Source organism: Sprattus sprattus (assembly GCF_963457725.1).
Source record: "Sprattus sprattus genome assembly, chromosome: 17".
Classification (NCBI taxonomy): domain Eukaryota; kingdom Metazoa; phylum Chordata; class Actinopteri; order Clupeiformes; family Clupeidae; genus Sprattus; species Sprattus sprattus.
Genome location: NC_137915.1, coordinates 30,635,219 through 30,707,307, shown reverse-complemented (window position 1 = coordinate 30,707,307; position 72,089 = coordinate 30,635,219). Strand labels below are relative to the sequence as shown.

The 72,089-nt window shown below is 42.0% G+C and overlaps 1 protein-coding gene across 1 annotated transcript; it reads left to right on the top strand.

The window, feature by feature from the left end:
- Nucleotides 1-17,489: 17,489 nt before the first annotated feature.
- dselb (dermatan sulfate epimerase like b) lies at nucleotides 17,490-21,119 on the top strand (the record flags this gene model as incomplete). Its single annotated transcript, XM_080855701.1, has 1 exon — nucleotides 17,490-21,119. The coding sequence occupies one exon, from the start codon at nucleotides 17,490-17,492 to the stop codon at nucleotides 21,117-21,119; it is 3,630 nt and encodes a 1,209-aa protein (XP_080711827.1).
- Nucleotides 21,120-72,089: the final 50,970 nt, after the last annotated feature.

Below are 72,089 nucleotides of genomic sequence, written 5' to 3'. Positions count from 1 at the left end.
ACACAATTCTTTGACAATACAACACAAAATTATTGGAACAAAGCAGTTTATAATTTGTTACACCAGTGAAGCAGTCTGGTGGGGAAGATTGCCCTGCCAAATTAGTTTTGTGTAAACAGCTTAAAAACCTACACTAGCCAAAAACCACTATTGGTGGATCTGACACACATCAATAAGTCATGGTGGAACTTGATGTAGGTCTGGTAGTGGCTGGGAAGCCTCAATTTGAAGAAACAGGTGTGTGCTACCGGGTAGGTAGAGGTCACAACCTCAACGATGAGGTTGGTAGTCAGCTGCTCCCACCCAACCTAGAACTTCAGGAGTTCACGTAACATCTCTGGTGATGCTATGAAGAACAATATGCAAAAATTGGTTAATGGCATTCTAAAACAACGTTAAATTCATACAGTGCTGGTTACTATGGTCTGCATTCAGATGTCTGCTATACTTTACATTGGGCATTAAATGACCAATTTCAAGCTACAAATGCTTAACTACCAAGCTACTGCCACACAATTTTATTATTTTGTCATGCCACAAAAATCGTTTCAATGATTTGTTCACTAAAGTCCCATGTAAGACGTTACCTGGCTAGAGAGAAAACGAATGCGTTAAGCAAGCGTAGCTTTATCCATGTTAGCAAGGACACGGTTATGTTAGACATTGACTAGCTAGCTCTTTTTTAACGTTAGCCTATGAAACACTTAGAATTACTAAACATGGATCCTGCCATTCTCAATATTCAACCACGTATGATAATCGGTTTAATAAAATGAACAAGCTATATTTCACTTACATTTGGTGGGCAGGTATCAGATTCCATTGCTTAAGATCTCAAGACAGATGTCCGTTCCTATGGCGGGTGGTTGTAGTCCATAACGTGATTGGCTAAAATTGGAAGAGCTCTGATAGGCTGCAGAGAATATCTTTTAGAAAAAATACATTTGTGAAACTGTGTGCGTTAGGAAAGTGTCAAAAATCCAAACGAACGAATGCAGGGATTTGTAACTCGTGTTCGTCAGGTTTCAAACCAATGTCATGGGGTCATATATTTGTGAATCACGAAATACATTTGTGAAACATGAAATACATTTGTGAAACATGAAATACATTTGTGAATTGCGTTTCGTTTGTTTGAATCGCGTTTTGTTTGTTTGTGACTCGCGTTTCGTTCGTTTGAAACACGTTTCGTTGGTTTGTGACTCGCGTTTCATTGGTTTGAAACGCGTTTCGCTGGTTTGTGAATTATGAAACTAATCTAACTCCATATCCACCCGGCGATAACATTCCATTCCATCAGTTGTTATAACTAATTTGCAAATATTGGCCTCCGGATAATTTCAACCAGTTATAGCATCTGCAGTTGGTATATCTCAGCCTTCACTCAGCCAAATATTCACCCAGGTGCTCGACGCATTGCTACGGCGCACTGGTCAATACATTTCCCCACTGCCATAGCTGAAATTAGAGACATCAAACAGGACTTTTTTTTAAATCGTAAACTTTCCGAACGTAATCGGAACCATTGATTGCACCCACGTCCATATATATTGCAGTGAACCCATGCTGTAGGTGATGGCGGGCAGAACAACAATATAGCAGCGCACACATTGAATTAGGTTCAGTGATTGAGCGAACGTGAACCAATATACAGCCGCGGAAAAAATTAAGAGACCACTTCAAAATTATCAGTTTCTCTGGTTTTACTATTTATTGGTATGTGTTAAAGTAAAATGCACATTTTTGTTTTATTCTATAACCTACTGGCAACATTCCTACCAAATTTCAAATAAAAATATTGTCATTTAGATCATTTATTTGCAGAAAAATGACAATTGGTCAAAATAGCAAAAAAGATGCAGTGTCTTCAGATCTCGAATAATGCCAAGAAAACAACTTCATATTCATTTTTAAACTACACAATACTAATGCTTACACTTAGGAAGAGTTCAGAAATCAATATTTGGTGGAATAACCTTGATTTAAAATCACAACTTTCATGTGTCTTGGCATGCTCTCCACCAGTCTTTCACATTGCCGTTGGGTGACTTTATGCTACTCCTGGCGCAAGAATTCAAGCAGCTCGGCTTCTTTTCATGGCTTGTGACCATCCATCTTCCTCTTGATCACATTTCAGAGGTTTTTTATGGGATTCAGGTCTCGAAATTGGGCTGGCCATGACAGGGTCCTGATCTGGTGGTACTCCATCCACACCTTTACTGGCCTGGCTGTGTGGCATGGAGCATTGCCCTGCTGGAAAAAACATTTCTCAGAGTTGGGGAACATTGTCAGAGCTAAAGGAAGCAAGTTTTTCTTCCGGGACAACGTTGTACTTTGCCTGGCTGAGGTTTGTAAAAGACCATAAGGATTGAAAAAAGCGGACTGGAGGGTCTTCTAGTTCGTCCTCTCTGATGAGTCCAATTTTCAGCTTTGCCCAACACATGGTCGTCTGATGGTTAGACGGAGACCTGGAGAGGCCTACAAGCCAGAGAGTCTTGCACCTACTGTGAAATCGGACTCATCAGAGAAGACGAACTTAGAAGAACCTCCAGTCCGCTTTTTCAATCCTTATGGTCTTTTACAAACCTCAGCCAGGCAAAGTACAACGTTGTCCCGGAAGAAAAACTTGCTTCCTTTTGCTCTGACAATGTTCCCCAACTCTGAGAAGTGTTTTTTCCAGCAGGGCAATGCTCCATGCCACACAGCCAGGCCAGTAAAGGTGTGGATGGAGTACCACCAGATCAGGACCCTGTCATGGCCAGCCCAATTTCGAGACCTGAATCCCATAAAAAACCTCTGAAATGTGATCAAGAGGAAGATGGATGGTCACAAGCCATGAAAAGAAGCCGAGCTGCTTGAATTCTTGCGCCAGGAGTAGCATAAAGTCACCCAACGGCAATGTGAAAGACTGGTGGAGAGCATGCCAAGACACATGAAAGTTGTGATTTTAAATCAAGGTTATTCCACCAAATATTGATTTCTGAACTCTTCCTAAGTGTAAGCATTAGTATTGTGTAGTTTAAAAATGAATATGAGCTTGTTTTCTTTGCATTAATTGAGATCTGAAGACACTGCATCATTTTTGCTATTTTGACCAATTGTCATTTTTCTGCAAATAAATGATCTAAATGACAATATTTTTATTTGAAATTTGGTAGGAATGTTGCCAGTAGGTTATAGAATAAAACTAAAATGTACATTTTACTTTAACACATACCAATAAATAGTAAAACCAGAGAAACTGATAATTTTGAAGTGGTCTCTTAATTTTTTCCGCGGCTGTATATATCTCCACTTCGCTGAACCTTCATTTTCTCTTCCTAAATAAATACCACGGAAAATGCGCAAAAACACTGTGCGTTAATGTGCGACAGCAGTTTAACCAGCGGTCGCAGTGTTAGTAAATCAGGCCGTATATAGGGCGGAGTTAACACAGATTGCCCAGCGCGACCTGGTTTGATAAATACCACGGAAAATGCGCAAAAACACTGTGCGTTAATGTGCGAGCGCAGATTAAGCAGCGTTCGCATGTTAGTAAATCAGGCCCTGAGAGCTTGGCAAGGTGAGATGATATTTCAACTGTAAATTGACTGAATGATAAGACTTAATGACATAACATCTAGGAAGATTACAAAAATCAGATGATAAAGAATTCGAGTGAATGAATGAATGTGGTTTTTTTAGTTTTTGTGACTGAAATATGATTAAAGTAGCAAGATCACTAAAACATTTGAAGCCATGCTAAGGGTAGACTTCTAGTGAGAAGTAACGCTCCATCCTCTCTTTTTGGCTTGATCTAATGATATGGCTTCATGATATGATTGTGATATTGCTTCTCTTTGTGTCATGATGTTATGATATGGCTTCAATGATTTGATGATGATATTGCTTCTCTTTTTTTTCTAAATGTTTGTGTGCATTTTTACAGTGTTTCAATGAAACTTGTATCAGTTGACATTATTGAGTACAAGCCAAAACCTTAGAAATAGTATATGAAACGCAAACATGATTAGACAATAGACAACTACACTATTCCAAAAAGCATCCTAACTTCAAAAGTTCATCTCAATGCAAGTGTTTCTATGCCTATGTCTATGTTATTAGTTTATTATTATTTTTTTTTTATCAATACCGATTTCTTATTTTATTTTGCCAAACTAAAAGTCTCTGTTTTAGCTCAAACCAAGCCAACTGACTCTAAGTGATTTATAAATGAAGATGTGGATGTTTCAAAGTGAAGCGGAGGATAAATTGTCTTTGTGGTTGAGGTCCTCTTGCTGTCCAAATCCTAATTAATCTGATTAATGATCAACATTTTGATTGAGTTGGAACTGCGAAAGACACAGAAACTGATGTTGTCCATCTGTTTTCGTGAGAGGTTTTACATATTTGCACTTAAACTATTTTGTTATATTGATTTTATGAAGCATCTGGACTGAACAAGATCTTAGTAGCTGAAAATAAGCATACATTTTGAAATCAATGCCTGACTTAAATTATTTGAATACAACTAAATGCAAAACCATTTAGTGATGCAAATCATCATCTGATAATCCTAGCCAGTTTGGAGTGATGGTATGAGATCTGAGGCAGGCAGTGGCTAAGACTCATTGGGCCATTTTGTTCTGTTGCACACAGGTAAAGAATACATTATTCTGAATTCTGGAAGGACCCATCTGTTCTTCAATAAAAATGAGAGGAGGGAATATGGAACCAGGTCCTTCAGGGGTCACACATGACTCATGGTTAGAGATGATGGGTGTGGGGGTGAACACCTGATTCCTCGGACACAACAAGATGGAGCTGTCCAATAACAGATGCTGTGGAAGGGGACATCCTTAAATGCAATCCTGATCCTTCCCTGACTTCAGCTTAATTTTTGAACAACCCAGAGGGCTGGGCCATATGTGCTTGTCTCACTTTCACACTCACATGTCCTCCATTGGCCATAACTTACTGAACGAGTTGGTCAAACTGAGAATGCCTATTACTTCTGAAAACTAGAATGGCCCTGAGTGGAGCGCATCCCTCCGCAGAAGCCCATCAGTCCCCTTTACTGTAATGCTGTATCTTGCAACCGTAGCAAAATCAAAACTGATGGCGTATCTCGCAACGTTGGCAAAAGTGATACTAAATATGCCAGATGCCTGTTAGTCGGATCCACTTCAAAATGTTACGGCTTCTTCCTTGGCCCATGCGATACATTTCTACCAAGTTTTGTGAAAATCAGGCCAGCCAGATTTTGCGTAATCCTGCTAACAAACAAACAAACCAACCAACTAGCAAACAAACAAACAGACTGGTGTGAAAACATAGCAACAATGAAACCACACATGAAAATGATTCTTCAAAAATAGCTTTGTTTATGTATGGATGTGCTTATGGTCACTATAAATACTTATTTTCCAAAGAAGGACAAACTAAATTGGATAGGGCTGAGCTGAATGAAACCAGAGCGTCTTCCGTACACCAAATTGTCATTTGCATGGAGGTCATTATTTATCTCATGTCCCATGTAGGTATTGAATGTTAAGTCACACAAAGCAGAAGGATATTGAAGGGCTTTCATAAACCGCAGAAAGAAAGCTTATTTTGCACAGGACAAACTAGGCAATGCCTTAAAGCCCCCATCATGTCTCCCTCAGTGTATTTGAGCAGAGATTGCACTTCATTGTGCAGAGGTGTCTCCCTTGGCTCATTGCGATGGCAGTGTCATCACGATCATTATCAATCCTGTCTCTCCTAACCCTTTCCTCCATTCTGAAGACATTTTGTCCTGCTCTGCTGTGTTGGATTCCCAGGATGCATGGACCTCTGGACCCATTGAGCCTCCCCTGCGTAGTGCATATCCACTAAGCTTGTGGAAAATTACAAACACACACAAGGTCACAGTGGAGCCTAGCCAGACTCCCGCAGAGAGCATCTGATCCTTTCTCAATCGCTGCAATTACCACCCTGGGTGTGCTGCCTGTGTGCTACCTATGTGTGTGTGTGTGTGTGTGTGTGTTTGTGTGTTTGTGTGTGTGTGTGTGTGTGTGTGTGTGTGCGTGCGTGCGTGCGTGCGTGCGTGCGTGCGTGCGTGTGTGTGTTTGGCCATCATGCCATAGTCTTTTATTATTTATTTGAACAAATAGGATTACTTTTTGTGCTGAACTTGTCGTGATTAGAAGAGGTATAGTGAGAGAGAAAACTGAAAAGGGAAAGAAATGCCTGCTGGACGTCTGTAGGGGTTGAGCCATCCTGTTTAGTCAGCTGCACTGTTTATCCTGTCCTTCTGGCATTAGCTATTCTGCCTTCCGCCCACCTACCTGTCCATTCGCAGGTTGAGAGGTGCTGGTCTTGACATGTGCTGTTTGTTCAGGAGCTGCATTCCCCACACATAATATAAACTAATGTGTGGCCTGAAAATACTGTGTTGGAAAGGAGAGATAGACAATTTGAGAAATAGGGATTGTTGGCATTTTAACACAGCTATTCATTTCTATATGCAAATACCAAATAAATAAAATTAAACATTTAAGCTTACTTAACAAATAACAAATAAATAAAATTAAACATTTAAGCTTACTTAATCATCCTGTGTACTGCTTTTCAAACCTAGAGCCAGTGTTGGGAAAGTTCACTTTGTACATGAACTAGTTCAGTTCATAGTTCATAATTCAAAATTTTGAACTAAGTTCACAGCTCCAAAAAATGAACTAGTTCAGTTATTTTTTCCAATATGTTGCGAGCTATAATTTTTGAAATCTTATATGTCTGCAATACCGCTCTCGGCCTCTACGCAACTTCGCCGCTCTCACACTTGCCAGGCATAGACATTAGAATAAAGCACACACAACGATTGGATACAGGACTGTTAACGGTGTTCATCTATTTACAAAACCAGCTCAAGTCAGACCCATGACCTACAACCAGCAGGGAGTTCATGAATCTACTAACAGGGTTAAATCAGTGGTCATGGTATCACACTGTATCATAAGTACAGGGTTCAATCAGTGGTCATGGTTACACACTCTATCATAACTGAACAATGTTTAATCAGTGGTCATGGTATCAAGTAAAGGGTTAAATCAGTGGTCATGGTATCACACTGTGTCATAAGTAAAGGGTTAAATCAATGGAAACATGGTATCACACTGTGTCATAAGTAAAGGGTTAAATCAGTGGTCATGGTATCACACTGTGTCATAAGTAAACGGTTTAATCAGTGGAAACATGGTATCACACTGTGTCATAGGTAAAGGGTTTAATCAGTGGAAACATGGTATCACACTGTGTCATAAGTAAACAGTTAAATCAGTGGAAACATGGTATCACACTATGTCATAAGTAAAGGGTTAAACCAGTGGAAACATGGTATCAAACTGTGCCTTAAGTAAAGGGTTAAATCAGTGGAAACATGGTATCACACTGTGCCATGCGTAAAGTGTTGAATAAATGGAAACATTGTATCACACTTTGTCATCAGTAAAGGGTTAAATCAGTGGTCATGGTACCACACTGTGTCATACGTAAAGGGTAAAATCGGTGGTCATGGTATCACACTGTGTCATGAGTGAACAGGGTTAATCAGTGGAAACATGGTATCACACTGTGTCATAAGTAAACGGTTAAATCAGTGGAAACATGGTATCACACTGTGTCATAAGTAAAGGGTTAAATCAGTGGAAACATGGTATCACAGTGTATCATAAGTGAATAGGGTTAAATCAGTGTATCATAAGTGAACAGGGTTTTTTCAGTGTATCATAAGTGAACAGGGTTAAATCATTAGTGTTTGTATGGCAGTGCCTTTAACATAGTAGCTTATTAACTAACCTAGTAGGGTTTGTATGGCAGTGCACTTATAGAATAGTAGCTTAATAACGTACTTATTTGGTGATGAGTTTATAGCCTACTTTCTACTTATATAATAAGATCAGGCCTTCCGTTTGGCCGCTATGTTAGAAGGGATAGCTTGCTTAATTATTGATAAAATGGACGTGTGCCAACGTTAACATTGTATGGATCGATCACCCAGGGAGAAGTTTAAAATTAGTGAATTTTTAGAGAGAGCTCTGATCAAATGAAATAAAATATGTTGAACTCATAAAATATTTAAGTCCAACTGAAAAAAATGAAATTGGACATTTTTAACTGTTCAAATGTATAAACAATGTTTTTTTAAGAAGCTATGCAGCAGCTGATGGACATCGTTTTTTATTAAAAGTGAATGCAGGTAATATGTGAATGTCTCAATCTGTGCAACGTGGTAGTGGGGGGAGGGGTGCAATCCTCTTTTCATTCTCAAGGGGGGGGGGGGGGGGGGCTCATGTCCAAGGTTTGGATACAATGCTATACAATTCAGCTCAGTGACACATTCTTATTTTGTTTTCTGATGTAGAAAACACCAAGTGAAGTGTTTATCCATAGACCCCATCAAGGCCAATCTGTATCTATAATGGTAATTATAAGAGACAACATCATTTCACACCAGCCTCTAAACCTGTTTCATTAAATGTGCCTGAACCTGGTGCTTGATATGCTCGTCTTCTGAATGATGACAAATTTCAGAAATTCAATCAAAAATCGTACACCCCCTGTGGAGGAACATTGGCTGTAAAGCCTTGGCAAGCTATTGAGTTTAATTGTGTTGAGTGACACAGCCTTGTGGGTTTTGAAACATGTTGTCAGAGATCTGGTATATCAGAAAATTCTCTTGTCGGTATCTGAACTACACGTCTGTTAGTCTGCAGCTTAACCATCATAATTACTGGGTGAGAGTTTGAGCTGAGGGCTGAGAATCATTGATGTGCTGCTGCAAAATAGACAGAATATGCTTCAGCACTTTCTCAAATGACATACAGAAGGACAGCTTTAAAACAAGTTAAAAAATATGATGAAATTGTTGAGTAGTTATGAGAATAGAGCGTACAAAGGTCCTTATCTCTTAATCTCTTATCCACACTATAATTAAGCTGGGTAAACACCTCATACCATAGTGATCATTTGCTGGTGGAAAGGGAGTTAATGAATGGGGTAAATGATGCAGCAAGAGAGCACTAGAGGAACGCACTCCCTCCTGGGTGTAACCAAATGGAATGATTAGCTGTTGATTCAGGAAGGTGTGTACGTGTGTGTGTGTGTGTGTGTGTGTACGTGTGTGTGTGTGTGTGTGTGTGTGTGTGTGTGTGTGTGTGTGTGTGTGTGTGTGTGTGTGTGTGTGTGTGTGTGTGTGTGTGTGTGTGTGTGAGGGGGGGGGGGGGGGTTGGGGGTATGGGAGAGATGTATGTGGTATCAGGCAAAACCTGTAGTTCTCTGATCGCTTGAAACAAACTGTGGGTGTGCATCCCAAACTCTCAGGCCTTTGATCCAAACACTCCATCATTTACTGACAAACCTGAGCCTCCACATTAATCCTGATTAGCAAGTGGTTATTTTCTCATCTTTCCATTCTGGACACAGCCGTTCCCATTGTCTTTGCTAGTTAAATACTAAAGCCTGATATGTTACACATCTCACAGTTAATATGTTATCTAATTTGGCTGATTGATCTTTGGGTAATTATAGTTCCATTCCTGGATGTATTTTGAATTGGCCAACCTTTTATGTTATTTACTAAAAGTGAGAGATAGAGAAGTAAAAGCCAGTCTGAAAATAAGGAAACCGTAAGCGCTTTTCCTGCTTTCCCCATTAGCAGTCAGTTTGTCTGCAGTGTGTATTACTGGTTTTGATTTTTGCTCCTGTCGATCGGAGAAAAGGGAAGATTTACTTTGTTTGTGGGTTAAGAACACCCTTGTATTCAGAGACACCAGAGATTTTGTCTTCACCAGAACTCCAGAAAAATGTGGCAAGCCGGCATAGTTATTGCTGAGGTAACACAATTGCAGATCAGAGACTGAATGGCCATCTGGTTTTTTTTTTAACTGTGAACCTGTAGCAGACTAAAAGAAATGACTTGTAATATTGTCTGTGGTCTGTAAAAACTCTTGTACTAACCAGACATTCTTTGGTATTCTGACTAACCCTGGATAAAATGCCAATCAGCTGCTGTTAGATTATATCCAATCATTCTCAGTATGCCGGCCAAACCATAAATCTCACACAAAATCACTGGAGCTCATGCTTCTCTCTCCATAAAAAAAGTCTGTCCCTATATAAGGCATACATGTTAGATAGGCTTTTCTGTAAATGACACAACATGAAGTTAAGGGAGTCCAAAGACAGGATATAACAGTGTCCAAAAATAAGCAATAGTGTCTTGTGCCCTCACATACCGGCACCACCCTGGAAGTGCTCCGAATCACATACTGCACTGAACTAGCCACATTTGCAAAATAAAGAGTTCTATTCTCAGCACAGCCATGTCTTTGAGAATGTACAACATGAGATTAGAGAGAGAAACATTGTATTTTCAAATATGACACAAGCCAGAGAACTGAAACATTACAATCTGTTCTTGCTTTCCCTCCACCCTCCTCCCTCCCCACCCCACTGTACATGACCATGTATTTATTTTTATGCCTTTGTTTACATGATTCCCAGACAAGGTGACTGTCCCTGCCTGTCTCCCAGCTCACTGTAAAATCACAGGCCTTGGTAAAGCAGGGAGGGAACATGCAATTCATCTGAGCTTTTCATGCTTTGATATTTTCAGTGTTGTCCTCTGTAGATTTAGAAATGTCAGAGTATAGATACTTTTTTTTTTTTGTATTTGCCATGCTTGTTTAAAACTGTGTATGTCTTTCAGGTATTACTTTTTCTATGATAATAGGACATTTGACTTCATGGATGTATGACAACAGCAGATCTAACTTCATGGATATGTGATGTTAGCAGATCTAACTTCATGGATGTATGACAACAGCAGATCTTCGAGATGCCATTTGATTTAGCAACACTTGGGATTCCTATAGATGCCCTGCATAGTCATGCCAGACCAAGGATCAAAAGGATGCTACATCACACGAAAAGTTTCTCCTTTTTATGCCAGAAACTTCAGAAATTAATTAAAAATCAGGAAATGTCAAGGGATTTACTTCAAGGAGGCTCAGGATGACAGTTCCCCTTTTTTAGTGAGGCTATGTTCATAATTCCATTTTTCATCAAAGAGGGTTTTAATCTCAGGGCTCTCAGTAGGCTGTGTTCACATCTTTACAGGGAATTCACATTCCTTATCTCTGCTCCATGACTCTACATGTCCCCATTGGTCGAGCAGAAGTAATTCCATCTGTACTCAAAATTAGAAACCATTTTTCTCTCTAAAATGCAACATGAGCATTTTAATGGTTAGCAACAAGACACTGTTGTGTGGTGAAACGGCTTAGGTGATGGGATGACTAACAGGCAGTGTTATTGTCTTTCTTTGGTAATGGCAGTAATTGGGCGGCTTGGGCAGCTGTCAAAGATGATCACTTTGGCTCTCAACAAAGCCTTAGCTATGGCTGATTTTGGAGGGTTGGTTCTGCATGACAGAATCAATCTGCGGATGACACACACGCTGCATATATAACCATGGTCATTTCTTCTGCCTTTATGAAAACGCTGACTATGACTATGACTAAAAAAAAATCTTTTCTGTCATGACACAGCTTTACCAGAGAACTGTTTTCATTATTTATGGACCAGTAAAGATGAATTATGATTTATACCCCAGGGCCACTAAAATTATTTATGCTTAAGAACACTTTCCTTGGAAACATAAATATTCATGGAAGGGCGTTTATAGGCCATTATCGGGCTAATATTGTGTTCTCTCATGACACCCTCATTTGAAATTCTGTTTAATTTTGGCTTGTAAACATACAATCAAGTACTTCATGTGGGCTGCCTTCAAGAGTGTCAATCTCAAATTAAAATGCATCACAATACAGAGGCTTGCACAGTTGTCTTCCTGTTGGTACCCAATCAAAGGTTTAATAGCTATGTGACAGCTTAATTGGATGCTTATCAGTTGCTCTCAGGATTTGGTTGTGTACTTTTGTGAGATGGAATAGTTGAACAGCAAATTCTCAAATAACTGCTGCCAGTTGTCCATGAGATCACGATGAATGAAAACCAAATACCTTGGTTCTCATATTATTTAGCTTAGAGGACTTTCCTTTTCTATTCTCTAATGACATGGTAAGCCACACGTGCCTTCATTGCATTGTTTAGGAACAATTATACTGCTACAAATGGTTTCTAAGGCTTAAGATAATGAACAACAATGGTTTGGGGATGTGCTATTATTGCTATTATAGTGCTATTATAGTGACAGTTTACACATTTGATATGGTCATCCAGACAGGTAAGAAGATACTTTCAGATTTCTCATCTTGAGCAACAGCCAGAAAACAGGAATTATTTTCAAATTATTATTGAATGAAATAACAGTCCTCCCTTATGCCTAGGATTCATAACAAAGGCACAATTCCTATATATGGTAGACAAATGGAACAAAGGCAATGGAACAAAGTATTTTAAATGTTATGGTACACATTGTGTGTTTAATGTGTTGCCAGTGATATGGTTTATGCAGCAATAATGCTTGTCATTTATTACTACATTGGCAGGCAGGCATGCAGTTTGGTAATAAATCCCAATCCTTTGTTGAAATATGGTACTGTGTGGCCCTGGCATTCAAAAAACTTCATATGACCATAGTAAACACTTAGTAGCACAGCGTAGATGATGTGTAATTGTAATGCGCAATATTTTTGTCACACAAGGAGAAAGTAAAAAGCCTCCTGAGATTCCCTATTCAGCAGTTTGTGACCTATGTATGAACTTTGGTATTGCGTTTATACAGCTGATTTTTAATTAAATTACTTACTGAGGAATTTCCTCAATGCGACTTTTCCATAGGGGCCCCCTGATATGCTATGTCCTTCCCTGCCTTAACAGTTAATTCACCCTCTTCTTCCCCATTCCCTTTAAGGGAGGTCAACATGTCATCTGGATCTAAACATTCTATCAACACCTGGATCCCAAACATTCTTTTAAGAACCCCAGCTCATGACTCTTTAGCACATTCTTTAAAGAACCCCAGCTCATGTCTCTTTAGCACCCTAAGGGGATGCCACACATTCCTCACATCACCACATCAAGTGGTCCTTGGTGGCAGCCACATCAACCACACTGGGAGAGGCTGGAGGCAATATATCAGAATAGCAGGATGGTAGAGTGCCAGGAGAGGAGACAGAGAGAGAAGCAGAGGCTGAGGTAATCAACAGCTTCAGAGCTTACTTGGCTTGTAACAGTGTTGGAATCAACAGCTCCAGAGCTTACTTGGGTGGAAACAGTGTTGGAATCTTTGCTCTCCTTCTGTCTTTCACTCGTTCAAGGGAATGAGAATGGAGAATGAAGAAGAAGGACGTGTGCAGGAGTTTGCTCTCCCACTGAAGGAACATTTTCCTACCTATTTGTGAAATTCAGTATTCAAATATGTTTAATCTGGAACGCAGAGAAATGACGATGTCTAGATGTTGTTCAAATGTAATTGGATTGTACTTTTGCACTTCAATAGAAGCAAGAAATAAAGTACCATTTTTTTAAACGTAATGTTTCTTCTTTTATATAAATGGCCTTCAAGGAGTCTGAAATTAGCATCCTGAAATATTCATAGAAGGTTTAAGAGCTTTGTTGTGCCACGCTCCTTCATAGAGAATAGCAGCTATTGACACACTGTGTAGCAATAAATGTTTTATGATCTCATTCATGTGTTATGCCTCTTTGGACATTTTCTTCACAAAAAGGACCGTGAAATGCACGTTTCTTTGAGTTTGGTCTTAGCTCTTTCCTGTTATTACAGTATTCACCATCCAACATTTATGGTGTGCTTGAGGGTGAAACCAGACCCAATACCCATTTTACTTGTCAAGGATTTCTTTACTTGTCAAGGATTGTCAAGAAAATCTTAGTTTTTAGATTATATATTAGATAAAATGACATTGCCACAATGTGACCTCTTCTTTTTTTATTTTATACCTTGGAACAATTAATTAGCATTAAAAGCCTGGAAAATATTAAGAGACATTTTCTTCACCTGAGAGTGTTTTTTGGGAAGGAGCAGTTATATTCATACAGGACTTACTGATGTACTCAGCCAAGATGAACAGTCAGAAAGAGTGACCTCACTTCACAAACAGTACATGTGGAAACCTTCCATCAGATGTCAAATGGACATATCATCAATACCATTGTGACCTGTGGGGTAGTTTGAATGTTGGATCGTAAGGATGTCAAAGAAGAATAGTTTCAATGGCGCCTTCTTTTTCTGCTCTTCTTTCAGGCATAATGTTTCATGCGAATGACAGGAAGTCATTATAATATAATGATTTAAAACTGTTTTATCCAGGATTCAATCTAGCTATGGTCTGACTGTACCTATGCTCTGCCATACTAATAATGTTCGATGTGAGAATTCTCTTTGGTCAAGATAAAAAGAGAGAGGAAGAGAAGGAGAAGATTTTAGTGCTCGATTCTTACATCTTCCTTGTCAGCATGGCACCTTCTTAATAAAGGCAGCTTCTGACTTTACCAACCTAGCTGTGCAATATTTATAGCTCCATATCCCAATGTTTCCAAACCCCTGTCCCTCACACACACCCCTTCCCCCTCACACCAGTGTTCCCCACATCGACTCCAACAGGTGCACCTGTCAACATACCTTGTCTGAGGTTGAATTTCACCAAATACTTTTTATCCATTAACTTGTTGACGGTACCAGGCAAAACAAGTCTCAACCATCCACAGGTTTGAGAGCAGCTGTGATTGGAATTGATTTTAAAATGTATAATATGAGGCAATGAAACGCAACTGTATCTTTGAAATTTAGATAGTTTTGTGAAATACATTTAAAAAGAAGAAACGCTATTTAAATGTTTTCATGTAATTTAATAAAGAAATATATCAACTACCATGGGAATTCCTTTTTACTTCACTGTTTTCTCTCTCATGTGGTTTGCCTCTAGAGATGTGTGTAGAAAGAAGGCGCATACATCTCTATTGAACTGAACAAAGCCAAGCATTTTCACTCTAATTTTGTCATCTTACTCTTAGCGATGAGCAATTTTCTAAGAATTGAGAGAATATAAAGACGCTCAAAAAGCAGAAAGGTTCCATGGTTAGATTCATCAGCAAACTCTTCATCCCTCCAACTGGGACAGATGGACAATTAACAGAAATGAACAGGATACCTGGTTGTTGCTTGTGTCTCTAAAAGGGATTTAATGAAAATAACATCACACAGACACACAGTATTTTCACGGTCATTTCATGAAAATATTCTCGTAATCACAAAAAGATAAATAAGAATTATGAATTTGAGAGACCTCTTTATATACGAACAAGTTGAGAGCTTACAACAAAGAAAGCTTACACACAATCCTATGGGAGCATCCAAATGCCACTGTGACCATAGACCATGACCTGGCTTTATGGTCCAGCCTCTCCGCTTTAGTTCATGCCTTGTGGCACTGGATTTTTGTAGCCTTGTAAGCTCCCAGTTCTAGGCATTTTGTGGGTGACCTCCATTCCTTCTCCCCTGTGAATCTAAGGATAGAGCTGCCCTGCTGAAGTTGGAGAGAGATTACCCAAGAGTGAGGTCTATCCATTCTCATTTTATCCTCTGCATCTATCCTTCCTTTGGGACCAAGCCAGTGAATTCCCTCAAGCCCTGAACAGTGCTGACTTTGGCCATAAGTCTAATTCTCTGAACCTAATTTTAAAATGTAAAGATGTCTTCAGAATGTAGGCCTACTCTATGTTGATGAATGCCATTAAAATAAATGAGGACTGGTAATTGTACACCTAAGACAAATTAAACTTGTAGGCTCTGAAATGTTTAAGATGTTTTCATCCTGTAATTCTACAGCTTTTAGTTTAAATAGCAAAATTGTCACACTGCATGTGCACTATATTCTTTGAAGCACATACTTGCAAAATAAGGTAATAAACTCTGTGTACAAGATCACTGACAATCTGCTACTGATCAGAATATCTGTTAGTTAACTTTTAAGATCCATCTTTCAGTGTGTTTCATAAGCAAGACATACAAATGACTCATCTCCTATATCTTAAAAACATGTTATTTTCCCCAAGGATTGACGATAACAATAGAGATGTTTTAAATAGAGATCAACACTTTTTATTAGTCCAACCTCATCAACAACTTGTTTTTCTGTACCTCATAATCATGATTTTTAATTCACCTGAGGATGGCAGAGCTAGGAGAGGAAGAGAGAGAGAGAGAGAGAGAGACAGAGAGAGAGAGAGAGAGAGAGAGAGAGAGCCCTCTGTAGGCTATGTGTTGTACTCTTCCAACAAATTACAGAAAACAACCACACCATACTAGACCGTAGCCTATGGAATACAAGGTAGGCACAACCACAAGTTCCGTGTTCCACAGCTCGCTCTGCTAAATTCTGCAGCAAATATGAAGAGGAAAATGCGTGCTTAGAACGCGGACTGTTTATGAACATCGGATGTTATACTTGAGATACGGCGTGTGCTTTTGCATTTTAATTCAACAGTTTTACTGTTTAAGTACCTGGTTTATCGAAGTTCCCCTGAACTTGCTCAATACGGGAGTATTTCTGAGATGGCTTCTGGATGGATTGGTACCTGGAACTGGGAAAATGAACATTTACTCCACTAAAACGAACGAAACCTTGTTCAGCGTAGAAAACAGGACTGGCTGCAGTGTCAGGTGCGGAAATGCTCCAGTTAGTTTCGCGTGTGCATTTTGCTGTCAGGGCGAGGAGAATAAAAACCCTTTGGGTGGCTGCCATTGGACCGGACACTGACTGGGGCTGACTGATGTTTGTCCACTGGAATATGTTTTGGCGACGGAAGATCAATATTACTTTGACGCTGGTCACAAGAGAAGGTGCCAGCCTCCATATTCTCTCTCATACCGTCAAAGAGGACCTGCCTGCCGAATCTAATGGATATACTAACATCTGATCGCGTTCCATGTTAAATGTCATCTCCTGTTGGTATTATTATTACCGGTCGATCCGACCCCTTTCGTATTATTTGAGCTGGACTTTTAATCCTTTTTTACAATAAGATTGAGACATAACCCCATTGTGTCTCATTTTTTATATTAGATCCGAGGTGAACCCTACAGGATCCTGTTTCCAGATGTAAGTTCGCCACAATGCGATTGATGTTGCTTAGGTGTATGCTCCTTCGTAAATTACTTCACTCTATTCTGTTTGCGGTCAGTTCCTCATATTTATGACTGATAACAACAGACTTGTGCTGCATCTCCCACTTCTGTGAATGCTATCGGCGCACCAGAGGAGACTGATGTCCCCTAAAATAAACTTGTATAATATTCTTCAGTCGGAAAGGTTAAAGCTACACAGTGGATCAACTGACATTTCATATATTCCATCCGTATGACCAATGTATGTCTTTGTAACTGTTTTTAAAACTGGAGAAAATACTTGAACTTGATGTAATCATGCAAACATTTAAAGTCATGCCACTGTAACCGTGTTAAAAGACAGAACTTTGACATCATGGCTGAAAAGTGCATTCAACACTTCATATTTTTGGTTTACTTATTTGCTTCCGGGGATGCTTTTTCTGGTATCTTCAATGCATCGGACAAAGATTTTTTTAGTGACTATGGGCAGCTAAAACGTACACAGGATAGAGTGCCAGAACTCCGTAAACTTCAAGCCACTAATCCTCATCCCAACCTCTATTTTAACCAAGCGGCTATACAAGTCATGAGGCAAAGGTCCACTACTACACACAGCCACATCTTCAAAGTCATCAGGGCAGCGGTGTTAACCATGCTCTCCAGTCCTCCGCTCTACATGCCCCCAGCAAAGCATGAGGAGTTCTCCAGTAAGTGGAATGAGATTTATGGGAACAATTTAGCACCTCTGGCACTGTATTGTTTACTGACTCCGGAGGACTCCGCTGCCCTTCAGTTTCTGCTCAAGTTTATGGACCGCATGGCGGAGTATCCAGACTGGAAAGTCACAAGTGCACCAAATGACGAGGTTCCTATGGCTCACTCACTCACTGGATTTGCAACCGCCTTTGACTTTATTTCTTCTAATCTGGACCAACAGAGACGGGATCTTTATCTGAGGAGGATACGCACAGAGACAGAGGAGTTGTATGAAACATCCAAATACAGAGGCTGGGGAAAGCAGTTTCTACAAAATCACCAGACCACAAATATCCTTGCCATTCTGACTGGTGCTATTGTGGTGGGCACGCACGATGACCCAGAGAGTATGGTTTGGAAGCAGGTTTCGGTTAACTATATGGAAAAGACCATGTTCTTACTGAACCATGTTGTAGATGGCTCTTTAGATGAAGGGGTGGCATATGGAAGTTACACAGCTAAGTCAATCACTCAATATGTGTTTCTTGCACAGCGCCACTTTAATATAGATAACACACAAAACAACTGGCTGCGCAATCACTTCTGGTTTTATTATGCTACCTTGCTACCAGGCTTCCAGAGGACAGTGGGAATAGCTGACTCCAATTACAACTGGTTCTATGGACCTGAGAGTCAGCTAGTTTTCTTGGACACCTTTGTAATGAAAAATGGCACAGGCAATTGGCTCGCACAACAAATAAGGAAGCACAGACCTAAAGATGGTCCAATGGGCCAGTCCTCAGCTCAGCGCTGGACTACGCTCCATACTGAGTTCATTTGGCACAATGCTCATCTGACACCCCAGCCCCCTCACGGCTATGGCACACCCAGGATGCATATCTTCTCAAACTGGGGGGTTGTAACATATGGAGCAGGTTTACCCAACAACCAGGGCAACACTTTTGTCTCTTTTAAATCTGGCAAGCTAGGCGGCAGGGCTGTCTATGACATCGTCCATGCCAAGCCCTATACGTGGGTGGATGGTTGGAACAGTTTCAACCCTGGACATGAACACCCAGACCAAAACTCATTTACTTTTGCCCCCAATGGACAGGTGTTTGTCTCTGAGGCTCTGTACGGGCCCAAATACAGCTACTTGAACAATGTGCTGGTGTTTAGTCCTTCACCCAGCAGCCAGTGCAATGCCCCCTGGGAAGGCCAGCTCGGTGAGTGTGGCAAGTGGTTGAGGTGGACAGATGAGGGAGTTGGGGAAAGTGCTGGAGAAGTGGTGGCAGCATCGTCTCACCAAGACCTCATGTTTGTAAGCGGTGAGTCTGCCCCAGCGTATTCATCCGCCATGAGACTGAAGAGTGTTTACAGGGCCCTTGTGCTGCTCAACTCCCAGACTCTCTTAGTGATTGACCATGTGGAAAAATGGGAAGACTCACCAGTGAACACGCTTAGTGCATTCTTTCACAACCTTGACATTGACTTTAAATATGTCCCCTATAGGTTCATGGACAGGTACAGTGGAGCACTGATGGATGTGTGGGATGCCCATTATAAAATGTTCTGGTTTGATAGTCAGGGTTTTAGTCCAGACACTAGAATCCAGGAGGCAGAGCAGGCTGCCGAGTTTAAAAAAAGATGGACGCAGTTCATCAATGTCACCTTTCCCATGCAGAGTACTAGAAGCAGAGTAGCCTATGTGATGCATGGGCCCTATGTCAAGGTATCCAGCTGTAGATTTATAGATGACAGCAAAAATGGTGTGAGGCTCTCAGTCATCATTAACAACACTGAGAAAATAATTTCCATAGCAACTAACCACAGAGACATAGGGGCACGTTCCAGCTACCTTGGTTTTGGCGGTTTTGCCAAAATTGAAGACAGACATCAAATAGTCCGTTTTGGCCTGGGTGCGCAACTCATCCCAAAGCAAACTACAGTTGACAGTCAGCTATTTGACTTTGGATTCACAGTAAATGTGATAGCTGGGGTAATACTTTGTGTTGCCATTGGGTTTCTGACACTCAAGAGAAAGTTCTACGTGAGCTTTAGCAAACTGATGCGCTATGCTCTGCTCTCTGTTCTCCTCCTCTGGATCTTTGAGCTGTTGTTTGTCTCAAACAGCTGTGACCAGCTACTCTGTGGGGTGAAGTGGAAAGGTGTCGCCACCAACCCTGAGGTCAGCAAACAGATGAGGCTTTATGAACAGCACCAATTTCCCTTGCCTACTATCGTCATAACAACCCTGCCTGGCTCAGGGTCAGACATTCTTAAGCACCTTTTCTATAACAACACAGATTTTGTCTACCTGCGAGTTCCTACAGAGCACCTAGATATTCCAGAGACTGAGTTTGAGTTTGACTCCTTGGTGGATGCTTGTGAGTGGTCCAAAGCTGATGCCCAGCTGGGAAAGTACAAAATCATCCAGGGCTGGCTGCACTCGCTGGTCCATGACACCCATCTGCACCTGCAGAATATTCCACTCCACGAGGCAGTCCGAGTGAAGCTATCCTCCAGGTCGAGCTCCTCAAGGGATCGGAGGAAGAGGCCCAGAAGGAGGGAGCTGGTAGCTGATGGGAGGGGGAAGGTGCGGGGAAGCATTGAACGGGATGTTGAGTATGTGCGTGAGCTACGCAGGCACATTGGGGAGTATCCTAATTCACGGGTGGTGCTAAACCTCAGAAGTGGCAGTTGGACATTAAAACTACCCTTCATTCAGGAAGTGGTGGGGCCATCTCTGAGGGCTATTTATGTGGTCAGGGACCCCCGGGCCTGGATCTACCTAATGCTCTATAACAGTAAGCCAAGCCTGTATGCCCTTAAAAACATTCCACAGCACTTGGCCCTGATGTTCAAAGAGAACATCAACAGGGACAGATGCCCAGCGTTTGCCCCGGAGTATCGGCCTCTCTGGAGGCTCCTTTCACGCTCAGAGACAAACCCTGTCCTGCTGCTTGCCCACCTGTGGCTGGCACACACCTCTGCTGTCCTCCGCATCAGCGCCACGCTGCCAGAGGCGGCATACCTGCGGGTGAGGTTCGAGGATGTGGTGAACTCTCCACACGAGGCGGCTGAGAGGATTCACTCGTTCCTCGGTGTCCCAGTAACACCCTCAGCACTAAACCAACTGATGTTCACCACTTCTACAAATCTGTACAATTTAATGTATGAAGGGGACATATCACCAGCCAACATCAATACATGGAGGCAGAGTTTGCCTCGGAAGGAAATCAGACTCATAGAAGACACATGTGGCTCTTTGATGAAGAGACTTGGATATTCCAGGTATAACAGTTAAATGCTGCAGGTCAGCTGTTATAATGTATATTTATTTAGGCATTTTATTTTGTTGTATTTTTACACTAGTGGGAAGCATGAGTCAGTTTACATAAAGCAGAGGAATAAAAGGGAATTCTGAAAAAGTACAGGTGATGCTAATATTTTTCTTTGTAATGTCAGAGTAATCATGATCATTTTTGGTATCATTTGTTGGTAAATAAGTGAAATTTTATATTAAAATGAGATTAAGGGAAATATTTTTCCCCTTCCTGTTTTTCAGTACAAAGAATATTGTCAAAATGCTTTAGTGTTTCTTTTGGTGTGAAATTATGAATTTAGTTGCCTCTGAGAATATCTACGCATTATATTATTTTTGTAGTTAACATACCTGAATCTGTTATGAACATTTTTGTTTTCCAAAACATGAATATAATATGCCAGATGTCACATAACAATGTGTTTAAACTTGGTGAGGAAATGCTCATGGTGAAACGGTTGGCGTGGGGCTTTCACTCCTGATTGTGATGACTGTGTGTCAGTCATTTTGCACTCTGCTGTAGAGATTGCTGCGCTTCTGCTGCAGATACTGTGTGTAGTGTTTTAAGCCAGAGAAGAGGTGCTGGAACTGTAATTGACTTGAAAGCTTAAGCTTAGTCTGTATTGTGTAAAATGGAGGGTGTTAGCTGTAATCTCTTGAGAGAAACATATTAAGCCTAAAGCTTTGTATTACAATACACATGGAAGCCCAAAGGTTCAGTTACTTAAATATCTTCTAATTTTTTTGTGTGTCTGTGAATATATTCCAGTTCCCACTCCACACCCACTCTCTTTTCTCCTCAAAGGGCTGCAGAGTGCAGCTGATAGTGATAGACATCTCCAAAACCAGCCACCGCATATCTCGACAGGCATCAGGGGGAGATCAAACTAAAGTTTGTCTCCCAGGATTTAGATCTGTTCTCAGTCTGTCCGCCTCTCTGAAGCGTCATATATGCTATGATTTGCTACAATATGCCGTTACCAAACTCATCTCACTACTGCAGCGATACCCATAGAAAAGCCCAAAACAAATGCACATTATTCTAAGCTTTCATTTCCTGTAGCATTCAGTCACATGTGTCTCGCCGTCGTCCTAAAGCAGTACAGGACAGTTATATTAGATGTGGACATTGAAAAGAGCGACGCTGTGAGAGCTCTGGGTCATACAATCAGATGACAATGTGTCCCTCAGAAATGTCTTTCACTCCTAGGTGCTATGGTTTCTCTCCGAAAGATTTTTTGGAACCCTCAAATATATAATGTGAGCCTTGAAATATATAATGCCAGTACTTTTAGCATAATGATCAGTTGATGTGTATTTTCATATCATGTGTAACTGCACAGGGGGGAGGGAGGCAGATGAGCTTGGTCTTGCACTGTATCTATCCAAAACATAACTGTTGCTTATTAAGAGTCCTTGATGTTGTGGACATTGATGTGTGTTGACAACAATATTCTCTCTGTTTCTGTCTCTCTCTCTCTCTCTCTCTCTCGCTCTCTCTCTCTTTCTCTCTCTCTCTTTTTCCTCTCATAACATACCCTTATATTCTGTATATCAGTTCATCTGTTTTGCAGGGTTGTTTTTTGAAGCTTTTGTGGCCTTCGAGTTTTAAAGAGCATTCTATGAATTGTTCTCACAGTGTTTATTTGACTCATAAACATAATGTTAATTAAAAGAAGTTTCCAGCACAAGTCATCGTTTTTCACTCATATTTAAAACATCTCTGGTGCTTGTTGATTTTCACACTCATCTCCAGCTCTTCCCGTTCTCTGCACAATTCCGTTCTCCCCAGACACTAATGAAGAGCAGTTGTCATATGTGACTACAGTGAGTTCCCTGTCCATGCCGTTCGAGGCGGATGACAGACGCCTAACGGCTGCATGTTAGATACAGCTGAAACAGCCCAGCCATTTATGTAGTGTGAAAAATGCATGCTAGCCTCCGCCTTAATGAGCACAAAGACTCATAAAACATGTCCAGATGTGAGCGCTGCTACTGAGAGCTCGTCTCTCGCCTCTCTGTTGGGCATCCATCCTCACTGATGTGCACATGGAATATTACTCCAAATCACTGCAACACCACTGCAGGACATACTTAAAGCACCACTCACACAGAAAGGCTGATATGGTGGATCATTCTGAATGATGAATAGATTGCAGGCTCAGATCAGTAAAAAGAATAATTGCTACTGCACAAATTCTGATACTTGTTTAGCGATAAAACAGAGGGTATTTTAAGGACAAAATAAGTACAATTTTGTCCTTAAAATGTTAAACAGATGTAAAACAATGTTAAACAGATCTACTTTTTTAGCAAGTCATAGATTTATTGTACCACATATAGGCAGCATATGGAGCAGAACAAGATTTGCTTCTTTACCCAGCCATATTCAATACCTTAAATGAATAAACTAGTCCCTTTGCTTCTTTTACCAGCAATATTCAATACCTCAAATGAATAAACTACTCAGTTTGCTTCTTTACCCAGCCATATCCAATACCTATAATTAAATCTAGTCCCTTTACTTCTTTTACCAGCCCTATTCAATACCTCAAATGAATATCTAGTCCTTTTTCTTCTTTTACCAGCCATATTCAATACCTCAAATGAAAACTAGTCCCCTTGCTGTCTACACCAGCTCAATTTGCTCTCATCATTAATTAGCCTTTCCAGCGCACATGCATAATCATTCATGCAGGGTGTGAGGGTATGAGCGCTGTAGTGGGAAGGTCACTGCTCTCTGACTGTCACAGCTGCATGGTAAGATGCAGCTAGAGCACACTGCTGTATGACACACATGGCAGACATGTTGGCTCAGCACATATTGTGAGGAAGGAGGGCTAATATGGATTACTAATAGGAGCTGTTGTGTATTCTTATGTATCCTATACAGATGGCATCCTTATTCTTTATGAAAGCCTCATTTCTCAAATGAGCCCAAATGTACATTTTCTTAGGGCTTGAAATTCCAAATGTTAGAGAGGTGCCTGAGAAAGAGGCTGTTTGCCAATGGTTGACGTGTGGATCAGTCTGATGGGATTAATTTGACATGACTGCAGAAGATGTATGGGACATTATTAATTTGCACCTGAAAATGAGTCACCTCTACTGTGAAAATGGAACCTTTTGTGCCAATAGAATGGGGTGAGTGATTGAATAAATTAGCCAAACGCACACTGAGAGAGCACGTGGGAGGAGCACACTTTTTATAGGAATCATATTAGCTTTTCAAGACTGACAAAAGGTATTACTGGTTGTCATGAGGGACAGCAGGTTGCAAATAAGATTTTCTGAATACTCATTTTGTTAATAATGTTTGTTTTGTTCATTTGAATTGTGCAAAGCAGGAAAAATGCATTGACGTAGGTCTGACGTAGGTCTCCCTGAGACAAAATAACAACTTAGAGGGTTCACTTCTATTGTTTCTGGCACCTAAAAGCATGGACCTTTTGTCTGTAAAGGGCTAATGGACGAGGTCACTGTGTGTGTCAGTGTAATTGAGCCCACTTAGCTACTCCTTTACACCTTCTGCCCGCTTGTTTGTTCTTTTATTCTTTTGACAAATGCTGCAGAAAAAAAAACTAATCCTGAGATGCCTAATGCATTTCTTTGTCATTCAGCCTCAGTCCCTTTCAAATATTTTTCAAATTATGCCTTTAATTGCTCTGTTTTCTTTTGCACTGAATGCTGCCATCGTAGACTCATATATACATTACCTTTACAACATACAACTTTGTTTACTCAAGTTTTAAACATTTAGTTTCAAACTGGTTTTCCTGGTGGTTTGGATAATCATGTCTCCATGTGTCCATGGGAGAAGCTGAGCTGTGTGAGAGTGAAACACCCATGACTCAGCCTGAGAAACTTGGCTGTTGTTGCTGTTTGATCATGAGAGATGTGTCTGTTTGAGGGCTGCTCTGTTATGGCCTGCCTTTAGAATCCCCACATGTTTTAGGTCTTAAAAAGCTCTTTGAAACCAAATGATCCTTAGGGAGCAAACATAATGTAATCTACAGGAGAATATGTATAGATGTAATCTACAGCCAGGAGATCATGTATAGATGTAATCTACAGGAGATCATGTATGGATGTAATCTACAGGGGATCATGTATTAGATTCAAGATTAGATTCAACTTTATTGTCATTGCACAGAGTACACTGAGACAACGAAATGCAGTTTAGCATCCAACCAGAAGTGCAAAATAGCAATAAGTTAGGTATGAAATATGAACAGAATTGGGATTAGCAGCAATTACAGTAAAGAGAAGTGAATGAGGTAGTAGTAATATAATGATTAGTAAGTGTTGTTAGGTGTAAGTACAGTTAGTACAGTAATACAGCAAAAATGGATTGTAAGTACAGTTACTACAGTAAAAAGTGGGATAAAGAGTAAAAGTGGGATAAAAAAGACATTCTTGTGCAAATGTGCAAATGTTCGGTGGTTGGAGGGTGTGTGGCAGTCAAGCCAGGGTGGGGTGGGGGGGGAGTACAGTGCAAATGATCAGTGGCTGAAGAAGGGTGTGTGGCAGTCAGCCAGGGTGGAGGTGGGAAGTACAAACTCAGGGGGGAGGTGTGTGTGGGGGTGGGGGGTGCTATCTCCATGGAGCACAGTTCAGTAGGGTGACAGCCATAGACATGTATAGATAGACACCGCCTCCACTGCTTCAGCCCGTTGCCTCGGCGAAACGCGTCGCCGCCATTTTGGGAAAGGAGCTCTCTGCCGTCAGAGGTCTGTCAGACGTGTCAAACAAACGCAAGTTGCCAGGAGCTGCGGTTTATCTGGATAAAAATCACGATAACCTTTTACATTTCGCAACCAATTTCATGGAGTATTCAAGGGTTTATGCTCTACGTGAAGTGTGTGAAAAAGATTTGCCTCTACGTTACTTTGAATCTCGCTAGTTTAATCGCCAGTCATACATGTGCATGGGTCTATAATAAACGCTAACTTTTCTTGCAAAGCTCGTGCATTTTGAAAATACTGAGAAGATCTATAAACTATCGAAATAGTGCTTCTTTAGTTACTACGTATTGACCATCATTAAGAGAAAGAAGCATACATCAAATAGTGAGAAACTGGCAGTCAGTGTGTTTTTCATAGTTTAATAGTTCCTTTTCAAGTAGCCTATGTGCATTAAGAAACCTTGAACAGTGCAATTGGCAATACACAGTTATTTCACAATTATATATTGTGTCAATTGCACTGCATAGATCTGAAAATGTTAAGAGCATGATTGTATATTATGTCAAATTGTACAAATGTACACACACACACACATATATATATATATATATATATTATAATATGAATATATACTTATACTTAAAATATATTATATTGTATCACATATTATATATATATCATATATATGTTATTCCATTGCACATTATACTGAGTCATTATATTATATTGTATTATATATGTGCTATGTTATTTATATTACAGTTCAACTATTGAGATGTGTAGGCTATGTATATATTGAGATGTGTATATTTTTACTGCTATAGAAATATATAGCTTTTTTTTGTAATGTTGATTTGTGAAATAACTGTGTATTGCCAATTGCACTGTTCAAGGTTTCTTAATGCACATACTTGAAAAGGAACTATTAAACTATGAAAAACACACTGACTGCCAGTTTCTCACTATTTGATGTATGCTTCTTTCTCTTAATGATGGTCAATACGTAGTAACTAAAGAAGCACTATTTCGATAGTTTATAGATCTTCTCAGTATTTTCAAAATGCACGAGCTTTGCAAGAAAAGTTAGCGTTTATTATAGACCCATGCACATGTATGACTGGCGATTAAACTAGCGAGATTCAAAGTAACGTAGAGGCAAATCTTTTTCACACACTTCACGTAGAGCATAAACCCTTGAATACTCCATGAAATTGGTTGCGAAATGTAAAAGGTTATCGTGATTTTTATCCAGATAAACCGCAGCTCCTGGCAACTTGCGCTAGTTTGACACGTCTGACAGACCTCTGACGGCAGAGAGCTCCTTTCCCAAAATGGCGGCGACGCGTTTCACCGAGAAGCAGTGGAGGCGGTGTCTACCTATACATGTCTATGGTGACAGCCACAGGGATGAAGCTGTTCTTGAACCTGCTGGACGGGAACGGAGGACCCTGTAGCGCCACCCAGAGGGGAGGAGGGCAAACAGTCTGTGGCTGGAATGTGAGCTGTCCTTGGCGACTCAGCAGCTGCTATACCATTATTGGGATGCAGTTTGTAAGAATGCTCTCAATGGTACAGCAAGGACTCAGCCTATAGTGCAGTTAAACCATGGCTTAATACTGTATTTTCTTTTTTTCAAGTTTGCTGTGAACATAGAAGTCAGGCCTCTTATTTCAAAAACAATTAACCGTAACAGTTAGGTTACCAATAAAAGGTAAGCCTACTTCTTCTGTGCTTTCAGCCAGCTGCCTGTTGACATTTTCAGACAACAGTGAAGCTCGCTTTTTTTGCACAACACAACTTTTAAAGGTAAACTTTCTATTCAGAAGCTTTTTTATCATCAGTTTCGCCGTATCGTGCTCACCCCTCACTCAAACTTAACGTTAGCCTACTACACAGTTTGGGAGAGCAAAAAGAACATTAATCTTAAAAAAGATTTACAACGCGTTAATCGTGCAATAAACAAGTAAACGTGCAATAAAGTTAGTAAACGCGTTAAACTGACAGCACTACTCATTACACAAAAAATCACCCTTTATTAATCAGTTACTAACATTTATAACTGGCAAAACGGAGCCTTATTGTAAAGTGTGAAACACATCATCATCTAGTAATCAGTTACAAACTTGTATAACTGGCAAAACGGAGCCTTATTGTAAAGTGTGAAACACATCATCATCTAGTAATCAGTTACAAACTTGTATAACTGGCAAAATGGAGCCTTATTGTAAAGTGGGGTTTAATCTCTAGTAACAGATACAAGAATGGTTGGGAGTGTGCAATTAGGCTAGTAGAGCAAGTTAAGGGCTTATTAATGACTTACAAAGGGCCTTCTAGACTATTGTTGAGGTGTTAAGGGTCCAAGAGAGGTCCTCAGAGATGTGGACACCCAGGAACTTGAAGCAGGCAACACGCTCAACCTCCATCCCGTTGATATGGATGGGGGTGTGTGCGCCATCTTTCTTCCTGAAGTCCACAATTAGCTCTTTGGTCTTCATGGTGTTGAGGGCCAGGTTGTTGTCAGCGCACCACACCGCCAGGTGCTGGACCTCTTCTCTGTAGGCCGACTCATCGTTGTCGCTGATGAGGCCAATCACCGTTGTATCCTCTGCAAACTTGACAATGGTATTAGAACCATGTACAGGTGTGCAGTCGTAGGTGAAGAGGGAGTAGAGAAGAGGACTGAGCACGCAGCCCTGTGGCACGCCTGTGTTCAGGGTGAGGGTTGAGGAGGCGTGGTTCTCTATCCTAATAGACTGGGGTCTGTTGGTCAGAAAATCCAGTATTCAGTTACAGAGGGAAGGGTTGTTTCCAGGTGACTGAGTTTCAAGATCAGTTTGGAGGGGATGACAGTGTTGAAGGCTGAACTGAAGTCAATGAACAGCATCCTCACATAGCTGTTGTTATTGTCCAGGTGAGAAAGGGCACAGTGTAATGCCGTATGGCTTGCTGTGCAGTATTCATCTGCCTCCCCATTTATTTGAGACTAAAGTAGGAAGCTGTCACCTTATTATGGATCAGCATGTTGTGAGTCAGGGGAATGAAATGAGTTTCAGGTTCATGAAAAGCATGGATTACCGGATCAGCACACCACCTGTGAGGGGGTGGATGGGAATACAGCCGTGTGCATTCAGTTCTCACTCTTCAGGTTCTGCAGCTGAAAAACAGGTCAGAATGTGCAGCTCAATAATCACATCCAAGGTTGGCCTTTAATAGACCACACTTTTCGTAGCTGTCGATGATGAAGCACTATTGAATTTAAGACAAACCAAAGTAATTTTTCTCAATCTGTGTGAACCCACAGAATACTTTGCATATCAGTACAGACCTCAGACTTCTGTGTCTGTTCACATCAGGAGATTAGAACAATGTTCCTTATACTGATAGGCTTCAGGTCTCAAGGCTAACATGCTAAGTGTGCTTTGACTTTGACAGTTTTGTTTGACGCACTGTATGGCATGGAGTTGTGGACGGTCATTTGTCTATAACTTCAAAGAAATGAGGAAATGTTCTGTCCCATTTAGGTCATCCCTGTCCTCTGTGGCTGCTGGGAAATGAGAGGCTCTCCCTGAGGCCTGCAGGCGTGCTGTTCCTGTGTTTTGCTGAGGCAGAGGATGCTGTCTTCCAGCTGGCGCCTGGACAAACGGGAGCGGCCGCCGCACCGCTCACTGACGGCAGACGCACTAGTCATTCATTACGAGGGTTCTGAAACCAAAACAAGCCGCCTGCCGCAGCTCTGCCATGGCCGCCACACTTGGGTCTGACGTATTGGAGGAAACGGCTGCTTTTCATCAAAGCTCACATTCTCTCCGCCAGACAAATGATATTGGCAGTAAAATGTATATTAAAGAAAAAGGAAAAAAAAAAACATGTCTGCATGAACGAAGGCTGCTGAGTTTATTTTGTGGATGCGATCCAACGAGTGTTCATTTAAATAATATTTAATTTAATTGTAGAATTATTTAATTAGCACAATTTAAATTCAGATGATATTCAAGATGGGCCAAAAAGACAGGCAAGTTGATCTATGCATCAAGGAATGGTCTAATTAGTCCAAGTTGACATTTTGAGAGGACTGGTGTTAAAGTGTGACCTTTGTGACACTGGACATATGGCACTGTGGCTGAGCTGACAGGACTGAAAATGGCACGTCTGAAAATAATCCAACTGAAGATGGAAAATGTATTTCTCCCCTACTCTGTCCTTGTTTCACTGTCTGAGACAAATACCAAGGGGCAGTAACTGCCCCGAAGAGTTGATATGAATAAAAAAAGGTGGAACGGCAGCTCATTGAAATGAAATAATGTATTCTAATGTGTTGAATATGTACAAGTACTTATACAACGTAGGGATGCCCCTGAATATGAATAAGTTATTCGGGAAAGCATGAATAAATGTGATGGAAGCAGATATTTCTTCTACTCGAAAATGTGCGTTATTATTCAGGAAAAAAAGACAGCTTCATGACTGTAATGTCGGTGCAAAATACAACTGGATACAAAAAATGAGAACTTCTTCTCCTCCTTAAGCATACTATTCAATAAGACAAAGCAATCAACATTTTGCCATTATCTGTAAGAGTCTTCAAAACAGTAAGCTGGTAAAGCATCTGGGCTAAAGGTAATTGGCCATTGTGAAGGCTAGGCTATTTCTCTCATAAAAAAACAGCTTAGGAAGGCGATCAATAATTGTATATCAATATCATTAATAGCAGGCCTACATTTGGAAATGAGAGTATAATTTAAATAGATTGTTTTAATGTTGTTTGATGCTGCGTATCCTAGACCTTTGTATTTTGATTATATTTGAGGATATGCAATTCAATCCAGCTCAGATGGTGTACATTACATGTAAAAAAAAAAAAAAAAAAAATTGCTTTTCATACATAGCAACAGATATCCTCAATGTATGTAATGTTTGTATGTGTGATCTTGATCAAACCTACCCCCACCCCCTCACTGTTTTTAGGACCACCAGCAAAGGAATTAAGTGAACTAGTGCAATCTGGGAGCACTTTATTGGGTAACCAACCCAATGGGGTTACATTTCCAATACGAAACAATATTTCAATTTGTAAAGCTAAAAAAAAATATTTTTTTCATTTTTGTTTCCCAATCCAAACTGATTATTCACTGACCAATGTTAGGCCTTATAAAGCTTCATATTAAAGTATTTAGTCAGTGTTCCGCAGCTAGGTGAGGGGTGGTGCGGTTCAGATGATAAGAACTCTATTCAGATTTAGTTCAGTTCAGAAGTAAAATAAAAAAGGCAAAACAGGCAAAACAAGTCCATGTATTGCTGTTGTAAAATAGTGATTCATGTTCCCCTATACTGATCTGCAGTAATATAAACACATCAGGAAACGCAAAACATGCATCACTGGAATTATTCCTCTCAACTGAAGGATATTGTTCTATACAGGTATCTTTACTGTAAAAATGTTCCCATTGCATTTCCCATGCAAATTATTTTGATTTATTAAACTTTTTTTGAAGTTGGTGATTGTTTAATGGCCCCCTGCAGTTAAAAAAAGAGAGAAAGAGATCAGAAGTAGAGTATGAGGATGTAGAAATATATTTCAAAATTAATGATATGCCAATATTAAATCAATTTGATGCTTTGAAGGCATACCAGTTGCATTGCCAATGAATATAAGGTTATAAAATACTACATTTGCCAGAATTCAGTTGACGTTGCTGTGCACCTCTAATCCAAAGTAAGCATGTTTGGAAAGATCATAGGCCGAATTAGGAGAATAAAAGACTGAATTAAGAAAAGAATAATGTAAAAAAAACATCTTATTTGTGGTTTACACCGATCATCTAGTCAATAACTTTAGAAGTTACATAACTCCCAATGCCGCTGTTGTTGCCAGCACCAGTGCATGACAATATACAGGAATGACAAGGTACAAACAATGTTAATAAAGTTGGAGTTTTAATTAAGAAGAAATTGGCAGTGAATCTGTGGGTGCATAAATGTCTTGCCAGACGCTTTGGCTGGCCAAATACTCTGTTTATCAGACAGAGAGTCATCTGTTTTCATGCCATACTCAAGTTTCTAACCATGGCTCACCTGTAAGCTGTGGAGAAGCAGGGAGAAAGCAAACAGAGTACCTGCTGTCAACAGTGGGAGCTGAGCTTCAGTCTTTATATGTCATATTTACACTTCATGGAGGAGTAGCTCTATTCAAAAACTGCTGTACTGTATTTAGATTGTAAAGAAGGGAGAGAGGTCTTGAATGTATTGAACTGTTTTTGTTTTTGTGTGTGTGCTGGGAGAAGTTTATATTGTTCTGGTTGCATACATCACCTAGATGACAGATTTTACTGAACCTTTGTTTTGGGGCCCTGGTGGTCAATCGATTTGTTTATTTGATCAAGAGTGTGTGTGTGGTGTGGACAGGCACCATCTGATAAGGTGCTTTATAATCTACCTTTATAAAAAATATATACCGATTCCCATAACTTATGCCTTCAAATCTTTAAAACACATATGCTGTTGAGTTTTTAGCACATAGCGGGGCATAACATGACAGCAACAGAGAGAGGGAATTATCATGGACAGATCATTAGCTCTAAAGCCCTCCAACTGCCCAGTCCAACTCCCCAGTCCAACCACCCAGTCCAACCACCCATTTTATTTGTAATATAATGGCTAATAAATATGAAAAAGGTCCAACGAGTAAAATAGTCCAATCCGTCTTAATGTGTCCACTGCCCTCCTACGGCTGGCTTGCAGGCGTGTTGGCCCCTCACTGTCTCAGCTGGGCTTCACTAGAAAGCACACACACAACACACGCACACAATCAGGTAGGCAGCCACTTGTAGATGGCCTAGCCCTACCGTGAATGTGGAGACTCAAAAACAAAGGCAATCAACATGCACACAGTCATCAGCTTCTACGCTAGCGGCGCTATGCACTGCTCGACACTCTGCACTCAGTAGCAGTTTTACCTAATCTAGAACTAACAGGGCAAGGAAGGGCCACTTAGCTCTTTGAGGGAGGAAAGTTCCACACTTCTCTCCTCCCTGGCAATTGCGCAGAAGGGGGTGTACGTCCACACCGGTTACGGTTCCACTGTAGTCACGGCTGGTGTACGCGGTCCTGAATCAGCCCTCCTTCAGCTGATTGTCAAGGGATCCTCACGAGATGTCACGTCCATACTCTTGGCTTCTCCGAAGGCAGCGTTCCTCGGCCCTCTGCTTCCAACTTTCCTCTGCAGCTAATGGCACTCCGCCGAGAATCTGTAACAAATAACAGCAAAGCCAGCGTGGGGGAACTCTCAACACTCTGTCCACTCTTCCCTTTTATTAGGCTCATGCTCGCTATCTCTACCAATCACCAATCCTATGTGAATCATGTAATCAGTCAATTCAGCTGGATGATTTACCTAAAGTGCTTGTCCCACTCCACTTAATATGTGATTGCCTACTATGTTTACATGTGTGGTGGCTGGTGCGGCACCCCATTGCTTCCCCCCACCTATGCTTCACTCACAAACAGTTCCTACCACTACTTGCTATTTACTCCAACGTGCCCCTGTGACATAACCACCCAATCCAACTCCCCAGTCCAACCACCCAGACCCCAGTCCAACCACCCAATACCTGGAGATTGCCTACAGGAGTCACAACACATCAGCACATGATGCAATGAGCATTATTGTTTTTAGATTGCCAGCATATAGCACATTAATGGACAAAAAAACACCTGTATAGGTATCTTTCATATTTTGTATTTGTAAAATAGGTATGTATTTGCTGCTGAATTTTGATTGGTCATTGGCGACCATTTTGTTGAGTTGGCGTTGTGAGCAAATGTAAAAGTCCAAAGAATGGTAGTGGTGCAGGGTGTGAAATTTCACGAAGTTTGAACCTTTACAACACAAGATATTAGAGAGTTGTGTGTTCTGGTTACACAACGTGTTTGCTTCCACAGCCTTCTGTCAATGCCACCTCATTTGCAAGGGTCTGGCGAGCAACTGAGGAGACTGAATGACGGCATCACCTTAATCAGCCCTTGGTTGTAAAATGGTTGCTGCTGCAGCTAACCTGTGGCTGTGGGCTAGGATGATGGGTGAATAACTGACGCTGTCACCACAATGACTCATTAAATGGCTTGGGTTGAGTGATTGGCTGCAGGGGGCCTGAATTATTAATGAGGGACCAATGGAGAGGCTTGATTAATTGGGGCCATCCACCATGCCGGAGGGATGGAGAGAATGTGAAGCATTAGAAAAAGCAGATCCATTAGTTCATCTTCAAACTCCATAGAAGTGTCCCCAAAGACCATAAACAGACAGCAGGGATATTGACCTAAAAAGGACACACTACTGTCCATGACATATTTGTACAGAATAATTACCTGACTCATTTTAATAAGAATAATTAAATTAAAGAATACAATTAATCAACTTTTGTTAATGGGTGTTGTCTGTCTGCCTTTGAAGGTGATCAGAAGCTGTCTAAAGTGTGCTAGTGGTTAATGTGCTGCACTGCTTTCCAAAGGTTAATACATATCCTTGAGGGATGCTGAGAGGGGAAACACCATGTCGTATCCCATGACAACTCTGCCTGGCTCCAACTCTATTTTGTGAATCAAATAGTATGGCTGCTTTTTTTCAACAGTTCACAGAATGCTTCACTTGATCAGATTTCTTATGCGCTAGGTTTGAGGAGTGCTGAAAGAATCCTGCAGGTACTTTGTGCTGCATCATTTTCAACCGAGTCTGAGCCTTGATTTGTGCTCTCTGCTCTGGACATTAACATAAATGAATGAGGTTGCTGTTCCGAGGAGAGAACATCCTTTCGCAGCAACAGCGAGCATTTCTCTTGTCACTATTCCTTTGCATTCATAATACATCAAGAGTAAATAAATGATGAAGCTGTCGGGAGAGCCCGTGAACTAAGATGGATTAGACTTAGCAATCAAAAGCCAACAAAGCCCTGCAGAGAGGAAGCCCTTTCATGGTATAATGTTTCTGAGCTTGCCTACTTTTTAACGTTTGACTACACTTAAGATACCCCCTTTAGAAATACAATTACTAGCCTGACCTATTAAACAGATTGTGAACAGTGTTAATGCTATGAGGATTTAAATAGGTGCCTGGTCATTGGTAGCTTCACTTGCACATGAAAAACACATAGCGACTGGACCGAGTTCACGCTGAGTTCCAGCCCATTTCTTTTTCTAAAGTTTCTGTCAGTTACAGATGATCAGTGTCTGATGAATTTGTCACACACAGAAGTGTACTGAAATATGATTAATAGTTGAACTGTCGAAAATACCTCAGGATTACAAGCACTTCTGCTTCTAACAAATGGTACAGAAATAATTTCAAATCAAATCACTATGAACCATGGTCACTATGAACCATAGAGATCTATAATATACACAGAGGGATTTAAGGGAATAAGAAAGACACAGACCAAATAAGCACTCATTAAAGCACTCATAGAATATAGTTCCATGCCATTCCTATTGCAACCAGGTGTACTACATAGAGGATTTGCTGGATGCAATAACTACCAGATCATCCATAAAAAAAACAGCCAGACTCAACTTTCTGAATACAGACACATTGATCTTAAATATTTTCTCAATCATATTAAATATTGTGTGATGGAATACTATCTGCCTGTGCACGCTGGGATGCAGCCACATGGTGTTATTCAAATCTATCCCCAGAGGCCCTGAGTCTTGCAGCGTTGCACATTGCTCTGCAGCAACAAATGTGGAAATACCTAGGGGAAAAAAGTCAACCACTCACCATGGTTGCATCTCCCAGGAACTTCTGAGTGGCACACTCTTCACATAAATAACCTAGGACAAACAAGCGGAACCATTCCGTGTGACTGAAGAGAACAACACATAAAGGCTTGAAAGGGAGCGGGGGGGACGGACAGCATCCCTTCCATCAGAGAGACAGCAGAGGTTTAAAAAGTAAGAAAACATTGCTGTGAATGTCAATTAGAAGTTGCTTCTCATAAGCCCAAATAAACATACACATTCAGAAGCCTGCGGTGTAAGTGGTGACTCCACTTCTGAATTACAAGACTGAGGGCAATACCACAGAGCAAATCTGTCTGGCAGCAAACTGCCTGAGTGATCTTTGATTTTTTTTGGAATGCATTTTGAAGTGCATTTGATGTGGCAAGAACCCCATACTGTATAATTATTACCTCGCTAAGCAAGAAATCGAAGCTTCAGCTGAACTGGTATGAAATTAGGCCCAAGAATAAAAGCCTGTTGACGCTAGCATTAGGGTTAAGACTATTGTAACATATTCATATGCAGAGTTGACCTCTGACCTATACCTTTGTTCTGCTTTAATAATTCGTTTTTTTGTTTATGTCTTTCAGCCCTCCTTTTTTGATTTGTGTTCATGCCCTTTACATTTTCAACAAACGTGTAAAAACAGCTCAACTCATTCCAATGCGTTTCAGTTGGTCTATCTGGTGTGCTTAGTGTAGGGATGGTTAGGAGATGTGCAGGGCAGGACTCTTGAAAACCCCTGGTCTATGGAGATTACTGATCAATCCATTTGTAGTCAGGTATAACGGACAAAATCAAGTAAAATAATCCTACATATGCTAGCCACACAGCACAAATGGTCATAACTTCCTCTGCTTCTATTCATCAATGTTCCATCCCACTTCACCCCACACAATAAAATAAGGCTTTAGTTTTTTTTTGATGCAGTTTCTTTGAAAATGACATACAACTGACCAACTCCCCCATTGTTCCCAGACAGCAGGCATACCTCATTGGTGGTAACCACTTCTAGACCCCTATTACATCATCTTTAGAGTAACTGGGCATGGATATGTGGGATCTATTTTATGTTTAGATGAACATGGATTAACTCATCTGTATGAAAGTCTCACTTAGGGAAGGCAGACTAGTTGGGAAACAGTGACTTAGCCATACACATGATTCACTGATGTTAAAGGCAGCCATAAAGTTACGACACAGGCACATTCCAAGAAAGGAGGGGGTCTGACAGGACCCCTGGGGAGCCTGTCACGACACACACACACACTTAGGAGGTCTCAGAGGAGTTAGAGAAGAGGGAATAGTTTTTTCTGATTGGTTTTGGCAGACAACCAGATAGAACGCACCCCACAATTTACAGGCCAGCTGACTGTACACCCCGACCCCTAAATGCGGACACACTGACACTAGTTAATACTTATTCTGTGAATCTGTGGTTCACTCTACAGGTTTATGCCTAATTTATCTTTACTGCGAGCATTGTTTCCTTATGTCTTAATGAAGTCAGACATTAAAATTAGCAGCGATTGCTCAGCTAGATGGCTATCTAGCGATAGAAACTAGCTTAGAACTCAGCTTACCTTGGGTGTAGACATGACGGCCAGGATCTTCTCCTCCAAGGTGGTAAGGGGCTTTACTTCAGGCATACCAGCCCCTGTCTTAGCCTGGTCCCTCTTCAGTAACGCCCCTCTGGTCTTAGCATCGCTTGCCACAGCAGACCATTTTTTTTTAACGCTGTCCCCCGCCCGAGTCACTCCACTACACATTTTTGTCCTTTTCAACTTGTACGACTCGTTTAACACCGCAAGAAACCGTTTTTTTTTTTAATATTTCCGTTAATGTTTACGGTGACACGTTTTCGAGTACGTTTTTAAATGGGTGAAATATCGAACACTCCCACTTTGTTCCACTTACCGCGTTGAATTCGTGTTAATAATATGCTTTCCTCTTGCTTTGACATATACCGGTCTAATTTCTATACAAATGCCTTAGTCAAAATATGTTTTGACTAGCAAACATTAATCTAACTGGTGTTATTTTTGTTCAACGCCGAATATGGTCGATATTTGAGATGTGCTGGTATTTGACACAGTTCCGCCAGTGGTGGTCCGTCAGGGCCTTCAAGGCCTTCTCTGCTGGCCTAAACATCATCAGACAATAAATGTAATAAAATAAATTTAATTTTAATATTTTCTTTTCATAAATATGTATTACATTATTCCCCATAGTCCATTATCTTCATTTCATAGCTTCCAGCGTTGTTAATTTATGTTAGAGCTTTCATCCAATCATATTTCAGCTATCATGTGTTTCCACGCTCCGAGAAATCTTCCCCGAGAACAGAAATCTTCCCTGAGGCCTTCAGAATTCACATTGAAGGCCCGTGTACATCTGATTGGTTATCACAACTGGCTGTTTCAGTTCATTTAAGTTGAATGAACTGAAACAGACAGTTGTGACAACCAATCAGATTTCGAGTTGGCGACACTGGGCCTTCTAGAAGGCCCGGAAGATTTCTTTCCTCGCGTTGAACGTGACACGTAAACGTCCTTTGATTGGATACTGAGGCAGACCGGTGCAGTGCTTCAGTGCTCAGTTTAGCTGGCTAATGCGAAAACGACATACATCGGTTTCAATGCTTATTATGCTAGTTGTTTCAATTGGTAAGACTGAATATAATTACATTAACCAACTCAAATAAACTAGTTTACACCAACTTGATCATTCCAGTTTTTGATACAATTACAACGCCATTTTCAAGACGGAACTTTCAAGAAAAACTGGATATCGTGAGGATGGGAAGTTTAATGAAACTGCTTTGCAGGTGGGACAATGCGATGTTGACAAACTTGTGGACAAACTTGTTAAAGCTCACAAAGGCTACTTTCGGTGGACTTAATAAAACTTTGTAGACTAATCCCTGAAAATCGCCTTTTATTTTTAAGTTGTGACAGTTATATTCAAGCGATCATATAACTGAGAGTTTACTACTCTTAATGTATTGTTAATACGGGTGTATTGATTTTAAATGCTCCGGAAATATGAATAAAGTCTGTTGTACTCGACTATGTTAAGGTGATGCAATGCTCACTTATACTGCGTTTCTGTATAAATATAATGGTTCGAGAGCCATGGCGTCATAATGATGGTATTAGGAGGTGGATTCACTCAGTTTAACATCGTGTAGGACATCGCTGAAGGCCTAGTCGTGAAATGCACGGACCGCCACTGAGTTCCGCTATGTATGTTCACCTTTAAAGTTCAAATCAAAGATCATAGAGCGCTACAACCAACGCTAATGTGGGGATCTTCTCAGCTAAGATTATGGTATCTGCTAGGTGCGTCATAGAGACGCCATTTTGCTTGTCGCGTGTTGACGTATCGAGTGCTCATTTGTCAACGGAGCATTTACATTCCGCTACTTCATTGGTCAGAATTGTCTTTGCTGTCCGATTATTTTGCCGGTAGGACCCCGTAAACAATTAATTACCACTATCGTACAGTAGCTACTTAGCATGCTAATAGCTAAGTGATCAAGCTATTCAGAAAAAGTTGTGATTCATTCCCGACGCGAAACACTCGTTTTTTTCTTGTAATCAACGACACAACGATCTAAACTAATCATCCGTCGCAATACAAATTTAACATTTAGACTTACCTTTAACCAAACCCGATTTTGTATACAGCGGTAGGGGTAGTTAATAGCTCACTTGATACATACATCGGTTGGTAGTTTAAGAAAATGTTACTAACGTGTTTTTACGTGAGTGAATGTAACACTTACCTCTGAATGTCAAAACACGTTGATATTTACAGCAGGTATGCCATCAATACTTTCTCCAAATATAATTTAATTTAAATTCATTGTCTTTAATAATTAAACTCTCTGTAATACAGTACTGTACAAACGTTTTAGACAACTAAGAATACTTGTCAAAACACGTTGATATTTACAGCAGGTATGCCATCAATACTTTCTCCAATATCATTTCATTTAAATTCATTGTCTTTAATAATTAAACTCTCTGTTATACAGTACTGTACAAACGTTTTAGACAACTAAGAATACTTGTTTACAGGTCATTTTCATCGTTTGGCATACATATTTTTTTTTTTTAGAACTATGACAGTGTACAGGATCTTTTATTTCAATGTGAGACATGAAGTGTCGGGTGATTGCAGGAAGATAGGTCTTCAGGTGGAGGGTCTCTGTATGCTGAGGATCCCTTGCTCCACTGCTCTCTTCCTCACCATGGGTTGCTTTAAAAAATCTGCATGCAGAAAAGGAAGGGATACATGCAAACATCAATTAATATTAATTAAATGTAGTATCTTAGTTTTAAATAAAAGTAAGATCAGTATCATCATTGAATAGAATAGAATAGAGTATATTTATTTGTCATTGCACAAGTGCAACGAAATTGAGGTGGCAGCTCTCAGACTTCAGTGCTATTGAAAAATAAAAAACAATACAAATATATACAATATAACTATACAAATTTACATGAATACTCAGCTTAAGTAAAACAAGTTTGAAAAAAAAAAAAACACTAAACATATTACACATCAACGAGACAAATACAGGTTAGTTTTGTGCATTGTTAAGTGCTATGATGGCTCTTGGATTTTTAGTTAGATTCTGTAGAGCTGCAGAAATATACAAAGCAAACTGCAAAGCATAAATTTGTTTTTAAAACCGGCTGACTAACACAATTCAAACCTGTTTAGTTGAAAGCCCGCTCACCACGTCAAGGTACAGGTTATGAGTGGGGTGTTATTGAGACAGGACAAGACAGAAAGACAAGGTTAATGAAAAAAAAAAACATGCTTCCACAACAAACAAATCTGTGACAAAGACAAACACAGGGACATACATAGATCATGCAGGGCAACAGGAGAGAAAACAAGTAACATCATGCATCACAATATTGATATGACATGCCATACTTACCCTACATGCTCCTTTATGATTGAGACATGCTGTACTTACCCTATGCACACTACTCTGTGGGAATACATGCATTTAAATTATCATTGCAATGTTTGCAACCAACAACCTGGAAAAGAAAGCACAGACACAGACGACCTATACACAGACCACACTCTCTACAGGTAGATCAGACAGCTGCATGCCACACCCGGGATCTGTTATAGCACTCCTTCACAGCTCGACACGCACTGCCTGCAATCTACAGCATGGGGGAGAGAGCAGACAGCCTACAACCTGAGCACACACGCAGACCACACTCTCTACAGGTAGATCAGGACAGGCATTTGTTATTTAGTTTGGTAGTGTACTTATGGAGATATCAGTCGTAAGTTTATTTATTTTTATTTTAGTTCTGGTGAGTGAGGAACAGCTGCATGTCACACCCGAGATCTGTTATAGCACTCTTTCACAGTGCAACATACACTGCCTGCAACTTGCAACCTGCACACACACAGATGAAATATATATATTTGTTATTTCTATTATTATTGTTATTATTACTACTATTATTATTGGCACAGACGACCTACAACCTGAGCACACACTGAGGGCAACTCCCTGTTCATGGCCAATATAACTGACGTTGTCAAATTGGCCCTCTAACAACAAAACGGCCCTTTTGAGGGCCACCCCAATAACCAGTTTCACAGCCTAATGGCTGTGTGTGCGTGTGTGTGAAGGTGTAACCAAAGCTAATATCATCAGATGTTTTTAGCACGCAATGGCTAATTTGTGGCTAGCGTAAGCTAACAGTTTCGCTAGCTAGCTTTAGTTAGCTTCCGTTAACCAAACTAACTAATTGTTTCGTGTTTTTGGCCAAACCACGGCAGACAAAACGCTTAAAAAAACTTCAATCACATTGTGACTTTGTGTTATTTGCCGCTACACAAACGTGGACCTTACTTGTCACAACGGTGTTTCGGGTATAATTACTTTGTTTTACCATTGTAGGTGTTGGTGGCTTTGACAGGCTGGGGTCCTGTTTAAATTATGTATTTTACATTCAGGCTTATATTTTACAGCTACGCTTTGACTCAATACGTCAACACGCGACGGGCAAAATGGCGTCTCTATGACGCACCTAGTAAATACCATAGCCTAGCTGAGAAGATCCCCACACTAACGTTAAAAGAGATGTGTTCCATCAATCTCGTGCACATTCTAAGTGCAGAAACAGACATAACTTGACGATTGATGATCGAAAAATCGGATTGACAGAACAGTTAGGATTTCCTAAGTTAAGATATGATAGGAGGCCAAAGATAAGATAGGAAACGACCAACAGGTTAAGAACTGCTTCTGTAATAGAAGTTAGGATTTTTCCTATCTTTGAGTCCCTAACTTAAGTTAGGATGAGCAGTTTGGATTTTTTCTGTAATGAGGCCAGGTGAAAGAGGGACATGAAATGCTTTAAGCTGAAAAAAAATGGAGTAATTTCTTAAAAGTGATTCACAACGGCTCTGAGACCTACTCATACTAAGGATAATACCAACTCCTGAGCTTAAGATAAAATTCCGTTGCTATGGATGACGTCGCTTCTCATGCACGAGTTTAGAAGGGGTGAGGATGGTGATTGGTTGTTGACAGGCTCTCTCATTAAAAAGTCATTCGTGACGTCTCTCTAACAATCCCACTATATCGACTGAAAATAAGAGAATAACCTAGGCCTCAAATTAAGTCATATTAAATAGTTATGGACAGTGCAGTTAGCAGAATGCACACACATGATGACAAGTTTGTGCATCCAACGGGAATGACACTTTGCACGTTAAGAGAAATATAAAGCGATCAATATAAAATATGGCAATTGCATGTAATCAAGGCAGTAATAATTAAAGCACCCAGCAAACTGTTAGGCTATTATATTTCCAGCCCTTGACCACTTCAAATATCAGCACATGCGGCCCTTTAAGCCCTCCAATCTTAATTGATCAAAGCGAAACGAACGTGAAACGTAGAGCCTAAGCGAAAGCCTACTGGTCCCAGGACCAATAGCCACTGTCACCCCAGCGGCATCCAGCTGGTAAGTTCTCAAAAACCTGCTGCAGACCGCTCTCCGTTGAAATGCACAAGTCATCGGTACATCCAACTGTTGGATGATGTGGGGTCTACAGTGCGTTGATCGTTTGATTAATTAAACGGCTGAATGATGATTCCCAGTGTCGTCATTTGCGTTTTCCGCGAAGCCAAATAGGCTATCTTTATGTTTCCAACCATTTCACTTCGGGACACATCGTTGTTTAAAGGCGTCATTGCATCCCGCACTAATTCTACGACAATATTAATACCTTCACGGTTTAAGCAATGTCTTTTATCAATTCCAAGTCGGCTGCAGCCATTTTACGATTTTTTGTGAATAGGTCTTAGTGACTTAGGAGTCCTCATGAGGAGTTTTAAGCTGTCCTAGACTTAGGTGCTACTTTTAGGGATAAAATATTTTGTGAATTGCTCTTAGTAAAGAAAATTAGGAGTCCTACATTTAAGACTGACACGCCCATTATTTTTAGGAGTTTCTCCTAAATTCGCCACTTATGAGCTACTTTTAGCCCTAAGATTCTTTGTGAATACGGCCCCAGAACTACTACTTAATGCTATATCTATCTATAAATCCAGAAATCTCTGTGTGTCTGTCTGTCTGTGACAGGCGTATCTCCCTGACGGTAGTTACGTTAGTTATGAGGTTTCGCATGTAGCTTACGCATGTCATGAACCTGCGCATCCTTGATTTTGAAGATTTCTGAATTCATAGTTTGCGAGATATTTGTATTTTACCGTTTGCCATGTCACCGTTATGAGCGACGCGATTTCTAAACCCAATGCATTTCAACGGGAGCCAATCCATTGTGACGTAGACCAGCGATTTGGGCGATTAGTGTTCATGAGGAACACACACTTCGATGAACACACACTTCGACGTCTGGAGTAGGCCTGCTCATCTGTAAGTAAATTTAACCTGTTTACGTTAATTGCTGTGAAATTAGCTAGCCTATTGACGTGCATCGAACTGATTCATTTTGAAAGTTGCATAGGGACGTTTTCTTTGAGAGTTAGGGACCTATGTTTTATGGAATGTCAACAGGCAGGGGCTACGAGAGAGTTTCTAGAAGTAGACTGCTTAAAATGGTTATAGTTGTTATCATTCGCATGTCCGTTTGATAGCATGTCAACAGGCAGGGGCGCCTGCAGAAAAATGTAGGCAAAAATGTAGGCAACGCACACAAAAAAAAACCGCAAGCACATTCACACAAACGCGGGTAAAGAATGGGTTCTAATTGAAGTTTGACAGGCGTATCTCCCTGACGGTAGTTACGTTACGTTACTCAAATGAACCTACATTTGAGTCCAACTGCATGACCATTCTTACCCTACACTTACCCTTACAATAAAGAAGTGATCCTTTTTAAACCATAACTTCATTTAAAATTATTTCTTTCTTTATGACATTTAGTTTATAGTTTAGACAGCAACTTTGACATCTATATTCAACTGCATCCATACATAATCTCAAACTTTATTTGTTGGTGTATCTCCAAAAAGGCTATACAACATTAAAACATTTCTTAATGAAAAGGAAACATGCATCACAATAATACTTTAGTGTAACCTGTACCTATGTGGAGTGCAAATATGTCTTGCTATTACACTACCCAACAGCTACACCGACGTCTGCTAACACTACAGAATGCATAATTCCTACGGGCACTGCACTAGTCTATCTATAAATCCAGAAATCTCTGTGTGTCTGTCTGTCTGTGACATGTGAAACTTTTAAATGCTGCAGTTTACGTTTAGTTTGATCAATGTTCTGTAAAGTTATAACAGTAGTAAGCCCTGGGACACTGATATTACTGAAACGGCACCGAATCTATAGAATGACCCGCGTATCTCCCTGACGGTAGTTACGTTAGTTATGAGATTTCGCATGTAGCTTACGCATGTCATGAACCTGAGCATCCTTGATTTTGAAGATTTCTGAATTCATAGTTCGCGAGATATTTGTATTTTACCGTTTGCCGTACGGTGCAAACCCATGTCACCTTTATGAGCGACGCGATTTCTAAACCCAATGCATTTCAACGGGAGCCAATCCATTGTGACGTAGACCAGCGATTTTAGTGTAGGCTATTCATGAGGAACACACACTTCGATGAACACACACTTCGACGTCTGGAGTAGGCCTGCTCATCTGTAAGTAAATTTAACCTGTTTACGTTAATTGCTGTGAAATTAGCTAGCCTATTGACGTGCATCGAACTGATTAATTTTGAAAGTTGCATAGGGACGTATTCTTTGAAAGTTGTCTGTCTGTCTGTCTAGGGCGTATCTCCCTGACGTTAGTAACGTTAGTTATGAGATTTCGCATGTAGCTTACGCATGTCATGAACCTGTGCATCCTTGATTTTGAAGATTTCTGAATTCATAGTTTGCGACATATTTGTATTTTATCGTTTGCCGTAGGCACTATGGGTAGTGTAGTAATTCAGAGAAAGAGGGGCGGACCCGCGATATATATATACGTGTGTGTGTGTGTGTGTGACGTTTACTTATGCCATGTTTTGTCAAAATTATGGTAACTAGTGCAGTGCCCGTAGGAATTATGCATTCTGTAGTGTTAGCAGACGTAGGTGTTGCTGTTGGGTAGTGTTATAGCAAGACATATTTGCACTCCACATATAGGTTACACTGAAGTATTAGTGTGATGCATGTTTCCTTTTCATTTAGAAATGTTTGAATGTTGTATAACCTTTTTGGAGATATACCAACAAATAAGGTTTAGATTAGAGATTATGTAGTGGATGCAGTTGAATATAGATGTCAAATAGATGGCACACACACACACACACACACACACACATACGTACACATATATACGCAGAGATGGGCAGTATTTCAATTACTTGTATTTGAAATACTAGTTAATTTACTGTTGAGTATTTTGTCATTTGTATTTGATAGGGCCGATAAAAAATGAATGTAATTTGTAACAAAATACTTTAGAGTGGAGTCATTTTTTATTTAAAATACTCAAAATACTTTCTCCAGTGTTTTAGGCATATGAAGATTTTTTTTCTGTCAGATTCTACCACTAGACCATCTGATCTGCCTCTGAATGTCATTGTCAAATCAATTATCAGTCAATTTGCCAATAGTGGCAAAAGTGGTGCTTCGTATGGCCCGGCCCCTTTTTGGGGTTAAAAGAAATCGCCCCAGATCTCTCTCATTGACAAAACAGGGCGGTGTTCGAAAACGTAAGTTATGTCCATAACTATGGATCTATGAGACCGAACGATGACCGTCACCACGCTCTACACCTTGAATGATACCTCTTCTCGTTACCTATCTCGAGACCATAATACCAAAAGGGTCATGTGAGTGACCTGGGGCTGACCCCGCAGCATAAAGCACGTCCGGGGACACGCCCCCTTTCTCTTTTCTTGAACGCCTCAGCCCGCCCCGAGCGACAAGAGATGCCCTCTGTTCCGTTTTCCCTACCTACCGTACCTACCATCCTTAGTGTGAGTATGTAGGGTGTTCCGTTTTCCGATTTCCCATTTCCGCGTCGAAAAGAAGTATACCCAAAGGACCCGTATCTGTACTCATAACGGTCAAAACGCTGAGTGTGGAAGCAGGGTACACTGTCCATTCTCAACGGCCGCCATCTTGTCACTGGCTCTGGCCATCTTTTAGCGGAAGAGGCGGACCCAGGCAGAGCTGCTCAGCTCGAAAAAGACGAACGCGGGGCTTGTCGCGATCGTAATTTCCGGTAAGTGCACCACGGAGTATTAGATTTGGAACAGCACTCACCTGCTGAGAATCTGCGTACCTAGTGAGTGTGTACTGTGTACTGTGTACTGCGTATAAGTATAGGTACGGTAGGTAGGGAAAACGGAACACAGCGATGGTGACGGTCCATAGTTATGGACATAACTTACGATCTATTTCGACCTCACTCAGACCGTCACCACGGTCTACACCTTGGATGACTCATACCATCAAGGTCGCGAGGGAAGGAACTACGCCTCTACAACCTCCTCGCCACAGAAAGCACCGCTTCGCTCAGAGGAGCTGGTGCTGCCACATTGACCCTATAAAAACGCGCAAAAGTGCAAGGTGCACTCCATGAGGCAGCTGCGCAGATTTCCGCTACGGAAACCCCTCTAAGAGCAGCCCATGAGGTGGCCATACTTCTCGTCGAGTGTGCCACCAAGTTACCAGGACTCTGACTGCCATAGGCCTGTGCGATGGTGTCAACCACCCAGTGTGACAGGCGCTGCTTGGACACAGGATTGCCCCGTTTGGCGCCGCCATAACAGACAAACAGCTGTGAATGGGTGTGCCTCAGAGACTGCGTACGTGCCACATAGGTTCTTAGCGTCCTTATCGGGCACAGACTCCCCAAGTTCTCCCCAGGTGGGGCGGGCTCTGGGTGGAAAGAGCTGACCTCAATCACATGATTCACCGTCTGCGAGTTCACGACTTTAGGAAGAAAGGATGGGTTCGGCCACAGTGATACCCCAGTGAAGTTGGCCTTCCACCGAAGACACGGCTCACTGACGGACAGAGCATGAAGCTCGCTGACCCTCTTAGCGGAACAAATCCCAAGGAGAAACACTGTTTTTTGTGTAAGAAACTTAAGGTCAGCCTGGTCTAGTGGCTCGTAGGGGGCCAGAGCCAGTGAGTGCAGTACAGTGGTCAGGTCCCATGATGGAGCTCTCAACGCCCTGCCTGGCCGCAGGCGGCGTGCTCCCTTGATAAATTGAGAGACCAGGGGATGTTTCCCAACCGTCTGTCCATCGACTGGCTGGTGACCGGAAGAAATGGCTGCTGCATAAACTTTAACAGTACTGGACGCTCTTTCCAAGTCCAGAAGTGACTGAAGGAAGCCCAAAATGCTGTGCACGGAACACGTCACTGGCTCTACCTGTTTGCTGTAACACCAGTCCAAGAATGCGCCCCACTTCTGGCTGTAGCAAGCCTGCGTAGAGGGAGCCCTGGCACTCCTTAAGGTGTGCATAACTGCCTCCCCTAGCCCCTGCGGGAGGGGCTGAGGAGTGGCCATGCCCACAGCGGGAGAGGTGCTGGATTGGGGTGCCAGATCTGACCACCTGCCTGAGACAGGAGATCTGCCCTGACTGGAAGGGGCTAGGAGCTTGGACACCCTCTGTGGGGTGAGCGAGGCACGCATTGTGACAGAGTTTGGTTGCAGTCCGACAAACGTTATGTTCTGTGTGGGACGGAGGTTGCTTTTCTCCAGGTTCACCCTGAGCCCTAGGCTCTGTACATGCTGGATGACTCGGTCTGTGTCTTTCAAGACTTGGGTGCGATCTGGGGCGCAGATTAACCAATCGTCCAAGTAAGGCAGGATCTTCACGCCTGATGCCTGGAGGGGGGACAAGGCTGCTGCCACCACCCTTGTAAAAACTCTTGGCGAGAGAGACAGGCCGAAGGGCAGAACCCTGCACTGGTAAGCCTGTCCACGGAAAGCAAACCTTAGAAACGGTCTGTGGAGTGGGCAAATGGGCACGTGAAGTATGCGTCCTTCAAGTCGAGGGACGTGAACCACTCCCCGTCTTCGACGGACATTAAAATTTGCTGTGTGTCTTGAAGCATCTTGAATGGCAGCGCTTTTACGAACCTGTTTAGACGCCTTAGGTCTAGGATCGGACGCAGACCCCCGTCCTTTTTCGGAACTATAAAATACTTGGAATAAAACCCAGCGCGCTGTCTGTCGGAGTTTACCCTCTCGACAGCTTCCTTCTCCAGAAGGGTTAAAATCTCTCCATTTAAAACTTCTGCCTGAACTGGGTCTTTGACCACGGTCATCAGAACACCTTAGAAGGGAGGGGGGCGCTGCCGAAATTGAATCCTGTAGCCGTTCGCCACTGTAGCCAGCACCCATTGGTCTGACACGCTCTCTACCCAGCTGCTCAGGCATAGCTGGGAAAGGGCTAAGGCAGGCGGCTTCACCCCGCTAGGAGGCTCTACCCCGAGAGCCTGCAGCCTTGGGGGGTTGCTGCTTTTGGGGTGATGCCCTGGGGAAAAAACGCCGCTGGTGTGCCGGCTGCCGCTGTGGGGGTCTTCCGCCCCTAGGGACGGCAAGCTCCACGAACTGTCCCCTGCCAGTGCCGCTAGCACGGGACTGAAAAGGTGCAGGGTAAGGGCCTCTGTGCCGGTATGATGTAGCGGCCGCCCTGCCAAAGGTCAGACGAACTGACTCTCTCGTACGTCGTGACTGCTCAGCCGAGTCGAAGACACCCTGCGAGTCGGGATGGAACACTTTCCCCGGCATCACTGCCATCTTAATCAGGTCCTTCCTCACACTCTCTGGAAGGGAGGTCTGTGCCAGCCAGATCTGCCTGCATGCCAACACCGCTGAGGACATGGCAGCGCCAATGTCCCTGGTGAGCTGGGAGTGGGTGATGGGCGCAGAATCCACCAGCGACATGGTGTCCTGATCCTCTGGATTAATAGTCTTCCTGACCGCTGCCAACAAGATGGCCAGCGCATTACCAGAGCGTGCCGCCCGTGCAGTTGCATTGTAGGAACGGCACACCAGGGTGTCCGTCTTATGGCACTCCCTGACTGGGCACCTGGGGTCAGCAGTCACCCGAGCTGGGCCAAGAGATGTCAGGGCCGCTATCTCCCGCTCGACTGGTGGCATGTCCGTCAGGCCTGAGCCTACCTCAAGCTGGTCTTTAGTCAGCCTGCGACACCCAGGGTTAAACTGCGGTGGAGCCGTTGGATTATTCCACAACCTCCTAACCCTTGTATGGTATTCGGGTCTGTGGGACCCGTTTTCACTTTTGATCAAAACAAAAATAATACTTATAATAATTTTTTCAATCTCAAACTCATTGGCTTTGGCTCATTTTATGCTAAGAATGGATATCAGGCTACATTTTCATTGAGCGCACACCGTAAACCGTAAACATACATACATAGAGGGTATTCGGGTCCACTGGACCCGGGGCAAATAAAAGTGTGGAAATTGTAGGTCCTGTGTACCTAAAGTCAGTTTTCCTCCTGTCTGGGTCTGCTGTAAGTGTAAGTGTAAGTGTGTGTGTGTGTTTGTGTGTGTGTGTGTGTGTGTGTGTGTGTGTGTGTGTGTGTGTGTGTGTGTGTGTGTGTGTGTGTGTGTATGTGTGTGTGTGTGTGTGTGTGTTTGCCCCGCGTGTATATGTGAGTGTGCCTGCAAATGTGTGTGTGTGTGTGTGTGTGTTTGCACGCACACTTGTGTGTGTTTGTGTGTATGTGGACCTTGTTTGTATGTAGGCTAAGTATGTGTGTGTGAATGAGTGAGTGTGTGAGTAAGTAAGAGTAAGAGTTTTGTGTTTCTGCCGCTGATGCCATTTAGGGGCCCCTGCCCCTTTAGACATTATATACCATCTAAACTTGCAAAATTTGGTATGAAGATCTGGGCTGCCTCATGGGCTGACTTCCTCATATGCTTGAACTTACAAATCTACATAGTGTAACCTGATGAGGACACCCTGAGAAAAATCAAGGAATGAGAGTTGTCCTGGACATGGCTCAGAGACTCAGTGGACACAACATCACATGCTAATTTTGTTTACATCCTACAAGCTGGGACAGGAGCTGACCATGGTGGAAACAATAAGGAAAAACAAATCTGAGCTCCCACCCCAACTGCTGCCTACAAAGAACAGGCCTGTCAACTCTTCTAAATGTATGTACGCGGCTAACGCGTCCCTGGTATCCTATGTGCCAAAGAAACGCAAGATTGTTGTACTCATGAGTACACTGCACACAGATGGGAGCATCTCTGGCCTGGAGCATCAAAAACCGGAGATCATCATGGATTATAATGCCACAAAAGGTTGGGTGGACATCATGGACAAGCTGGTGTCTGCCTACAGCTGCAAAAGGAGGACCCTACACTGGCCACTGCCGATTTTATTTTACATATCGGACATCTTGGCGTACAACACCTTTGGATGGCACTGAACCCGGATTGGAAGAGAGGAAAGCTCCAGAGGATAAGCCTTATTCTCAAGGAACTGGGAAAGACACGGGAAACCTTTAAACCCTGAGAAGACAACATGCTCCAAGAATCTCAGCCTTTTTTAAAAAAAACGGGTAGCACTTAAATTCATAAATGTGATATAACAAAGCTAAAGGGCCAATATTAACCATATTTGCTGTTCATATTGGTTGCAATTGAGATGAAGTAAACATCTGTTGAGTATTTTACCCCAAAAAATGTTTGATTGTACTGAATTAAACACCCAAAAATCAAGCGGGTCCACCAGACCCGCAATACCTTCTGTGTAACAAAAAAACGAATACCATACAAGGGCTCTGCATCTGCATCTGCAAGTAATCCGGCGCCGCCGGGAGAGAGATGACAGGCTGGGACTTGGAAATGCCAGCCCAGACCCCCTGGGCTGGAGCCTGGGCTTCAACCGGCGCACTCAGACCCACAACCCTTGCCGCAACCCTGTGGCTGAAAACTCGCCCTCTCCTGCGCTCTCATGAGTAGAGCCCGCACCCGCCAGCGAAGACGTGTGCCTCTCCTGCTCAGTCACTACACTAGTGCCAAGCAGAGATTCCTGTGCATACAAAGACAAAATGTCCTCTTGCTCAGCACTCTCACCCTGATATCAGGGCAACTCCTCGTGAGAGGGTTCACACAGAGCGTCGGAGCCACTACCTGTGGTAACGTGCGCTTCCACCTTACCCAGCCTCTCTGAGAGGCCCTTTATGGCAGCCAAGATCTCAAGATGAGCTTGCTCCTGGGTTATGGGGTCACTTACGCGTTACCTCTTGGAAGACTTAGCCGCGCTGCGTGCCAGCTCACCCCCAGCAGAATGTGCGCTTGTGCGCCTCTTTTGCGCTCTAGTACCCTGCCTGCCCCCTCTGACTGAGGGAGATGGGGAAGACGCTCTCGGGGTTTCAGCCTGCCCTAACCTCTCTGCTCTCAGTGCCCGCTCGTCCAGAGGGAGATCCAGAGCGGCCACGCATGGGTTCTCCACATCCTCAGTCACATGTGCTATCCCCAGGCAGATGGGGCATTCTCTATGGCCATCACGAGGGTCCATAGGTGCCGAGCAGGACCAGCAGGCATGGGAAGCCATCTCAAGGCTATGCTATGAGCACACTGCAAGCAAGTGCCCTATCAAGGTAAGCAAGCAGGGAGACTTAACGAGTGCGAACACCCTGCTAATGCAACAGAACTCCACTAAACACCCACTGCACGCGGACGCACTGTTTGGGCCACCAAAACAGGAGGACTTATTGTGTGCGGACACACAGCCTAGACACGACACACCACGCCCAAATGGGTAGAAGACAAGACTAACTGTGCACGGATGCACTGCTTTGCGAAGCACTGTTTAGGGCTGAGGAACAGAACACACTGCCTATGAAGACAACAAAAAAAGGCCTACTGTGCACAAGCGCACAGCTTAGGCCTCCCTGCTAAGGCCTCCCTGCTAAGGCAGGCCCTTGTAAACACGCTGTAACGGCCAGCCAACACACAACAACAACAATAATAATAATAATATTCCTGTTGAGGCTAACAACAATCACTGCAAACTGTATATACTTACCGTGCCACAGCAAGGCTGTTAACAGAATACTTTACCACGCAAAGTGACTACTTCAACTGACTGACAGGACAATGGCTTACTGATGGAAAAACAATACAATCTAGCTGTGTGCGGACACACTGCTCAGTTGGGAAAAATAAAGCTTCTTTACCCAGCAGTAGACTGGCGACAGTGAAGGCTGACCATGCGCGGACGCACTGCTTAATTAAACAAAAGAAACAGGCTCACCGAGTGGGCACGATAATACGCTAGCAAACAGCAAGGCTTACTGTGCGCGAACGCACTGCTTAATTAAACAAAAGAAACAGGCTCACCGAGTGGGCACAATAATACGCTAGCAAACAGCAAGGCTTACTGTGCGCGAACGCACTGCTTAATTAAACAAAAGAAACAGGCTCACCGAGTGGGCACGATAATACGCTAGCAAACAGCAAGGCTTACTGTGCGCGAACGCACCGCTTAAACAAACGAAAAACACAGGCTCTTAATAAGTGTTGAGCACAACTACGGGCTAGCAAACAAAGTTTTACTGTGCACGAATACACTACTTAACGAGACGACACGAGGGAAGTCAACTAACAATTCCCACTGCCCAACTTTCAATTCAATACAATACGATACGGACTTACCACACAATCCACAGGGACACTAGGCGCCTGCCGCGAAAGAACGGATTGATCTTTCGTGGAGTCCAAACAGCCCAGGGATATTTCCTTAACACACACTTACCGGTCTGAGATGAGGCGAGAAAGGCAAAGAGAAAGGGGGCGTGTCCCCGGACGTGCTTTATGCTGCGGGGTCAGCCCCAGGTCACTCACATGACCCTTTTGGTATTATGGTCTCGAGATAGGTAACGAGAAGAGGTATCATTCAAGGTGTAGACCGTGGTGACGGTCTGAGTGAGGTCGAAATAGATCTTAGATAGCTGTCTTGATCCTTGTCAATTTATCTTCATTAGTACACCGACTAAAAGAAGGTTATTTCAAAGAGGGAATCGAGTTGTTGCACTGAACGTTAGCCATCTTGACAGAATGTGACTTGATCAAATCCTTGTCCTTACTGTATATGCAATTATGTATGACGAAAGCACGGTGGGGATAGCCATCCCGGAAGCGAAATTGCAATGAGAGCTCTGTTTTGTGAAAACATGAAAGTCACACAGCTGCTGCCTGCATATATATATATACAGTACCAGTCAAAAGTATGGACACATCAAGTTTTTCTTTAATTTAATTATTTTCTACATTGTAGATTATTACTGAAGACATTCAAACTACGAAAGAACACATATGGAATGATGTACTTAACAAAAAAAGTGTTATCTACCATGCAGAAAATAATAAAAGTAAAGAAAAAACTTCTCCAAAAATTAGAAGGTGTGTCCAAACTTTTGACTGGTACTGTATATATATATATATATATATATATATATATATATATATATATACGTAATCAATCAAGTTGTTGTCTTTTAATAGCTTTGCTTAGTTACACTGCCATTCTGTGACTGTTCTTCCTATTTGTGGGGTTCACTAGAGCTTTGTGTACATTATATAGCCCCAGGGGCGTAACTATAGGGGGTGGGGTCACACCTGGGCCCCTGGGTTTAGGGGGCCCGTAGCCAGGGCCCATAGACATATTTATGTCAATCTCAATAGCCAAGTCACATTGCCTAAAAAAATACTGATGTGTACCCATATTCAGCGAAAAAATTACACTGACAGGTGTTATAGGCAGAATACAGTATGTGTGCAGGGGGGAGGGGTGGGGCAGTGGCGGTTACAAACATGAAAAAAAAAGGATACGGGTCTCAAATGTTTGGAAACCACTGCCTTACACCACAGACAAGGGCCCATCATAATAGCCTGCACATGGGCCTGTGGTAACTACTTTACGCCACTGTATAGCCCAAACCTGAATGTTTTGCTATACCAAATTGGAGGAAAACGAAAAATTCAGAAAAAGTATTTTCCTATATTTTAAAAATACAAAATACATGTATTGTATTTTGTTACATTTTCTGGCAACAGTATTTTGTATTTTATTTTGATACATTTATTTGAAGGGTATTTTGTATTTTCTATCAAACTACATTTTGATGTATTTTTGCCCATCTCTGTAATATACGTATATGTACGTATATGTGTGTGTGTGTGTGTGTGTGTCTGTGTGTGTGTGTGTGTGTGTGTGTGTGTGTGTGTGACGTTTACTTATGCCATGTTTTGTCAAAATGATGGTAATATAGCATATATATATGTAGAGAGAGAGTGAGAGAGAGAGACTGAACTTACAAGGATGAGAAATGTCTTCTGGAGAAAAGAGGTGTGGTGCAACATTGGTATTGTTCTGCAGATTAGCACTGAAGCCCATGGTCTTGGGGATGTCTTTATCTAATAAAGCTCGCATAGGAACATTATTTTTCCTCAGTATACAAATACAATTACCTCCCTGTTCACTTTCCTTATCCACCAAGCAACCAAGGACCTCACAAAACATTGTCATTTTTCATATAATGACTCACAATGTTAATTAGTTAATTAGTTGCAGGGCTAATGAGGCAAGCAACTCTTATTTCACAAGGGAAACACCCTCAATATTGTTAACTTCACACAATATATAATGTCATTCAAGTGATAGTGTTGGTTTATTTGTTACCAACATAACCAACAGAGGAAATAAATCAATAAGTAAATAAATAAATATGTTTCCTACTTATCACACTTTAAATAAAACCATTTATTCAGTGGCATCCACACAATGACTGAATAATGAATGCTGCTTCTGGAAAATGAGGCTCTTATAATTTTGTAACCAGGACTTGATATTAAACTGTCTCAAGTTGTTATTAAACAAGAATGACAACGAAATAAACAGAAACATAGGCTACATCAGACATGTTAAGAAAGTTGCAAATACAAAGAATTATAATTCTTCTGGAAGTTATGGTCAACCCATTGACTTTTAACTACTACTCAGTGGGGACTTGAATGACACACAAATGAAGCATGTTTCTGGCTAACATCTGTCCATGTCTTAGTTGGATATACACTTTTGGCCAAGCGTGAGCAAGAACATTGAGCCAGAACATTGTGACCACTCACAGATGAGCTCATAACATTCATTAGCTTGTAACAGAGGCACTGTGATATATAAGATGGTAAGTGAAGTGAAGTCAAGCTCAGTTTTTTATTATAGGCTGGAGCTACATTCAGCGATTCTGAGGAGCCCACAAATCAGCTTTTAGTGGGCAGTGGTTCTAAGTTAGCTTTCAGTGGGGAGTGGTTCTATGTTCCAGTGGGGAGTGGTTCTATGTTAGCTTCCAGTGGGGAGTGGTTCTATGTTTTGAAATAAATTGCCTCTGTCCCACACAGTTTCAAATCAAACCAGTGACAGGGGAGAGCACACGTGATTAGTTAACAGACCTGGGATTGTCCCCTCCACCCCTGTGGCATCCCATAGTATAATGAGATTGATGCTTAGATAATTAGGTAGTGCATCATTCAGACACTGAGGTATGCATGTGAAATCTTTATATTTTACAAGAAAAGTAAAGAGAATACAGACTATAAACTTTTGGAAGAATGTTACAAATGAACTGTCCTCATTACCACTCAGATGTGGACATGACTAGCATGTCCTTAAAACCTGTTGCATCATGAGGTGATCTGTTTATTTGAAATTGTATAAAAGTCATAGTACTCTATTCATTTTTCCACAATTTCTCATTTCCATGTTAGAGCAAAGCTACAAATGTGTTAAGACATTGTCTAAGTGTTTATTTTAAAACACGGTGGCAATAATGCACCAGAGATGATCACACTGCATGCTAGTCGTACATCATTTCTTTGGAGAACTGTCCATGTAATGTGGGAGAGTGAGAGACACAGAGAGAAGGGTTAAAAATGGATGTGGTTATTTGCAGCATCATTTCCACAGGGAGTGTGCTTGACTTCACAACCCCACCAAGCTAACTCCCACAAACAAGAAGCAGTGTCATGGTAACAATGGGTCAAATGCTTAGCAATGTCTCAAGGGTATTACTGGGATGCTGGGTGAGGTATCTCTGGGATACCCATAATAATGCTGGGTGAGGTCTTCCTTTGCTTTTATATGAACACACACACCTATACCCATAGAAATGTTGATGCAGTGTGCAGAAAGATTTTAGGTACTGGTTGTTCAAGACCCTCAGTTTGAATTTGTGCATGGATGTATACAAATCTGTTTATTTTCATGAAAAATGGCAGTTCATCTATAATCCCTGTAGATCAAAATAATAATAATTTATGTAGGTACTGTTGATTGCAGTTCTCATGACTGACATGTGCCAATGAGTTGTTTTGAGACAAAAGGTGTTAATGTTCAGTGTTCAAGACAATGTTCAAGGCAGTCATCTGCAGAGGTTGACATCAATGTCAAATGGGGGATCTGGTGGAAGACTTAATTAAATATTAAACACCATTGATAGTGAAACCTGAGGCGACTCACTCTGTAGATGTGGATAAAGTCACTCTAAAGATGCTTTGTGGACAAGGGCTGTTAATTTCCTCTCCACTTCCTCCTCCTCAACAGACTATGAGGTTTTACATTGCTAATGTTATCACTGTTTATCTAAGAATATTAGTACCTCATCCTGTAAATAAGTAATACAGTATCTGAGGTGCTAATGTTATTCTTGTTTACCTAGGAATATAAGTACCTCATTCTCTAAGTAAGTAATATCGGAGGTGCTAATGTTATTCCTGTTTACCTAGGAATATTAGTACCTCATTCTGTAAGTAAGTAATATCTGAGGTGCTAATGTTATTCACGTTTATCTAAGAATATTAGTACCCCATTCTGTAAGTAAGAAATATCTGAGGTGCTAATGTTATTCCTGTTTACCTAAGAATATTAGTACCTCATTCTGTTAGTAATATCTGAGGTGCTTCTCACTTAGTGGTGCATGAGATGATTAATCACTCCCACCTCATTAGGAACTGATATTTCAGGCCTTAAAGGTGAGGTCTGTGAGTGTAGTCCAATATACTTTTGCATAATTGGATTTGTATTTGTTTCTGACGATGAGTCAACCGTTCATTAATTTATCTACGTCATCTAATGGGCAGCCCACCTCTTTAAGCCCCTGATCGTTAGTGTGTGACTCATTTTAATTTGCTAATTGGGACTTATTCACAATTTACGCGACCCATCTCAGCCCCACTCCACCCCTGTCTTATCTTCATTCACATTAAGGGGTATGAAATTACTCTTTAAAGTGTAACTCCTAATGTTTAACTGTTAAGAGTCCTATTGTGAATTCTTGCCAAGTCAATAATTCTTCATAAGGCAGAAAAATTGTAAGAAAAAAAAAGAAGAAAAAAAAACTCAGAGATGTTACACAAACCTATAGGAACTGATGGATTTACAATGCCATTTCATTCAGTGGCTGTTGCTAAGATAGCACATTCAGCCCAATAAGTCATCAAATAGGGGAAACCATCTTTATTTAACTAAGCAAACTGAACTACCATGTGAAGCATCTTACTGCTCTCAATAATATTATTAGTAGGGCTGTGAAACGATTAACATTTTTAATCAAATTAATCACAGGTTTCTGTGGATTAATCATGATTAATCACATATTTTTCTCTGTATATTTTTGTGAGAAAAAAATGTATGAGAAAAGACGGATATATACATTTAAAATGTTTTCTTTTTTTATTCATAAAAAACCAAAGTAATAGTGCTGCAAATGCTGCAAAGCAATAATCTTTGCTATCCCATATTGGTACCACTTTACAATAAGGGTCCCTATATCAGAGCTCAGAAGCACGGTAGAGACAGAACACACTGAAGCACATAGCTAGACAGGACAGAATCTCTCACCATACAAAACAGGAACACTACAAGGACGGAACTGATATCAACTAAGGCCTTACATTTACTTTTCTGGGACAATAGCTCATCAAGTGAGGAGGACCCGGACCCAGATGATCAACTCACAGAAGGTGCGTTTATTGATGGGGGTCCTATCCTAGGTGATCGCTTTTTTGAGAAGCCTGTAGTCGGAGGCGACTACACTGACTACACCTACGGGGACAGTTCAGATGAGGAGGAAGAACTGTTCTCACTGCTTGAGCCCGGACCCAGACGAGACTCACTGTATGCGGGCAGTCGGTTGGCTTTCAGGCACACCCCGCTCAAGACACCACCTCAGGTCTCGTTCCCTTCCGTTCCTACGGTCAACTGTGAGCCCGGTGGGTGGATCGGAGGGGATTATTTCATGCGTGATCAGTACTTTGTATACACGGATGAGTTGGAAATGGCGGACACAACTCCTACACCTCGTCGAGCCCCAGCTCCCCGGCTGACTCCTGCACCTCGTCGAGGCCCAGCTCCCAGGCTGGCCCCTGCACCTCTTCGAGCTCCAGCTCCCAGGCTGGCCCCTGCACCTTGTCAAGCTCCAGCTCCCAGGCTGGCCTCTGCACCTCGTCGAGCTCCAGCTCCCAGGCTGGCTCCTACACCTCGTCGAGCTCCAGCTCCCAGGCTGGCTCCTACACCTCGTCGAGCTCCAGCTCCCAGGCTGGCTCCTGCACCTCGTCGAGGCCCAGCTCCCCGCACCTCTTCGAGCTCCAGCTCCCAGGCTGACTCCTGCACCTCGTCGAGCTCCAGCTCCCCGGCTGGCTCATTCACCTCGTCGAGCTCCAGCTCCCAGGCTGGCCCCTGTACCTCTTCGAGCTCCAGCTCCCCGGCTGACTCCTGCGCCTCGTCCAGCCCCTGAGCCATTCCTCACTCCTGCTGCTCCTGCAGCGGCTCCTCCTGCAACCGCTGCAGTAACTCCCGCAGTTGCTCCTCCGGCATCCACTGCAGCCACTCCTGCTGCTTCTCCCGCAGCCACTCCTGCTGCTGCTCCTTCTGCAGTTGCCCCTCCTGCTCCGTGCTCGACTGCCTCCGTCCCTGCTCTGCCGATCACTGTTGACCTCATTGATTTCTGGTCCCTTCCTGTTCCAAACCTCCCTGCCCCCATAGTTCCTCGATCACCTTCTCCTGCACCTCCTGCTTCTGCCCAGGCATCTCCAGCTCCAGCAACCCAGCCTACCCCTGCACCTCGCAGGGCCCTAGCTCCAGCAACCCGGCCTACCCCTGCACCTCGCAGGGCCCTAGCTCCAGCTCCAGCAACCCGGCCTACCCCTGCACCTCGCAGGGCTCTAGCTCCAGCTCCAGCAACCCGGCCTACCCCTGCACCTCGCAGAGCTCTTGCTCTAGCCCCAGAGCCATTCCATGCTCCTGCCACCACAGCTCCTGTTGTCTCTGCTGCTCCTCCCGCAGCCGCTACTCCTGCTGCTGCTCCTGCCACAGCCTCCGCCGCTGACCCGGCAGACCCAGCCGACGCTGAGACAGGCGCTCCTTTGCCCGCAGTCCCAGGCGCCCCAGCTCCTCCTGTCCTGAGTGCCCCTGTCCTGAGTGCCCCTGTCCTGAGTGCCCCGGCCCCGGGCGCCCCAGATGTCCCTGCCCCGGTCCAAGGCACCCCTGTCCCAGGCACCCATGTCTTCAGTGTTCCTGGTTCCCCTGTCCCAGGGTTCCCTATCCCAGGCACCTGTGTCCCTGTCCCTGTTTCAGGTGCCCCTGTCTCAGGTTCTCCTGCCCCTGTCCCGAGCGCCCCTGTCCCGAGCCCCCCAGGCGCCCCTGTCCCAGGTGTTCCTGTCCTGGTCGAGGAGGCGTGTTGTGACCTCCTCGCCCCCAACAAGGCTCCCAGTCGCCTGCCTCATTCGGGGCGTCCACCTGGCCAAACGCCAAAGACTCTGCCCCTGTCTGACCACCCACCCGGCCAGCCACCAGATACTCTGCCCTTGCTTGGCCGGAAAACCGGCAAGCCACCAGACATTCTGCCCCTGCTTGGTCACCGAACCGGCCGGCCACCGGACGGTCTACCCCTGCTTGGCCGCCCACCCGGTCGACCACCAGACTCTCCACCCCTCTTCTGCCACCCACCCGCCGGACCCTTGTTCCCTGTTCAGCCTGGTCCCTGCCTGCCCACCGTCCTTGCCCTGGACCCCCTCCACCCACCCTATATGGACCTGTTGATTGACCTTGGGCCGTCTGGGATCCGGCCCTTAGAGGGGGGGTACTGTCACGACTTGACACCCTGTGTCACCAGTTGGGACCCCCAGGCCTCTAGAGGCCGCCAACTGGGGTTTCTACATGTGCTTCCTGTGTTGTTTGTACATGTGCCTTTGCTTACTTCCTGTGTCTTGTCCATGTGCTTCCTCCTGTTTGTATGTTGCTATGTGCTCCCTTGTTGTCTGTCTCCATCCCTCACCTGTTCCCAATATCACCCTGTCTGTTCGCTTGATTTGTTTCACCTGTTTCTCGTTGTCCATCTCCCCCTCTGCTATTTAAGTTCAGTGTTTCCTGTGTCCTTTGTCGGTTCGTTAGTTGATGTCAGTTCAGTCCTTGTAGTGTTCCTGTTTTATATGGTGAGAGATTCTGTCCTGTCTAGCTATGTTTTTCAGTGTGTGCTTCAGTGTGTTCTGTCTCTACCGTGCCTCTGAGCTCTGATATTTTTGCCCTGACTGTTTTGGACTCTTCTTCTATGTTTCTGTTTGTTTTTGGATTTCTTGCTTTTGCCTGGGATCTTCTGTGCGTTAACCTTTTTGGAAATAAATCCTAAAGTTCCTCTATGCATCTGGTCTGCGATTGGATCCTTTCCTGCTGAACCCGTGACAGGAGGAGGCAGAGTGAGAGGAGAAGGCAGAGGAGGACGCAGAGGGAGAGGAGGGGGCAGAGAGAGAGGAGCTGGTCCACTGGACTCTGAATGGACGGCAATGGTGACAGCTCCCACCATTAAGCCCTGTGACACCCAACTAGGGATGGGTATCGTTTGGGTTTTTTCCGATACCGGTACATAACCGATACTTTTAAAACGATACCGGTGCCTAAACGGTGCCAGAACCGATACTTTTTTTTTTTTTTTTAATTAAAGACATTAGGCTTATTTATTGCCAAGGCAAATAGTTTTCTTTAAATTTAACAATATATTAACTGTTTGAGGTATACTATAAATAAAAATAAATACAAAACACTTGGCTTCAAACCTTTTAACTTCAAACTATGAACAATATATTAACTTATAACAACTGTTTACAGTATACTTAAATAAATATAAATAAATACATAACAAACTCTGTACACACACTTCACACTTCAGTAATACTTTTGCAGAAATATGAGCATGTTTGCCTTCAGAGTAAAACAAATATGAATTAGTTTGCATTTATTTAAACCCACTGGTTTCGTGAATGTGTACTGCCCCTTTAAAAGTTTAGCTTCAGGGCCTCTTGAGTTCTCTCCCCCATTTACACGCAATTTTGTTGTTGCATATGCTGCACGTCGCGTTGTTTAAATCTTTTTGTGCGAAATACAGCCACACTTTTGATCGTTTACCTTTCGACATTTTCTCCGTTATATTGATGGCTAGCTCTGTTTGTGCTTGCTCTGTGCAAGGCTGCCTGCTCTTCGCTGTCAGACTGTTGCAATGTTATTGTAGCGTCCAAGTTAGTGCTCTCTTAAGAACTCACATTGAGAAGGAATATCTTTGGATGAGACGGTAGCTCTCCGTTTAATAAAGCGTATCCAACTTCTGCTTAGAACAACCACACTTATCTTGAAACCGAAACCACACGTAAGTCAACCCATTACCATGGCAACTCCTCAACACAAATCCCGTTTCCACTAGTCCCATACGGAATGCAGCGTGAGCGACACAGGCGAGAGTCTATATTGGGAGATGGAGCAGTTTTATATGTGCCCCACGAAATCTGTTATCAACACAAAAAAGTATACAGATCGTACTCAGAAAGATCTACGCCACTAACGTTACTTCTCGTTAGCTATCGCTAGTTTTGTTAAATTATAAAAATTTTAATTAAAAAAAAAAAAAAAAAAAAAAATGATCTGCTCAGGCACCGAAAGGAAGCACCGAAATCTGCGTTGCATTTCGGTCTGGGTAGGTATCGGTTGTATGGAACCGGTGCCGTATTGGTACCGGTTCTCGGTACCCAACCCTACACCCAACCTGGTCCTACAACAAGAGTCACAGGAGTGCTTGAGCTGCTTCTGCAGCTGCTAGGTGTGGCTTTTTTTGGGGACATGGTACACCTATGCTGCCGTAAACAACACCCCTCCTACCTGGTATGACACTTTTGAAGAAGAAATGAAAGCCTTTGTGGGAATCAACATTCTGATGGGTGTTCACAGTTTACCATCTTTAACTGATTTCTGGAGCACTGATGAATGTCTGCGGGTTGCCTACATAGCCAATAGAATGTCTAGGAACAGATTCGAACAACTTTGCTGCTTCATGCAATGTAGAGCTGCATCAGAAATTGACCATGACGATAAATTACACAAAATCAGGCCTTTTATCCAAATTCTCCAAAAATGTCCCCAAAATTCTAATCCCCTGGACATCACTTTCAGTTGACGAGGCCATGATCAAATATGATGGACGGCTGCGCTGGAAACAGTACATACCAAAAAAGCCAGTCAAATGGGGCATCAAAATATGGTGCCTCTGTGATTCCTCCACAGGGTACTGTTTGGCATTCCATGTCTACACAGGGAAGGATGGTGATGAGGCCAATGGGAGGGGACTAGCCCACAGAGTTGTCATGGGACTCATGAGCTACCTGGGATGCAACTACCATGTTTATGCCGATCATTTTTTTTCTTCCTCACCCCTGGCTAACAATTTACTACAATGTGGTACATACTATTGTGGAATCATCCGCAAAACGATGAAGGGTTTCCCTAAGACCATTTTGGAAGATGTCTTGATGGTTGGTGAGAGCAGGAAGGTCACTGATGGTAATGTGATGGTTTGTCGCTGGCGTGACAAAAGGGATGTGTTCATGGTGTCCACCAATTGCTCAGGGGAAGACACACAGAAGCCCAGAACAAAATTTAGGCAGGATGAATTGATAAATGTTCCCAATGTAATCATTAATTATAACAGGAAAATGGGGGGAGTGGATCACCTGGATCAGATGAGATCCTATTACAATGTTGGGCGCACTGGCAGAAAATGGTGGAAATATGTGTTTTGGGGTATGCTCAATGTTGCCATTGTAAATGCATACATTGTGTGGGTACTCCAGCAAAAACCACTCCCTAAGAACCGCAAGCCATGGTCCCTAAAAGCTTTTAAAATACATCTGGTTCATGAACTATGCGATGGCTTTAGCTCCAGAATGCGAGGAGCAAAGGGCATTGCATCTGGTACAGTTGACAGGGTGGTTACCTGTAATCTGAAGGTGGGGCACGATCTTGTGCGTTTTACAGGGAGGAAAAAGGGCTGTATCAGCTGTCAAAGAAGAGGTAGGAAAGCAAATAGTGGAAGATGTGTGGAAACATCTTTTGGGTGCTCCACTTGTGTTGTTCCACTATGTAGGGTGGGACCGTGCTTCCATGAATTTCACGGAATGTTGTAGGTTGAGGAAAATGGTTCAGGGATTCTTGTTGGTGTTTTTGTAAGTGAAATGTGATTTTATGGTAAATAACAAGAATACATAATATATAGATAAAAACAATTATATTGGAACTGCTTATTAAATCTCAATATTGAAAATGTAATGAATGTAAATACCCTACTCACACTAAATCCATGTATATATTTGCACTTTTTCACTGTTCGAAATCCTACTGACAAATAACAAATCTATGAAAACCATTGAGTTGCATATCATTAAAAAGTTCTGATTCTGATCTTTTAAATAAAATGAACTTGTAACTGTCAATTTTCAACTCAATTTGAGATATTCTTCATTATTTTCAGTATATAAAAAATACTCATCTTTTCTCAAAATTCTCAGGGAGCAGCAGCAGCATTCTAGAATTTTGCTGGGGTCTATAGGGTTAAGGGATGGACAATGGGTTGGCAGCCTATAGAAAGCCAAATCGTGAGCCCGCATAGATTAATGAAAACATGAGTTATAACTCGTTTATAATATTTTACTCAGGATTTGTAAAGGGTTTACAACCTCATTTATAGCCTAATTATAAACCATTTATAAACCCAAATAGTGAGCCCGCATAGATGAATGAAAACATGAGTTATAACTCATTTATAATGGTTCACTAAGGATAGCCAGTTAAGGGATGGACAATGGGTTGGCAGCCTATAGAAAGCCAAATCGTCAGCCCACATAGATTAATGAAAACATGAGTTATAACTAGGGATGCACCGATACCGATACCAGTATCGGGTATCGGGTCGATATAATTAGAGCTGTGAAAAATAACGGGTCGATACTTCGTTAAAATACTCGTACTCGTACTCGTTTTAAATTACGGATACCAAAAACCGATACCCAGTGTTGCGTCTTAACGCGTGTGTTTTCTTCTCCTCTACTGTCTATGCCTGCCAGGTGTGAGAGCGCCGAGTTGCATAGAGGCCAAGAGCGGTATTGCAGACAGATAAGTTGAGGTTGAACTTGCAGTTTAAATCAATTCAATAACAGCTTGGATAAGATGTGTGGAGGTGGCTTGCGTAAGCTAACCATTTCGCTAGAGATTTTAAACTTAGCACGTATGACCTCCAGTAGGGGTAAGTGCTATCTTCGGCTATTTTATGTTTTGCAGTTAACTTAGAACTGCTGTTACATAGGAATGTATTTGTTTTCTCCTCTTTTACCCGGACGCATTTAGGTCTCGAAAGGACATGCTGCTGACAGTTCTCAATAGAGTGTTAATATCATCCTGCTTGTCGTTATTCTGAAGCTTCACTACACCACACATACCTTGGGATACCCAGGAGCAGGTTGACCGTTCACAAAATGCTACAAAGATTAAAATAAAAAAAAGTTCATAATGGCCTTTTGGGACGTTTTGTTCAAGATTGATACAGTATATTAAGCTAGCTCGTTTGCTATTGCTAGCTAAGATGGCTAAGTGTGCAACCTTACAGACGGTAACATTAACATTTTATTTTAACATTAACACATTTGTTGGAGAGACTAGTTATGTACTTGTAGTCGTTACTAGTTGACATGAAGCATAACTGCTTGGGGGTGTTCTCTCAACTAGATAGTTAGCTAGATAGCATAGCTAGTTCGCTAGCTGACAAGCTCAAGAAGCTTCATTTACTTTGGAGCAGACGTGTGTTTGTTGATCTTTGATACATTGAGTTGGGAGTGGGGTCTCCCACACTGTTAAATCCACAGCCAGCTCCTTTCCTCCTTTGTTTTGGGCTTTAGAAATGCGGGAAGAAACGATGTGTCGCTCTAAAATCTCAGGGTGCCTTGTGTCAGATCTACAAGTCCCGTATGCAGAGCCGGTTCAGACCTCCATGGGGCCCTAGGCAAAATTCTGCCAAGGGGCCCTCCTAACTGAACCCCCAAAATTTTCAACCGTCGCACCTGACACCCAGTGCTTCCACTCATCCCCCTTTTAAATATATTGCATATCGCCACCTGTTGGTCCATCTCAGAATAAATACAGACCAAATCAGCAGAAAAGTGTGAACACTGAGAGAAAAAACACAAAGACCTAAACATCTTTAAAAGGCAGCCTATTTACAATCAACAGTTAATTTACCAGCTCCCATGCTAACATGAAAACACACACATTGGTTGTAACTTTCAAATCTTCAATGGTCCAGTGAAAATATGCCAAGGTTCTCGGAAGAAGCAACTATTTGTTATAGAAAGACTACAAACTCTGAATCACTTGGAATTAAAACCATTTTATTTAGCAGATCCATATTGTCCGTTTTCTGTTGAAGTGGTTGCTAGGCAAACAAATTGAGTCGTGAGAAGACTTGAGCTTAACAAAACGACATGTTTTCGATTTACAATGACCGTGTCTTTATAAAATGAAAGGAGAGTAAAATGCCATAATAAACAACGTACTAACCTCGAAACATCAAACCAATACTTCAAGCAACAGTTTGATATTTCTCGGTATGATCTCACTCTATTAATAAGTGTTTATTATTTAGCACCATTGTCATAATATTTCACGAGTTGTATTTATTCACCAAGAATAAATCGTATCTGCGTCTATATTTGCCTGTGGGCTATCCAAGCAAACAAACTTCAATCTTAGTCAATATGTATCCATTACTTTCCAAAGTTTCCATTTTGTTAAGTGCAGTTGTAACTATACAAGGCTACAACTAAAATTATAGAAGCTAGCAAGACGCACACAGAGACCGAGGATCCCCAAGGGCTCACCGCCCTGTTGATGTAGGTCTGACACGGACTGTCCCTCCCTCTCTCCCACCAGGAGGCTTTACCTGACTGCTGCTCCCGCAGTTAATTTTCAAGTTCCTCCCCCTTCCTTTTTTCATTCCCCGAGGGATAGCTCCGCTTCATCTTTCTACACACTAATGATGCGCATGGGTAGCTATCTGACGTCCGCGACGGACAGTTACGTTGTCACGTTTTTTTTTTTTTTCCCACGGGGCCTTTATTATAAATAATAAATTTGCGGGGCCCTACGCAACGTGCGTAGTGTGCGTGTTGGAAGAACCGGTACTGCCCGTATGAACACCGTTTCACCATGCTCATCAGACCTCTAGGTTGTCTGACCCTCTATTTATATTAGTAGAGGTTGCTCAGATAGGATTGGACGAGGGCCGTTCTAGGGAGGAGTTTCGCGAACGGTCGATTGTGGGTTTATTGGAAGCTCATTCGGCACATGCGTTAAATGAGTTAAAAAAATTAACGGATTAATCCTGTAAATGAATACGCGTTAACGCGTTATTTTTCACAGCTCTAATTATTAGTCATATCAAATTGATCTTTCGGTAAATATACCATACTAAATAAATAGTATCAGTTACAAAAAAAGTATTGAATGTAAGTCTTGAGGAAACTTTATTTTACCATAATAATTATCTCAACTAGCTCAATGAGAGGTAGACTAAACCAGCTGAATCTATCTGCCAAAAGCCTGTGTCATTTTTTTGTTGGCTTATTTTAATAATTCAATGTTGTAATGCAGCTCAGGGGCATTGCTGGTTTTGTGCCACAGCTTTCTGAGGCAAACCCCCAATTGTAGGATGTTATTTTCTGGAAATGAGTTACAGACAACAATCTTATTTGGGCTGTGTACGATTGTGTGGGGATCATTTTTAGATCTCCTCTTTGTAATAAACATATTGTATATGTTGACTTTAAAATCAAATAGCCATAGCAGTTGAAAATTCTAAAAGTATGTTTCCACCTTACAGTAATTCTTCTCGTTATAAGGTGGTCAAGAGCATGAATGCTGAACTAGATATGAAGAACTGTCTTCAAACAACCACAGAAATGATTAAATAGAATGTATTCATGGCACATTATATATATATATAAAAAAAAAGATTCCTATGATCAATAATGCAATGAGAAAGTGAGCAAGATAATTTTCCTTCTCAGGAAAAAAGGAAAACTAGAAAGTTTCAGTTGAACACAGTCAAAAGGGTTCTTTTTCAACAATGAGCGCATGTAAGACAGGTTGAGAGGTAACAGAGAAGTCCCGTGAGATAAAGGCCCCGAGGCTGGACAACCAAGCCAGACTGAATTAATAATGTTTTTTGTTTTTATTTCTGTTGCTGCCAACATCTTACTGAAAAAAAAGAAAGTTTGGCCAATGTTGGCAATCAGAAAAATGCCTATTTCTTCTTTTCTCAAAAAAGTTAAGAATCTTTAAATTTAGAAATTGCCCAGAATCCACTAAATAAATGAGTGACACCTCAGATGGTATCTTCTGTGAAGTGAGGAGACAGGACAGATGCCATGGGATTATGGGGCTGCCATTATAAGTGTCTGTTCATGTTTTTGATGTTATATTGAACATTTCTAACCACACAAAAAAGGGTGGTAAGACTATCATAACAGTCAGCCTATTAGATAATCACAGACCAACATAACATGATAAGACTTTTAAGTCAGTATTATGATGATATTTGTATTTGTGCATCTGCACCTATTGAAATATGATGACTCAATGAGTACAATTATCACCTTTTATAATAGTCATTTACTACTGAAATGTTTGATGTGATATCAAAGAGAATAAATTATCTTTTTGTCATAGTGACAAGGTCTAAGAAGTGAAGTTACGTAACTGCATTTTTAATTGTTTTGCTTACAATGAATGAAAAGAGCATGCAGCTGTATTACAAATGCTGTTTGCCTTCATGTTACCCTAGAAAACAGCATGGGTACCAAAAAACACTGTGGGCATTTAAACAGTGTCTTGCTATGTGTAGGGCCTGTGCTGTTTTCTTTACCAAAATAACATTAGTAGGTGTTTGTGGCCCAGTGGTTCCTGGACTAAGGTTTTTTTAAGAAGATGATTCAACTAGTCACTGCCTGATATTCAGTCAATGTTTGGGTAGCAGACAGATATATTCAGTCTGCTAGTCTGGTGCAGCTAATGTAGAGCTGTAGAGCTGTAGTGTTGTAGCTTTAACATCAGAAGAAAGGACTGAAAGTAGTAAAAGAGGAAGGGTCAATGGTATGAAAAAGAAAATGAAACACTCAACATTCACAATCTCATTGTGGTTTTACAGAATAAGGCAACAGCATTAATCAAAGAATGAGAAAGAGACTAAACATTCACATTAGGGGTAGCTGGGGACTAGGTCTTCATGCCAACTCAGCCAGACATATTGATTACATACATGTATATGAACTGAATAGGGAAACAAAATGAAGAAAACACGGCTGTCATTTTACAAACATACTTTCTGTCCACTTTCGGGCCACATTGTACATATGTAGACGTTTTTGGAAAATACACAGCTTTGTTTCAGAAAATAAAAGGTTACTCTTAACTATTGATGTATTACGGAACCACATGTTCTCAAATAAAAGCTACGGGCACACTTGCTGTCATGAAATCAGTTTCAGCTATATTTTCCACTTAGAGGATGATTGGCTGAAGTGCATAGCTTTCAAAATGATACTGAAATAATAGTAGCACCCCTCCAGATACAGGATGCATGAGGTGTAGCAGCAGTAAATGATCTCCCCTTATAATCTCCCCTATCCACCTGACTTTATCGCCTCAGACGTGTCTGTGGAGATGCAGACATAAGATGTTCTCATTCATGCTTGATTTCATGAGTTTGATGTTTCTTTCATTTACATCTGGGTAATCTGAATGAATGAAGTTGTCAGCTGACAGGCTTGCATTGCTATACCTGATCCCAGAGGCCTTAACTGTTTGTTAAAGAAAAAGGGTTGGGAGGACGCCGCCACACCCTCTCCCCCCACGTAAATATTCCGCCTTCAGACTTTACATTGACGTAAATATGTCTGGCTCACGGCTACAGGCCCCCAAGACCCACGGTCCCAGGTGTAACCGCACCTGCTGCACCCCCTATAGTAACGCCCCTGGGAGGAAGTTCAGAAACCTGAACCATGATTCTTTATTTACAGTAAGAAAGGTGTATTGCTCTGAGGGATAGTAGTCTCAAGTTTGTATGTCCTTATTTATTTTGTATTTTGTTCAATCAAATGTCCTGTTGTTATGCTGCACATTTGTTCATTCATTATTTAATAATTTCTTCTTTGTTCATTCAGGCATTCACTCTACCGGCCCAACAGAGATAACAACCTCTTTTCACATTGTCCTGATAAGACAAACAACCGCACTCATATAGGTAGCTCTTTTTGGAGACCAGTGGGTCCTCATGTCAGGAAGGACCCCATCTGGTGGTATAACATCAGCACAGCTGCTAGTGGATCTGAGGCTGTTGAAGAGGTGCAGTGACCAGTCATGGTACACCAGCTTCTCCAAATGGACCTAATGCTGAGCTGCACATGGAGCAAACCAAACATTGTGCTGGGAAAACTTCAAAATCCCAGGTATTAGAACAACAAATAAGAAATCTCTGGCATAAGGTTGTTAAAAGGACCATTATGCAATGGAAGAGAATGATAAACGGTTTCAGTCTGTTAAGTGTGAAAAAAATGACACAAGTCAATTATGGTGAGGCTTTAAAAAAAATAGTGTAGAACTACATTCAAATGAGTGCTTACCCTACCACACCTAAAAAAAACACCTTAAATATCCAAAACATGCAAAGGAACATCTGAGGGCCTTTGCAGGTTATTTCACCTTCCCTACATCTCAGAATATGTATATGCAGATTGCACTGTGGATAAGAGAAAATATATGAGAGCAGCGGGGGCAGATTGGTCCAAGGACCTCAGTCTATAGATACAGATGCATAATATCCAATCCTTATCTTACAGTTTTTCTCCATTGCTTTGGATCATTTTACAAAACAGAAATGACATTCTCAAAAATCTAGGCAAAATAGCCTATATGGTTCAGCACAACTACATAGATCACCTTCAAAAGGTCATATCTCACCCAAAACAGTGTACACAAGCTTCAAAACCAAATAATTTTCTCATATGATTAGTCATTGCCCCAGAAATGAAAGGTTCCTTCTCGATTGCTGTGGCTCATCTCTCGGAAAAAAAGCACATTCTCAGGGCTTTTAATACATTTGCCAAAATGACCTAGATGGTTTAGAAAAACACTAAGGCACACCTGCGAAAGGTCATATCTCTCCCAAAACAGACAACTCATCAGTCAAAACGAACTCCTTTTCTCATACAAATAGTCAGTGCCCCCAAAATGAAAAGTCCCTTTGGCATTGTTTAAACTCTGCAAGTCAAAATGTTTAGATGTTTTGTCAGTATGGCAGTGGACCATAGACATATCTCTCAAGTGCACATTTCAATCTTGGCTCAGTCCTTTGACACTGAATGTTTACTGCAGTAGATGTTTTCTTTCCAGAATACTTTGTGTATCAAACAGAAAAAAGAATAATTCAAGCGAAGCCTATTGCCATTCATCGTGTTTACAGTAACAGAAAATGTGGACCATAGACATATCTCTCAAGTGCACATTTCAATCTTGGCTCAGTCCTTTGACACTGAATGTTTACTGCAGTAGATGTTTTCTTTCCAGAATACTTTGTGTATCAAACAGAAAAAAGAATAATTCAAGCGAAGCCTATTGCCATTCATCGTGTTTACAGTAACAGAAAATGTGTACAGCACAATATACCGTCATACAAATATACATAACTAAAATTATGTATAGCCTACACTAACAACACAATCTGGAGCTTCTGGGTGTTGTATGGGACAAGACTGTGAATGTGGGTGACTACACGATTCTCTAAAATGGCCTCACACACGGTGATGTTGCCCCCGCGCTGGCCTGGGACATCCACAGTTGCTCCTCTTCTTCTTCCTCGAACAGGCAGTTGCCCTTGGTTGTTTCCATGGCCAGGTGCTTCCATGTTCATAAATTGTACTGAACTTGGTCAAGCTCTAGATATTTGATGGAAGCATTTATACTCCTGGATAGGACCTGTCAGCTAACTAAACTTACTGTGTGATTGGTGATCAGATGTGTGAATCTCCCCTGTTAGGAAAGTTCTAGTTGCACCTGAAAATAACTGTAAGCTGATGATCCAAGAGATCCATATTACAGTATATAGCTTGATGTTTTTCATGGTATTATGTGCCTGACAGATTTTGACAGTGGAGTGAACTATTTTGCATCTGATGATGTACATAAGGAAATTATGCCAACATGTTTTGCAGAGAACAACGACTTGACTGAGAAACAACAGTCAGTTTAGACCAGTAAGATGTATTCAATTGGTAATTAGGCTAACGGAATGCAATTGAACCTAACCATTTTCAAAGATATACTACATAATTTGAAATGTGTGCAAACTGTAGGCAATTGACCCTTCCGCGACCACTCCCCAAAACGGTAACTGATCAATCATAGCATAGCAACGGTTACTAAGCTCGGGACCTCAGTCAAGCGAGCCATTTTGATGAATGGAAGTCAATGAGAGAGACGTCTGCTCGAGAAGAGAAAATGAAACGTTGTGCTTATGGAGTGTGTAATTCTGACAGTCGATATC